This window comes from Littorina saxatilis, linkage group LG3 (genome assembly GCF_037325665.1).
Source record: "Littorina saxatilis isolate snail1 linkage group LG3, US_GU_Lsax_2.0, whole genome shotgun sequence".
In the NCBI taxonomy this organism is placed as follows: Eukaryota; Metazoa; Mollusca; class Gastropoda; order Littorinimorpha; family Littorinidae; genus Littorina; species Littorina saxatilis.
In genome coordinates, this window is record NC_090247.1 from 60,998,914 (window position 1) to 61,071,002 (window position 72,089).

A 72,089-nucleotide genomic window follows, 5' to 3' on the forward strand; every position below is an offset into this window, starting at 1 on the left:
AACAGAAACAATGTTCCCGTCGCCCTGACCATTCGACAGAAGTACCACGTTCTGTCGAACACCTCCACGTCCAGTAACTAGTCGGCCGGAGCGTTTCATAGAGGGACAGCCACCAGTCACACGGACGTCAGAGGGAACCGTAGTAGCAGTGGTCGTAGGCACGATGCCTGAAACCCCTGCCCCCACAGGACCGCCCTGAACGGGGTCAATTCGCATCCCAACCCCAGCGGGGAGGGAATTCATAGACCCCGTCATCTCCTCCGATCTCCCCCCCCATGAGTCCGAGACTACTGTCGAAACAGCAGTAGACGACCCAGCGAGGGAGTTCAGAGGAGGACCCGTGTCCCTCCTGGCTTCCACAGCGGTGGAAACCGAGGAGGGCACAGGAGAGGCACCGGAAAAGAAAGAAGTCGAAACCTGAGTCTTTCCCGTAGCCCCTAGATCAGATTCACCAACCCCCAAAGAGGGTTGGGAATCGACCCGCCCCCGGATTCGAGCCAGGGAGGAGAAGGAAACCTTCCCCCCAGGCTTGAAACCGGGAGGAGCTGAAGCCTGAGACTGAGGGCCGGACAACGGCGTCGAAGGGGGGGAAGCGTGTTCCACGGAAGGAGAAGGAGAAAGACGCTGTTTCTTTCCCCTCGACCTTCCCCGAACCTTCGACGGCGCAGCCCCGCCCGAAGTCCCAGGTTCAAGCCCAGCCTGTTTGAGCAAGCTCGCATTGAGCTTGCTCAAACAGGCTTTCTCCGCCCTCCCTCGCCGCAAACGCAAAGCGTTTGGGGAGGGAGAGTCGGAGCGCCGAAAGGTCCCCCTGTCCGTGCGCAAAACATGACGCTGTGCGCCCGGAGAAGGGTTGCCCCCGGCAGACTCTGGTTCCGTAGAACCAGAGCCCAAAACAAGACGAGACATCCTACCTCGCCCTGTACGTACCCTTAAAAAATCGAGAATTAACAAAATTCAAAGAAAATTAGGTCAATACTCAAGTGAATGAGGCGAAACGAGAAGCAGACGACCGGTCACCACGAAGTAGGACGGTAGGCACGCCGAGTCCGCCACACAACAACGGAGGCACAAGTTGGAAGAAAAACAACGTAGCCTCAAGCCAGAAGTGGAATAACACACAAAAATCCAACAGGTGGTAATCCACACAGAAAAGAAGACTCTAGAATCCAAAATAATCCGGGAGCGCAGCAGAAACACAGCCTACTGTCACGCGCGAAAAAAGAAAGAGGACGCGCCACCTACATCCTGTAAGGGGGAAGCACTCAGACAGTGCTTGGGATCCACGGTGGCGCATGGTTATGGGAGATAATTGTACCCACGCAGCGTTTTGTCCAATTTTTTCGGCCTATAATAGATAATGTGCAAGAATAGTACTGTCGAGGTAAGTGTTATATTGACGTTTTTCCCTTCGATCCGTACTTCAAGCTATCATGACACCAGTTACAATACGCCTGACCAGGCAAGTTGATTTTGTAGATTGACTCGTCAACAGAGAGCTCCACTGTGTGTTCTTTTTTGACTTTGCCTTTCGTCAACAAGATCGAAGTCTTCACTCTCTCATCAAGCCAACCAAAATTCCATTTGTTTTTCACACTTGAGTCGATTTCGGCCGCAAGGGCCTTTTCGCTTTTCGTAATTTGTCGATGCATGGTAACCAAAATGGCGCGCGGCGTGGTCTAGAAACTGCACGATCCGTAAAAACAAAGAAAGCGCTCGGAAATCTTCGTCAAAATCCGGAACAAGCATAAAACCACTTGCTCGGCTGTTTCCGACAGCATTCTTATCATCCTTGGGTTCTACTTGACAAATTTCGTACAAGCAACATTCAGTCCAAATAAGAATACGCCAATTGAGAATAAACTATCGCCGATGGAAGCTGTTACGCGGATGAAAGTACCAACACCCCCCCCCCCCCCCCCCCAATTTTCTCAACGTATTTATACCGATCTCAGAAATGACCCTGGGGCTCATCAAAAAGGCGGATTTCCGCCAAAAGATTCCCATGCCTGATTCTATACAAGAAACACTTAACAAGGGTACAAGGAGAAACAGAATCCGTTAGTTAATAATTATGCAGAAGCATTTATTTTGGTGTTTGTGGTCAAATTGTATAATAGACAATATAAACAGGAACAGAAGCAAAACAGTACATTCATAACAGCAGTTATATTCCTTAAATCTAAACTTCATCCACATAAAAATGATGCAATAAAATCAACATTGTGCGCTAGAGGCCACCACTTGCAAAAAATATGGTCAGTTCAAATTAGATCTGGAATGTATGTGAATCTGTTTGAGCAGTTAATTTTGTACACAAATCACAGCAGTAAGTGACTCTATATATGCCGAACATACAAACTCAGTTGTTTCACTAACACAGGCACACAAAATGAATGGGAAAATAGAGAAAATACATACATTTTGCTGTATGCGGCAGCCACAACAAACCAAGCCTTGCACAGTTATAAAAAACCCTGGCAAGTCATGGAAAAAACACCCAAAGATAAGAAAAAACATACCCGGTATTCAAAACTGTCTTTTTTTCAAGGTTTGAACAGACAAAAGCAATTGCAAATTTGCACTTTGTCAAACAAAGTTATCTGAACAATACAACTCCAGTTTCTTGAATAATTCCCAGGCACGTCACCATTTTTAAAAAATTTTTTATCTACTGTTTTTTTAAAGAGGATTTCAGACCAGAGAGGCATACAGAATAAAAGATTTATCCATATCAGAGAAGATTTGAAATCTGCATTAAAAAAACAAACAAGAACAGTTAAAAGGAAAACTATGTCAATGTAACTCAAGTACAAAATATTCCAATCATAGGAGACATATCATACATAAAGACTAAGTTATTGAAGAAGTACTGTGCGCTATATCAATCAATCAATCAATGAGGCTTATATCGCGCATATTCCGTGGGTACAGTTCTAGGCGCTCTGCAGTGATGCCGTGTGAGATGAAATTTTATACGGCCAGTAGATTGCAGCCATGTCGGCACATATTTACCTTTCACGGCCTTATTCCAAGTCACACGGGTATGGTAGACAATTATTAACTGTGCCTAAGCAATTTTGCCAGGAAAGACCCTTTTGTCAATCGTGGGATCTTTAACGTGCACACCCAATGTAGTATACACGGGGGGTGGTTCGGACACCGAAGAGAGTCTGCACACAAAGTTGACTCTGTGAAATAAATTTCCGCCGAACCTGGGATCGAACTCGCGCTGACAGCGGCCAACTGAATACAAATCCAGCGCGCTACCAACTGAGCTATATCCCCGCCCTATATCAATGCCTCCTGCGAAAAGTGTGAACTGTAGTTAAGATTTCCCGAACACTACAAGGAGATTGTCATAAAAAAGTACATTACAAAGTAAGAAGTTTCCAAAACCCTCTTGGTTATGACTCATACATAAACAATTCTTACAGCAGTTAAATGATTAGACAATCAAGTGAAATTCTTGACACAGAATGTCATGAAAAAGTTAGATTCAAACCTAAGACAGACAAACTGCCACTGTTAACTCGTAATGATGGTCAAATATATTATGTCAGTTTCAGCAAGTCAGGATAACAAGAAACAAAAGCAATAAACACCAATTTTTCTTTAGTCCCTGAATCTAATGTTTTATGGAATATGTTTCTGCTGACTGATGCCGAGATTCTCAACACACTGTGGAACATCTATCTGACCCCATTAAAAAACTGACCCCATGAGATAGGAGATCTATCTGACCCCATGAGATACTCAGCTAGGAGATAAAATGCAAGACACATAAGGCTTAAAAATCAGGGTGTAATTCAAAGGCAAATTATGTTACAAGCTTTGTGAATGTGCTGAATTAAGTCACATCATTATTTACAAAATGCTCCAAGTTATAGATAAATGGCGCATCCCTTTTTATGAGGCAAACATAGTTTGAGAATGGTAATGAAACACAATTGTGTTTTTGACCTGAAATCAAAACTAAAGAAGAAATCTTAATCAAGCAAAGGAAATCAGTTCAGCAGACGAGTAAATTAGAGGGGGAAAAAACTTCAAACATATATTGCATCTTTACAGGAATAAAAGGCAGTCCCGATATGTGTATTTAAATTGACAGTTTCACAATAATCATATTGTCAACTCCTTTCCGTTCTTTACAAAAAGACCAAAATTCAAACAATACCACAGACGTTTTTTCTTTAAGCATGACAAAAATGCCACTAAAACTATTTCAATAGTCAATTACCAATATGCTCTCAATCAGAAAAGGAACAACAGTATTATGCCATGTTAAATTCAATGTTAACAATAAAACACCTGAAAAGTTTACACAGGCACTGCATAGACTCTTAACCCAAGGGCATGAAAAGTATACCCAACAAAACATGTATCTAATTGCATTTTATCACATCATTCAGCTCAATGAAAAAGGCAGTTGAACAGTTAAAAAAAAAGACAAGTCCATTTTATTCTGCATTACATATTGCACACCCTATATCTGAGTCCCTTAATTTTCTCATACAGGAGATACAGATGGCTGATACCACCATCTAAAGTTGGGATAAAACCCGGTAACATGCCCCTAATGGCTTTGCCGTGAGGGCGTAAAACTTGAATTTTTCTTTCATACAGGACTCCCCACAGACACTCTACTTAGAGGGTCCCGGGACCCCCACAGACACTCTACTTAGAGAGTCCCGGGACCCCCACAGACACTCTACTTAGAGAGTCCCGGGACCCCCACAGACACTCTACTTAGAGAGTCCCGGGACCCCCACAGACACTCTACTTAGAGGGTCCCGGGACCCCCACGGACACTCTACTTAGAGGGTCCCGGGACCCCCACAGACACTCTACTTAGAGAGTCCCGGGACCCCCAACCATAATTTACAGTGGAACTTTAGAGGGTCCGAGGAACAGGAGGCTCATATTCTTGCTTTTGGAATGCACATTCATCCTCAACACCTGATCCTTGGAGCACTCATTTCAATGTACTGCCGACTTTTGGGAGTTCTCTTACCCCTTCAGAAAACATTATGGTCATATTGGTTAAATCAACTCTGTAAATTTGCATGGGTACAGATCTGGCAGAACACTTTCTGAAAACGGTACCGATGGTATCCATGTAGTGTTATGTAGTGCATGGGACGGACACGGGTCAAATTTATGTGCAGATTCAGAGACGGAAGCCATGTCCCATCCCCGTGTCATCACAATGGCACGTAAAAGACCTTAGTCATTCTGCCATAAGTGCAGGTGGCTGAATACACCTAAACACCTGGGTAGCGCGACTCCGTTGCTGCTAGCTTTCCACTGGGAGGTAGCGCCCCGAATATCCCAGCGATGGGACAATAAAGTAATGACATGAAATGAAAAATCCTGGGACCCGCTCTTTTTTTAGGTTTAGAACGTCACAGGACCTCTCCATACATTTCTAGTACAATTTTTGTTCGGCATTAAGTTTGGGAAGCCCTGCTCCCACCTAAAATCTTAAAAATCAAAAGCTTGTTGCCTGTCATACGAGACTTTATCACATATCAGCAGTTCTTGAATCGCTGCGCTCCAAGGCGAGACGTTGAAAAAATAATCACAGCTGCACTGTGTCGGTGATAGCAAAGGGCTGTGACAGGACGTTGGACGGGGCTACCTTCTTCTGACCTGGCTGCTGACCTCCCGCGTACACCATCATCTTGCCTGCAACACAACACAGTTATTAATGTACATCTGCAACACTGCCAGGGAACATTTATTTGGTGTGAAGTTACAGTCCAAGGGAAGTAATTCGTGATTTGGATAGGGTATTTTTGTTTTGCTGTGTTCTGGTAGAAAGAAAGTGTTAGTCTAGCCTGCAACAACAGAGGGATGACTATACATTATTAATACCTAAGAGGAACATTTTTTATTGTGTGAAGTTACAGTCCAAGGGAAGTAAGTCGTGATTTAGATAGGGTATTATTGTTTTGCTGTGTTCTGGTAGAAAGACAGTAATTTTAGTCTTGCTTGCAACACAATATCGACCTTACTACATGCAGCGTGCGCTTTGAATGACACCCTTTTTTTCAATAATACACACATTGGAGCCACAATTCGCTGCCGAATGCTTGGTCACTAAAGCACCTGTGTTTTTCAAAACTCAAGTTACCTCAAGCCAAACCCATGTGACCTCAACCAAAACATGTTGTCAGCGAACAATGCATTGCCATTGACAATTGACAATGAATCGTGGCTCCCACGTGCATATTTTAGAAAGAAAAGAGTGTCATATTTAGCGCACACAGCATGATATACACATCAGTGTTAATAGTTAATCGAGAGGGTGGGACTGGGTGGCCGAGTGGTAACGCACTTGCGCTCGGAAGCGAGAGGTTGCGTGTTCAGGCCTGGGTCAGGCCGCAATTTTCTCCCCCCTTTCCTAACCTAGGTGGTGAGTTCAAGTGCTAGTCTTTCGGATGAGACGAAAAACCGAGGTCCCTTCGTGTACACTACATTGGGGTGTGCACGTTAAAGATCCCACGATTGACAAAAGGGTCTTTCCTGGCAAAATTGTATAGGCATAGATAAAAATGTCCATCAAATACCCGTGGGACTTGGAATAAAGTAAAAAAATTCCATCTCACACGGCATTAAGTCTCAATGCGCCACTAATAGTCAGAATGTTGACCCTGGGCGTTAAATGGAAGAAGAAGAAGAAGAAGAAGAGAGCAATGTAGATGTCACTTATGAAATCAATTCTGAAAATTCCACTCACCCTGTGTGATCTGCCAGCCCTGTGCCAGCCACAGTGCCATGGAGCGTGCGGTGACGGTGAACTTGACGGTGACGGTCTTGCCAGCTGGTATGGTGATGCGGTCAAACCAGGCTAGCTGCCGCTTGGGGGCCGGGAGAGAGGAGTCTAGCCAACTGATATACACCTGCACTACCTGAAAACAGCAACAACAACTGAACTAAAACTCAAATCCTGTAAGGCCCCCCCCCCAAAAAAAAAAGGTGTGGTTAAGGTAACATAGGCAAAAAACAAGTCGCGTAAGGCGAAAATACAATATTTAGTCAAGTAGCTGTCGAACTCACAGAATGAAACTGAACGCAATGCAACGCAGCAAGACCGTATACTCGTGGTCCACCGCTCACGGAGTGAAATTGACAAGAAGAGCGGGGTAGTGGTTACGCTATGCTGCATATAGCACGCTTTTCTGTACCTCTCTTCGTTTTAACTTTCTGAGCGTGTTTTTAATCCAAACATATCATATCTTTTTATTTTTGGAATCAGGAACCGACAAGGAATAAGATGAAAGTGTTTTTAAATTGATTTCGAAAAAAAAATTTTGATAATAATTTTTATATATTTAATTTTCAGAGCTTGTTTTTAATCCGAATATAACATATTTATATGTTTTTGGAATCAGCAAATGATGGAGAATAAGATAAACGTAAATTTATTTTATAAATTTTTATTTTTTTTTACAATTTTCAGATTTTTAATGACCAAAGTCATTAATTAATTTTTAAGCCACCAAGCTGAAATGCAATACCGAACCCCGGGCTTCGTCGAAGAGTACTTGACCAAAATTTCAACCAATTTGGTTGAAAAATGAGGGCGTGACAGTGCCGCCTCAACTTTCACGAAAAGCCGGATATGACGTCATCAAAGACATTTATCAAAAAAATGAAAAAAACGTTCGGGGATTTCATACCCAGGAACTCTCATGTCAAATTTCATAAAGATCGGTCCAGTAGTTTAGTCTGAATCGCTCTACACACACACACACACACACACAAACAGACACACGCACATACACCACGACCCTCGTTTCGATTCCCCCTCGATGTTAAAATATTTAGTCAAAACTTGACTAAATATAAAAATAGGGTAGGAAGGTAGGCAATCACTTTTTTTTTGGGTAACTTTTTTTTCTAATGTGTACAAATTAAACCTACTTGACAGGAAAATAAGTGTGCGACTCGAGCGCTGTTGCTTTCATTGCGTTTCCTGCACTCGGTCTTTTGTTGTTTTTTTTTGTTTTGTTTGTTGACAAATGTAATAAAAAGTTATAGGGTCGGCCCCTAAAAATAGGGTAGGTCGGGTTACCGTAACCACACCTATTTTCTTTTTAGGCCTAATAATACTGGAATTAAGCTGATGTCAAATAGAATTTGATCTATGTAAAGTTAATTACACTCTTCCAAAATTGAATCTCAAGCAATGTCAACATGCACCTCTCTCTGAGAAATGCAGATTTCTAGCCAGCTCACAAATTACTGACATTTGTGTGTGTGTTTTTACATTTAATCAAGTTTTGACTAAATGTTTTAACATAGAGGGGGGAATCGAGACGAGGGTCGTGGTGTATGTGTCTGTGTGTCTGTGCGTGTGTGTGTGTGTGTGTCTGTGTGTGTGTGTAGAGCGATTCAGACTAAACTACTGGGCCGATCTTTATGAAATTTGACATGAGAGTTCCTGGGTATGATATCCCCGGACGTTTTTTTCATTTTTTCGATAAATACCTTTGATGACGTCATATCCGGCTTTTTGTAAAAGTTGAGGCGGCACTGTCACACCCTCATTTTTCAATTAAATTGATTGACATTTTGGAAAAGCAATCTTCGACGAAGGCCGGGGTTTGGTATTGCATTTCAGCTTGGTGGCTTAAAAACTAATGAGTGAGTTTGGTCATTAAAAATCGGAAACTTGTAATTAAAATTATTTTTTTATTAAACGATCCAAAAACAATTTCATCTTATTCTTCGTCATTTTCTGATTCCAAAAACATATACATATGTTATATTTGGATTAAAAACAATCTCTGAAAATTAAAAATATAAAAATTATGATCAAAATTAAATTTCCGAAATCGATTTAAAAACTATTTCATCTTGTTCCTTGTCGGTTCCTGATTCCAAAAACATGTACAGGCAAATCCGGATAAGACGAAATTGAAGGGACCGAATTGTTATTGTGTCCTATCCGAAATTTCGACTTGGTCATAGTACCGTGAACTACGAAAAAAATCAAAGAGACCGCTTGAGTATCAGTCAAACAACTTGTGATAATGCATGTTTCAGCTACTAGGTACTGCCCTGCCTTTGATCTGGCCCACACACAGATTTCCACTCTGTTAAACTCGGTCACTGACCGGTCACTGACCCCCATGCAGGAAGTGTTTCCTCTCTCAGATATATCAGGGGAACCACCTCTCATGGCAAAAACTGGGTCATTGACCCCTGGGAAGAAGGTCGTGTCTGTAAACAAGGCCACCCAATGCCTTTGATCTGGCCGCACACACAGAGCACACAAGACTGAACAAAGACTGAATGAGGCAACCCACAATTTGAATTCTTCTTCTTCCGTATAGTAACCACGTGGTTCACCCGTGAACACACACAAACACACACTGTGAGTACCACTCGCCTCTCCTTACTCCTCGCCCCCTCCTAACTTCACTTCATACTTTATTGCGTGCCGACTGACCAGTCGGTGTGGCGTCCGTGTAGAGAAGAAGGGAATAAGGTTACACAATGCGCTAGTGTGAGACGCCAAGTTTCGTGTTTCGAGTTGCTGTAGTAAATATAGAGTAAATTTTGTCTTTGGGACTGACTTTCTGTTGTGTGCTATCCGTCTTTCGACTTACGAAAGAGAAATCCCATTTCGAGCTCAGGGTACTTTGTACACATAGATAAAGAGGGATAATTCCGGACCAGAATTTCTTTGTGTGCTAAGCGAATTTTTGACTTAACCGTTTGTGAGTTAGCTGGATTTGCCTGTAGATATGATATGTTTGGATTAAAAACACGCTCAGAAAGTTAAAACGAAGAGAGGTACAGTAAAGCGGGCTATGAAGCACAGCGCAACCGCTGCCGCGCCAAATAGGCTCGTCACTTTCACTGCCTTTTGCACTAGCGGCGGACTACGTTCAGTTTCATTCTGTGAGTTCCACAGCTTGTCTAAATGTAGTAATTTCGCCTTACGCGACTTGTTTAGTTTTGTTTTGTTTTGTAACCATGCATGAATACAGAAATGCAAGGGTGTGATTAGTTGTGAACTTGTCAGTCTTTATTTTTCTGTTCATCTGCCTTTTTGTTTTGAGTGTAAAGCCCCTAAGCCCCTGTCCCTCCTAACCCCACCTTCACAAAAAGCACAAGAGCTATTCAAATAGACGAATTCCAGAAATAACTGTCAGGTTTTTATGGGTTGTGGAAGAGTTGCTTTCCCTTGTTTCCATAGAAACACTGAGGCAAGCTACACGTGACACTGTAGGCTTGCCTCGGTGTTTCCATGGAAACAAGGGAAAGCAACTCTTCCACAACCATAGCTGCCAACCTTCTGAAGTCAAAATCCAGGAGCCAGGGGGTCCAGGGGGACCGTTTAGTCTTGAATACGAGCAGGGAGAAGTTGTCAAATTCGTGAGATTCCCGGAAAATCCGGGAGGGTTGGCAGCTATGCACAACCCATAGAAACCTGAAAGAGTTATTTCCTGAACATCATCCATTACACAAAATCTATGTGCGTCAAAGATAATCACAAGCCCATCTGCTATACCAGTTACCTCGTCAGAGTCCACTTTGCCCGTGTTTTGAACGTTGACCTGACCCTGAAGGTCGTTGCCACCAGCAACTGTAGCAGGTACCTCAAGGTTAGAGTAGGTGAAGGTCGCGTATGAGAGTCCATAGCCAAAGGGATACAGAGGCTCTCCTTCAAAGTAGCGATACGTTCTGCCCACCATGGAATAGTTCACCATAGGAGGAAGCTGAAATAGGAAGATGACGCCAAAATTAACAGAGTAAAACTTTTTTTTAAACGCCAAAATGTTTAGGGACATTTTCTTTTTTTTTTAATGTGTGCAAATTTGCAAACAGAATTTAAATTCTAGCAAAATGCCTGCACTTTACAAATGATCAGCAAAATAACAACTAATAACTTTATTTGAAACGCAACCGCAACCATTACCTGTGATGTAAAAAGATGACTGACCATCATTCTTGACCGAGACTGAGAACAGCAATGCTTTTTAAGCTAAGTTCATTATCTGCACCATAAGTGTTTGTCTGTCTGTTCGCTTTAAAGAACATTGGGTTTCTTTCATAAATTAAATGTTCCAATAACTTTGGAACGTTAGCAGTCCGTTTTTGGATTACCTGTGATGCAAAGTAAGGCCAGGTGTACGGCGTCCTACCGGCCAGGGCGCTACCAGGGATGTCGTTCAGCAGGACGTGTCTCAGCGCAAGGCCAGTGGCCTGGGCAGGGAAGAAGCACTGCAGTATCGCTGACACCCCGGGGTCAACGTCAGCGAAAGAAATGTTGACCGGACCAGCACTGAACACTACCAGAACAAGCGGTGTTTTGGGAGCTGTCAGAACGAAACATTCAAAATGTCCCGTCAGTAATGTCCGAATATTAACAAATTACATAATTATGACGAGCTTACCTGAGTAAGTGAAGTCTAATTGTGGTTTTATCGACCACAATGTAGAGAGGAAAGGGATTACGTGAGATAGAACGCGGGAATACGTCACTGTTTAACGACGTGTAAATGGTGCAGAAAAAAGAGAAAGAGAGAGGAAAGGGATAGGGAGGGAAAACGGTTATCAGTATAACTCTGAAGACAACTTAGGGCGAGGCACGTAATCCCTTTCCTCTCTACATTGTGGTCGATAAAACCACAATTAGACTTCACTTACTCAGGTAAGCTCGTCATAATTATGTAATTTTATCTCCCACAATTCCGAGAGGAATGGGTCACGTGAGACTTTAAAGTCTGCAACATTTACACCCTAGCACTGTCGATGAATTGAAATACATATAAACCTACCCCAATTCTTCATGACAGAACAGCCTGTCCGAAACTCCTCCCACTGTCCACTGGTTTCTTGTAAAAAGTTGTGAAGGTGTTAGCCCGACGCCAACCAACAGTCTTCAGAATGGTTGCCAGAGGAATTTTACTTGCAGCTTTACTAGATGCAGCGGAACGAGTTGAATGCGGCGTAAATATTGTCATGTCAATACCCGCTTTTTGTAATCCAATCTTTGTCCATCGACGGATAGTATCTCTCGACACCGCTTTGTGAGGGGCTGTCCAACTGATAAAGAGTCTCGTTTCCGTTCCTCTAAATGCACGAGTTCTTTTGACATATTGTTTCAAATAATGTACAACACAAATTGCCAAATCAGACGGAAAAGCACAAAATACCACTTCATTCTGATGTTTGTTTGGGCCAGAAGTTTTGAGCAAATCCCCAAACCTACATCGTACATCTTCCTTTGTCCAACTCATGTTACGCAAGTCCATCAACCAAATCGCCTGTCCCCTTTGACTAGAGACCAACAAGCACAACAGCACAGTTTTAAGCGTCAATTGCGCCAGCGATAAAAATTTTGCCGGTGACCATTCTTTTAAAAAATTTAGCACTAGATTAGCGTCCCAGGTCACACAAGTACGGGGCAAAGCTGGCCGTCTGTTGAAAGCTCCTTTCAAAAACTTCTTCACCAGTGGATGACAACCCACTGAACAATTATCCTGAAGGGACAATGCGGAAACAGCGCTTCGTGCCATGTTCAAACTGCTGTATCCTTTGCCTTCTTGGAACAGTTTCGTTAAAAACCTTATCAACTCATGTGGAGAGGCACAAAAGGGATCTCTATCCCGTTCAAGGCAATGCTGAAGCCAGCGTTTGAAATATGACTCGTAGTTACGCTTCGTACCCTCTCTCCAGGCTGACATGATAATGTCTGTTGCTTCATCCTGAATTCCCTGTTTCTGGAGGGCTGTCCGGACAAGGAACATGCTACTAGTTTCATCTTCTTCAGTAGTGGATGGTGCTCCCCTGTCAGTGGATGACTGAGTAAGTTTTCTTTTCGGGGCAACATGACCGGCAGTTCTACTAGTAGACGCAACAGTTTCGTGAACCACACTTGCGTTGTCCATAATGGCACCACCAGCACACACTCCGCCTCTAAGACTTCTATCCTTTGGAGCACTCTTGGAATGAGACTGAAAGGCGGAAAACAGAACGCCTTGAACAATGACCAGTCTAAGGAAAATGCATCAATGGCAAATGCATCTGGGTCAGGTTTCCATGAAACATACTTTCTTAACTGTGCGTTAACACGAGAAGCAAATAAGTCTACATCACAGAGACCAAACCGATTGATGACTTCTGCAAACACTTGTGTGTCCAAATGCCATTCAATGTTGTGTCTATCTACACGGGATTCTGCATCTGCCTCTATATTTAGGCAACCCGGTAAGTGTGTTGCTGTTACACAATTACTATGTGATAAGCACCACAACCAAATGTCTCTGGCAATGTCGTTGCACAAAACTTTTGTGCTGCCCATGTTATTAATACAAGCAACAGTGGTGCTATTGTCTGTAAGTAACTGAATGTAAGAGTGACATAATCCCCTGCAAAGGGATTTCAAGGCAAAATAAGCTGCTTTAAGTTCCAAACAGTTAATATGTTCAAAAGCTTCTTCCTTGGTCCACATTCCACCTGTGGTGCTACCCTGACACTCCGCCCCCCACCCTATTTTCGAAGCATCTGATTTTACTATTACAGTAGGTATGCCTCTGCTAACAGGGGAAGGATATTGCTTTACATTATCAATCCACCAGAGAAGGTCTGAACGAACTTGTTCTGAAACCACAAGTTCTGCATCAAAGTCACCTTTCCTAACAGCAAGGGCTTCATTTTTTGCGATTTCCAATCGTTTAAAAAAGAGAGGTGCAACCCAAACACCCGGTTGGGCAGCCACTAAATATCCGATAACTTCAGCCAACTGCCTAATTGTACATTTCTTTCTTCCAGCCAAATCAGCGCACTTAGTACGAATTTTATGAACTGTCCGGGGGGTCAGAGAAACTAACATGTTCTGAGAATCAAGCTGAAACCCTAAAAACTCAATGCATTGAGTAGGTGTAAATACCGACTTCACAGGATGCACAGTAAAGCCCAAACGATCCAACAAAGCACATGTATCTAACACTGCTGCCTGGCATTCTTCAAAAGTGTCTCCTTGCAAAAGGGTATCATCAATGTATATCAGAAGGGTATGGCCAGATAAACGTAAGTGGGCCAATACAGGCTTTAGTAGTTTCGTGAAAATGCGGGGAGAATCACGATATCCCTGTGGAAGAGCCAGGAACTCAAAAGTTTTGCCATGAAACTGAAATCTGAAATATTTTCTGAACTTGTGAGCGATGCGTATGGAGAAATATGCATCTTTTAGATCAACTGAGGCAAAAAAGCAATCTTTTTTCATTAATGACACTGCGTTTTTTAATGTATCCATCTTGAAGTGAATCTTTTCAATTGTCTGATTCAAATTTTTTAGGTTTAAAATCACCCTTTGACTACCATCTTTTTTCTGACGCAAGAAAATACTGGATAAAAGTTGATCTGGCCGTTGATCCACCTCTTGAACAATCTGTTTCTCCACTAACTTCGCTACCTCATTAACCACTAGCTCATCCTCGGAAGAAGAAAATCTAATTTCTTTCCTGTCTGGAATGTGTTCACCAGTGATCATAAATTCAATTTCAATTCCTGCGACTTGCTGAAGGATCCATCTATCAGAGGTTAACTGTCTCCAACTATTCAAATGATCAGCAACTTTTCCACTATGAAAGTTCTCAGGAGTATTCACAAAATTTGAACTGACCTGTTCCCTAAAAATAGAAACCGCTGGCGCACAAATATCAGATTCTAATCCCGTTTTGTTTTCTTGGAGGGAATCCCGCTCTGTTGGGAGTGGAACTTGGGAGAGAATTTGTGTCCTGTCTGTCGGTTGGAGACACCTCTTCTCTGCTGGTACTGTTGTCTCTGCTGAAACTGTTGTCGAGGTCGCCCTTGGTAGAACTGACGACCTCTGGTGGCGTTTTTTGAAAGGGGCTGTGACAGTGTGGATGATAATTTCCTGTTCTTCACTGCATCGTCGACCCTTTTCGCTAGATCCTCCCCAAACAAAAACTCGTTAGACGTCAGTTTGAAATTTAGCTGCGCATTGCATAAGGCCCTGCAGTCTTGGCTAAGTGTCGGCCTGAGTGCTTCGCGCCGCACTTGTGACAGGTCCTTGTGTGAAGCCATAAGAAGTCGAGCCGCATCGGCCAGTTTGCTAAAGCTGTCACGCTCACTCAACTTCCGACTTGCTGGTTTTTCTTTGAGGTCGGACATAAGCTGAGCGATAATTTTCAGTGTACAACCTACTTGTTCCTGAACAAAGGACAGGTTCGAGTCTCTTTTCTTTGCGAACTTGTCTAACAGTTTGCCATCTAATTCACGATTGAGAGTCGGCGTTCGAAGCGACGTGACATTTTTGGGCCGCGGATAGTTCTGAAGAGTGTCTCGCACACGTGCCCGATCTGATGGAAGAAGTCCTTCCTCAAAACGATCTGCCAGAGATGGATGAATCCCCTCGCCAACTGTATCCACTACTATGCCTGCGTCAAAATCATTGTCCGAAGCAACATCCGTGTCTTCAGCCGAATCAAACTCATTTTCGAACTGCTCATGAGCAAATCTAACCGAAGCACCGTCTTCTCCATCCGCTTGCGACTCTTGCGCCGAACTGCTTTCGGTTCCATGCGACTCGGTTCCACGCGATGTTGAAGCAACAGGCGTCGCATTAAGTTTACCAACTTTCTCCAAATCAGATAGTCTGCCAGACAAGGCAGTCATTGTCTCCAAAATTTTGTCTATTTTCAGAATACAGTGGTACGTGTGACAAACAAAAACCTTGGGACCAGCCAAAAGGGACAACAGCAGGTGTTCTTTCATGGCAGGTGTCCTGTCATTGGAGGGGCCTCACATATGGCAGTTACCACTGTATGTGACAAAGTAATAAAATAGAATGTGTTCCGAAGACTTTCTGAGATCGATGCATAAATGCTGAGGATGTTGTGTTTCGGATTTTCTGACCAACCCTATCTTTTCCTCCCGACCCAAGAATATTTTTGTGCCTCTTAAAAAGAAAAGTACATAAAAATTACAAATCTCGATTGCAAACAAAGCTATTTTTCTCTAACATCCAGCGGACACAACTTGAACAACTTCTGAGCAATAAAAAGCCACATGCACGAGAGTAAATAAAATAAAAAATAAATAAAACTTTTACTTTTTTTTAACCTGCCATCACGAACTAACTTTTTTGTTTCAACTAAGTAGGAAACTTCATGTGCCGCTACACATACCATATTGCAGAACATCAAGAATCAGCTGCTTCTGTTGTCCCGGCAGCTCCAAGTTCAGTCTGTCCCTGCCCTCAGCCTCTATCGTGGAACCTGTAGCAAGTATGCAACCACCAAAACATTACTCAGCACAGTCGGGCAAACTAACCATGACCGCTGAAAAAAAGAAAGATCAACCAGACTACTGTAAAGCACAATGGGCAAAGATGTGTATGAGATAATTTCATCCTTGCAGAAAAATGAATAAACTGGCTTTAACAATTTTTGTTTGAGATTCTGCTCTGTACAGGCTGATTCTCTGTTTTCTTCTGTTCCACTGTATATCTACTCTTTTCCAGTGAAAAGCTATAAGTGAATGAAAAGAAAACAACGGGAACAAAATATCAAAGAGGAAAAAGAGGACAGAAAGAAAAATACATAAGAAAGGGAAGAAGAAAAGCAAGATGAGATAAAAAAAAAAAAATAAAAAAAAAAGAGAGAGAACAAGTAGCAAAACAAAGTAAACAATGCATACAGCAACAACAAGAATTTAGGCCAAAAAGAAAAATATGTCTGTTTCCGGTAACCCGACCGACCCTATTTTTAAGCGCCGACCCTAAAGGTTTTTTTTCGCTTTTCGCACACACAAAAAAAAATGTGAAAGAATAAAAAAATGAAGTCAAGTATACTTTATTTAGTTTCAATATATCTAGGTCAAAAACATGTGCTAAATAATTGTAAGTAAACTAAGGAATCGTTTATACAAATTTAAAAAAAAACACGTAAAGAGACGTTAACAAAACGTAAGAAAAAGGTAAAAAATAAAAATTAAAAAAATTTAAAAACCGACCGACCGACCCTATTTTTTTTCGGCGATGTTACCGGAAACAGACATATTTTTCTTTTTGGCCTTATAAATAAAATGAAAAGAAAAGATACAGATCATGCTTCAATGGATCCCCCCTTTTCAGACACCCCGATTTAAGACTACCTCCATGTAAGACTCCGTTTTCTCAGATTTTTTGTTATAGCCTCTGTATATGTGACCCTCCACCACGAAATGAGTCGCATGTCACCTCGCGCGGTTCTGCGCTAGGCTTAATATAAGTCCGGGGAGTGTCTAGTAACAGTGTGAGGGTCACCTTAGTCACAGGCTTATAACTCAAACAGTTTTCGCTCTTTTCTAAAACGGGTTTCACCACTGGATAGAGCATAAAAAACTCTTTTGGAAAATGTACAAATATGAAAATCATGCAAAGGAGACATGCGACTCATTCCGTGGTGGAGGGTCACATATTTACATTTTTAAGACTCCCTTTTTTTTTTGACCTGATTTTCTGGAGGTCTTAAAAGGGGGGTTCCACTGTGATCTTCTTCTTCGTTCATGGGCTGAAACTCCCACTACTTTTACATCTATGACTGTTTTTACCCTGCCATTTAAGCAGCCATACGCCGCTTTCAGGGGAAGCTTACAAAGTTACAGTGATCAACCATGAAAGTGGAACTGCCTCCACTCACCTGTGCCGACCATGACAAAGTTGACCTTTGTGCCGGTCACTGCGGTGCGCACAGCATCTGTATCCACCTGTCCACAAGTGGTTTTGGGACAGCCCGCAGCGTACTTCACAGCACCAGCAAGGGGCCGCAACCCTTTAAGGGCGGTCACTGTCATGCCAGGGGAGGGAACTGGGTTGTAGGTGCCTTGTATTTCGTTGGAGTCATTGGCGAACGGACCAACAATCTGTACAGATGCAATCAAAAGCAGTGAAATATACTGAAATTGTCTGATGTGCTTGGTACCATAAAATCACACTTTTTAGAAAGAAACGTGTCAGCAAAGCTAAAGGAGCTAAATATACCTGGACATCCGTCAGAAAGCAAGAATCGTGTTTTTTATCATGCCTATTACACTATCCTATCCAACAACACCCACACCAGGCATGGGAATTGAAAATTGTAAAAAAGGCGGAAAATTTATAACTGAAGACGCGAAGCGTCATGTCGACGGCGCGAAGCGCCTAGCCTTACTAGGGGGGTCCGGGGGCATGCCCCCCCGGAAATTTTTTTCTCCAAAGAACCCAGATGGTGCAATCTGGTGTCATCTGAGCTCCAAGTTTGCCATTAAATTCTGTTCTTAGAATCAGAGTTTTTAGTACAAAAATGTACCAATTTTTGCTTTTTTGAAGAAAAAATATATACATGTATTATATGGTTTAAATTTGTTAAAAAATTGATCTGAGACAAACAGGAACATGTAACTTGTAACACAATCTGTGCAATCTGGTTTACTTTCAAACATACAAGTTCAAGTAACTGAGGCGGGCGGTAGCAGTGCGTGAACAAAGTACGGAAAGTTTTCGCGGGCTTTTGCGCAAAGGCCAAAGTAACCGGTGCTTTTTTTTGTGTGCCTCCCCCCTTTATTTTTTCGGCGGACACTTTTGCATTTTCGGCGGAACAAAAAAACAAATTCGGCGGAAATCCGTCGTTTGGCGGACAATTCCCATGCCTGCCACACATCTGCATACAGACACCCATCTACCCACGCGATGCATGTCTTACAATCACCCAAAACACCACCACATACAGACACCCATCTACCCACGCGATGCATGTCTTACAATCACCCAAAACACCTCCACATACAGACACCCATCTACCCATGCGCATGTCTTACAATCACCCAAAACACCTCCACATACAGACACCCATCTACCCACGTGCATGTCTTACAATCACCCAAAACACCTCCACATACAGACACCCATCTACCCACGTGCATGTCTTACAATCACCCAAAACACCTCCACATACATGCCCCCATCCAACCAGGCACATGTCTATCTCCCAAAACCCATCTACATAAAGATATACACCCATCCACCGATGCACATTTCCATCTCCCAAAACATACCGACATAGACACCAATCCACCCATGCACATAGGTATCTCCAAAAACAGCCCCTTGGACGTGATGTCATGTTATTAAAAGAAGAATGAATATCATTTGCTGCATTTACTGTGACAACAAACCCAACACAAGGCTAAATAGGAGGATTGCCACACACACACTATGCAGGAAAGGTCACATACAGCCTACTGGTCAACCAGCTCTTAATTATGCCTCAAATAAATTGGGTGATTTTGACTTCATGAAGTCGACTTCAGGCTGGCTGCATGAAGCTTTGGCACTGAATTTTCGGTTAAAAGACTTCATGAAGTCGACTTCAGGCTGGCTGCATGAAGCTTTGACACTGAATTTTCGGTTAAAAGACTTCATGAAGTCGACTTCAGGCTGGCTGCATGAAGCTTTGGCACTGAATTTTCGGTTAAAAGACTTCATGAAGTCGACTTCAGGCTGGCTGCATGAAGCTTTGGCACTGAATTTTCAGTTAAAAGACTTCATGAAGTCGACTTCAGGCTCAATTAAGGACGGCCTTTATTTCTACCTGAACCAGGAATTTGTCTACAGTAGGCTCACCCAAAGCCCAATCCACCGCCCAATTAAGTCGTATGCATTCAGACTCACCCCAACAGTGTTCAATTGTCCATTGAACGGCAACAGCCCATCATTTTTCAACAGCACGTAGGATTTCATGGCCGCTTCCACCGCCAGCTGTTCGTGCTCAGGGCTCTCCACGTCAGCATTGGAGAGTTTGTTGTACTGGTTCATTTGGGGAGGATCGAACTCGCCCAGTCTCATGCGAGTGTAGAACAGAGGCGACACACGCTCTCTCACCATAGCCTCCGTCAGTTTGCCTTGTTTGAGGGCGTCCACTGCACATTTCAGTGACATGCTAAAATTATTTTAAACTTCATGCAAATATAGTGCCCCATCCCCCCCCCCCCCCCCCCCCCCCCCAATGGACAAGAAAATCAGGTCTTAAAAGAGAGGGAGTTGTAAAATGCAGGTAAATTTACAGGCGTTACAGTGGAACCCCCCCCCCCCCCCCCCCCCTCAGTTCAAGACCTCCAAAAATCTTAGAAAATCAGGTCTTAAAAAGAAGGGAGTCTTAAATTGGGGGGTCTTAAAAGGGGGGTTCGTTCCACTGTATCAATACAAATGACAGGGTCTTAAAGTTAAAGTTGGGGCTGCACTATACCAGAATCACATGCACAAGATAGGTGGGGGGAATGTTGTGTTGAGGACAATGGGGGAAATCGGGAGTGAAGGGAAGAAATCGGGAGTGGGGTGATAGTGGTTTAAAAACATTCAGATTCTTATAAAGGCTATTTACATTATATGTCAATACATGTATTCATATCCATGATGCACATGTGCACACATACAATTGACACAAACTGATGCTTGTTCCATGCAGTTGTCAATGCCCAAATCTTCGAACCAATTCTGGGATTTAGAAAACGTATCCAAAAACTTACAGAGGATTAAGTAAGACGAATTCTTCCCTTTGATGCCTCAGTACACAAAAGACCTGCTGAAATTCTGATTCAGATCTATACTTAGTGTAAAACACTCAGAAATGACTCTTTACTCTAATTATACAGAATATTATCACAAAAAAGTAACTCACGCATAGAAAAGTACACCGGTGTGACAAGGTTGGAGGATAGTTCCAGATTACATCCCGCATTGACACACGCAGCGACAGTGTCAACGCTGTTTTTCAGGTAGTGGTGGGCATCGACAATGAATTCAATGGCCGCCTGGTCGCTTATGACGTACCCCTTGAACTTCCACTCCGCCCGCAAAATGTCAGTGAGAAGTTTCTCGTTGGCGCAGGAGGGAACTCCATTGATACTGGAAAAACAGATGTCTTGGGTATATATACATAGCTGTTTTGCGGGAATAATTAACTCTGTCAGTTTTTTTTGTGCAGTATGGAAAAGTTGTATTCTTTGAAAGTGAGGCATAAACGCAAACACGTCGACAGTGTCACTCAAAATGCATCAGCATCTTAAAATGCATAATGTCCATGTGGCAAGAATCAGACAGCAGAGCACATCCTGCAGGCTTGTCCATACCACAGTGCTCTGAGGGACACCATCTGGCCAGAGGAGACAGCGCTACAAAAGAAGCTATACGGCCCCAGAGAGGACTTAGAGAGGACAGCACGTTTCGCCCTGCAGTCCGGACTGACGATCTAACAGCGAACGACAAGAAGAAGAAAAATGCATCAGCCTCAAGAGTAGACTGGATGCACACTGGAAAAATCTACCCTCAAAATATGACCCAGATTGTGATATAGATTTTTTGTTTTTACACACCACCATGCATTGTCACCTTTTTGTGTATTTTTTACATCAACTTTGGAGCGGTGAACAGACCCTCACGGGCCTCCACCGCTGATCAAGTCAAGTCAAGTGCATATTTTTGAATCTTATGAAAATGCAATGTCGGCTCAATATAATGACTTTCTTTCACGAAAACATGCACATTGGAGTTCAGTGTTATACTATCAGCCTCAACCTCAAGGAATACAATTTTTCCAAAATGCATTAAAACCCAGATAGACTTATTTCGAAACACTGACAATTGTAAAAAAAAACCTATTTTATCTCCATTCTTGTTGTTGTTGTTATCTCCATTCTTCTTATTGTTGTTGGCTACTGTTGTTGCTATTGTCATCTTTGTCCGTCCTTCATCATGTTGATAATAAAATAGAGAAGTCCTAGGCTCTTTGACTCCCCCCCCCCCCCCTTTCATAATTCTGGTATACTGCACCTAAAGGTACAACTACTTGACTACCAAACTAGGAACAGAAATGCATAATTACATACTGTGTAACCAGAACTTAAAATGAATGCCACAGATGTTACACCATGATAACTGAAAAGTCTTGTTTGACTAATTCAATCAGGTAAAATATAGTGTCTGCACAGCTCTTAGTGTTGCTGCAGAAAGTTATAGACAGAACACATTTCTAACAACACATACCTGTTATAACTGCACATCAGACTATACGTTCCTGCCTCAACACACTTGCGGAATGCAGGTAGAAACGTCATCCGCCAGTCATGCTCCGAGACCTGTCCGTTTAAAAGAGAGAGACAACAAATGTTGTTGTTAGTTTTATTCCATCATAATACACTGCACTTCAAACAGTCAACATGCATCCCATTCTGTCAAGTGAATCATATTGTCCGAAAAAATTCAAAACCGTCGAACACACCAATTTTGATTTGTGTCTGTATGATTAATTTGTTTTATGTAGGTTGTACTTTTAATTGTTCTATTCACGGCAGTTTCTGCTATTAGGTTTAGTTCACAGGCACAGCCGGAATCTGACCCCTTTATCACCCCTTCCTCAGTGCCAGGCCGCCAGCGGTAATTAATCACCCATCCCCCGGTTCAGCGCTGGCTACACAGTAGTGACTGTACAACCGCGCGATAGCATCACCCACACAAGCCATCTCAGCAGTAGAAGGCTAAGAGAAAAGCTCCCTTCTACTAGCAGGCCAGAGTGCGGCCTAGCTCAACCTCTCGGCAGCTACGCACTGCTATCTCTGCCTTGCGAGTAAGCTGTGTGTTTTGAAAACACTTCTATCTTGTTAGTTCTCTTGAATTACGATGTCAGCATGTGTGTTATTTACACATAGCCTTGTAGTCAAGACCATAAACTTTCAAACGATACTAAATATGACCACTATGCTGTAGGTGTGCCACTGCTGTAGCCTGCTGAAAGAAGACAGACAGAGAACAGTACACACGGCACAATGTAATTAATGACATGTATTTGAGTGGCTACAGATCGCGCCACGGTCAACTTTTGAAGACAGAACAAATTAAAAACAAATCTGCAAGGTTATGTTAACAGATGTTCATGCTGACACTTTGAAGACTTTTTTACCTTGAGTGTGTGAGGTATCTTTTCTTGAGCCCGCTTACAGGTATCCAAGTAGGAAAACAGTATTCCAAAATGTCAGCACACGGCAGTTGTTGTTGTTGTTATAGCTAGTTTTACTTCCATGTATCTTGGGGTAGATTTAAAGAAGGCTGTTCACATTATACTGACACCAGCAAACCAGGGTCGGCAACGGGATAAATGATATGGACACCCACTGGATGTTATTAATGGCTTGAGCTTGTTCCTTAACACGATCAGCTGTTGTGTTTGAGGGCGTACGGTTTAATTTAATCAGCTTTGAATAGCACTTCTGACAAAACGTGGTCGAATGTTTTGCACTAATATCAGAAGATACATCAATGTTAAAAAAGTTTTTCAGTTTGTCCGCATAGTCCACATACAGTTTCACATTACAATGTCGATCTTTTTTTGTTCTTGCAGAGCGTTCCCCACACAGTCTACACAATGCATTAACACAAATTAGATGTTCAGTTTCAGTATGCTCCATTATGAAACACACTGCATACCAAACATACACTGTCACATGAAGACAAAGAAGAAAACTGGAAATATTAGGTCACACTGCTGCACAAAATAACTGAGTGTGATGTCACTTGTAATAATACTATGATTCAATCCTTTCTTTTCTGCTGAACAGTGGGTGAAAAATTTGCCTGTCACAACACAATGCCACACAAATGAAACACACAGCGTACATGTACTCTGATGATCAGAAACTAATACAAGACATAAAGTCTTCAAGACGAAACCACATGGAAAGTGCTCCAGACAGGCTCTTCAAGATATAAACTAGATACAAAATCTGGTTCTGCTGCGAGGCAGTGGCAGGAAGGCAATTAAACCGTGGGAAATTGACTCATTTTCTGCTGCCAGCCAGTGGAACAAAGAAGGCTGAAGCCCCAGCGGGGCCAGGAATGTGATAACAGATAAGCAGGGCAGGGGCTGCGTGGGCAGGTGCCAGCAGCAAACTTAATCATGCTATCTGGGAAAGGGGGAACCGCCGTGTATTCTGTATATATATATAATTATATGTTCTTTTGTAAAGGGCCTACAGCCATAGGTTAGGCACTTAAAAATGTCCAGTTATTATTATTATTATTAAAAGTGCAACTCTTGCAAAATGCTCAAGTAATTAATTACAATATATAAAGGCTTACAATTTTGTCTCCAGCAGTTTGCTTTAATGCCAAGAATAAACAGGCTTGTTTAAATGTTAAAACCCTGTCAACATGACTATAAAAGTAAGCATATCAAACGGATTTCGAAAATATTCTAAGTTAAACAAACTTTTGCCAGAACAGGAAACTCTCCGGCATTACCTAAAAAAATAAATGATACATAACTTGTTTCCGTATCAATCATTCTTCTATCTGCAAGCAAAAGTTTGGCAGCTCACCTTAGCATCAAATGACATCCTGGATTCTGGAATATTCTCTGGGCCAGCGTAAACATCAAAATGCTTGCAGCCGGCAGTGGCACGAACGTAGCGAGAATCGTTGCCTTGGAGACCATGGACATAATTTTCTGCATACACACCACTCAGGTAAGGATCCTCTCCATATGTTTCCTGGAATGTGAAGATGGATTGAAAACAAAAAGATAACACATACACACACACACAAACGCGAACACACACATAGCAGTGATTGAGCTGGTTTGAAACTGTTTCACTTTTAGTTGAACCTGCCCTGGCGACCACCTGTCAATTACAATTTCATACAATTTTATGTGCAAATTAGGTCTCTAAAAAATAAGTCTTAAATCTGAAAAATTGCACGGTTAGCTAGTTATGCATTCACTGATTCATAAAGTTGGTGAGTCTATCCTTTAGTCATAAGACAGTCATTTAGTAAACTAGTCAGTTATCCTTCAGTCATAAGACAGTCATTTAGTAAACTAGTCAGTTATCTATTTTTGAGGATGATAGTCGCTTGTTGCTTTTAAATTTAATGCTTGTTATTATCTCAGGTGTCGGGAGTATGGTTCCGCATTTAACTCTCACTTACTCTACTGCACTTGTTGTATGCGTTTAGGCCAACAAAAAATAGTCTGTTTACGGTAACCCGACCGACCCTATTTTTTTCGCGCGACCCTAGACTTTTTTTGGGCATTTGGGAAAAAAAATAAAAAGGCAAAATAACGTAAAAATATGTTTTTTTGGAAAAAATTCAAAAAAAACAAAAAAATCCCGACCTACCGACCCTATTTTTTTGGCCTATGTTACCGTAAACAGACCTCTTTTTTTTGGCCTTAGAGAGCTCACTTCCCTTTGTTTCTCAGATCACGTCAGCTATCTGTTCCATCTTTTACCTGATTGCGTCCCCATCTTGAGTCGCGCATGATGTTGATGACTGGGGAAAAGCAGCTGGCACCAGTGTGTGTGATGTAACTTTTAATTTTGACAAACTCGTTGTGCTTTCCACGGGTCTCCACTCCAGCTGCTTGTGCCACCCGAAACATCAAGTCTGGACTGCACAAATGAAAAGATAAATTTGTCTCAATTTTAAAAGTTATAAAAAACATGCTGACAAATCAAATAATTTGTCTCAATTTTAAAAGCTAGGCAGATTAATTTATGCTATTTTCATTTGATTCTGCCAGCTCCTGAACCCTGTTTTGCTAGTGGGGATATTTTATGTGTGTATGTTATGTTATTTTCTTCTCTTTCAGACACATACGTGCATGCACTCATAATATAATCTTCATCATGCATACAGCTCTTCAAACTATACTGAAATTTGCACTGCATTCATGACTGCACAAAATGTATAGATCTACATCAGTACATGTATGACTATATGAGTCCCATTACCCCAAAAAGAAAAAATATATATATACACTATATAATACAATATACAAATATGTTTCTGCACATTCAGTTTTACACAATAAATTCAGACACAGAAAATTCAGAATCACTCAAATTAGGGTATTTATGTTTATGTTTTATTTTCAATCTTTGTATAATATATTTGCTTACATGTTGTATTTGGGTATGTTAACAGAAAAAAACAGGTACCAGTACTACCACTACCCTAGTACATTCTGTTCCTTTTAAACTATTCCTCATGCTAGTGTTTGCTTTCCAGTGACCACCAACATCCCCCACCCCATCCCTAATGCATCCAGTCAATCCAGCTACGACTTTTAGTCAGTGAAGTTAGTCATGATCACACGAGACAATAAAATATTGATTAACACCTGAAAGCTGCAGACAATCCAATGGACTGCGGATAGGCTGTCGCCCCTTTGCCTGGCGCATTGGCATCGCCCCTCAAGCACTCAGTGTCCCACTGGTAGGGTCCAATGCCCAAACGAGGGATGGCAGGTGCTGGTCCGCCGTGTTGCCCTGCTCCGCCCCTCGACATCTGCTGCTGAATTTCTTCCAGCGTGAGGCGAGAGACGAGATCCTGTACCCTCTGATCCCAAGGAAGCGAAATATTTCGGAAGGGATAATCATCGTCGGCTGGAATGGAGAATCTCTGCACGATCATGTTCTGGTCACGAGACCGAAACTGTCGGCCATAGCAGATACTCACGAACGAGCAAACTAGAAGCAACTTTACGACGTTTGGAACTGTCGCCATGGCAGATGAATGATCACAAGATATTTCTCTTTTTTTAGGAGCACTGATGGAAGTTCTAGAGGTTCTCTTTTTAAAAATGCACCGAAAAGTAAAGCGTAAAGTAAACAAGCTTGGGCCGCTGTCGCTGTTCCCTGTTCTTTCTTTCTTTCGCTTGTGACGACAAGGGAGATTACTTCAGTTAATTTACAAAAATAGTGTCTTTTTACTGCACCTGGGGGAAATTCACTTACTGTGAACACGGGCCGTGAAGACAGTGAAGGTAGTCTGACTGTCTGTCCACAAATTATGAAGAATTTGACTCCGACTTCAAACACGGTTTTTTTCGGTTTTTATTATACCAAGCCACGGCAAAATATATCTTAAAATATAAAGGTTATCATCTAGTGCCCAGTCTGAAAAACTAGTGTTGCGTATAATTTCAAGTTTGCAAACTAACTAACTATTTATTATAAAAATCTCGACAACACCACATCATAAAGTCGGCCGTTTCTGTGCGGCCTCTTGTCTGTTCTTTCATGCCCTCTGATGCTGCAGTGAACTGGTACCCACTGCATGACCATTGGCGTTTTTTTTTTTTTTTTTTAATGTAGCACTCTGAGAAGCAAGACTGAGCGGAGGAGATAGGATTCATGCAGTTCCTTGTCAGTTGGGCTGATGGGGTTTATGTCGACCAAAAGAGTGGGATTCCCTGTAGGTGGAGTTCCTGGAGGAGGATTCCCTGTATACAGGGAATCCCACAGGGTGGAGTTTTTCAATAAAACTTGCAAACCATACTCGAATTTCTAAGAAATATCAAAAAAGATTGAAAAACATCAAATTCTACCGATATCGCCAAGCATCACGTGACTTTCAGCGATATCAGCGACACGCTACAGGAACTAAATCCTGTGGTATTCCCTGTATACAGGGAATCCCCCTCCAGGAACTCCACCTACAGGGAATCCCACTCTTTTGGTCGACATAGACCCCAAGCTTTTGAGGGCTTGCAGGGCAGAGGCTGGGGGCTTAAGTTAAGAATACAGGGTGACGCCCCCAAAATGCCTCCCTAACTACTCCCACATGTATGAAGCAAAATGTTCCATGGTGTACATTAGCCTGAGATGTGGGATGATAACTTGTCACAAAGTTTAATATATGTAGGTCAAGTGGTTTGATTTATACGCATTTTAAAGAATTTTATTTCTTCAAATTTGGAGAATGCCTCAACAGTTGGAGGTTTGACACTAAGGAGAGGCCACACTCATCCGAGTTAACCTCTCTAGATTTGATGTTTCAACTCCTCTATTGTCTGAGGGTGGTTTTTATATGCAAGGCCATTCAGGAAAAAAATCTGGAAGGCTAAAATTGTGTTAGTGTGGCTATCACTCAGGGCCAAACCTCGTCCGTTTAAAGTCAATTCTCGAATTTAAAGTGTGTATCCATAGAAAACGGGTGGTGTATTTTTTTTTTTTTTTGGGGGGGGGGTAAAACCAGGTGACTGGTTTGTGTCGTGTGTGGTATGTAGACCAGAAAATTTTGTTAACGTGCTTGTTTGTTTGCTCTCCTGGAACGCCGAAGAAGAAGAAGAAGTTTGTTTGCTCGAATGATTTCCTTCACGTTATCGTAATTACAACCTACACAGCCATATATTTCTATCAAAGTCCATGCGGCACTCTGCCGATTCTCAACTACTTTGTAAACAACGCGCATTTCAAAGCTAGAGGCGGTAATTATTGCTGTGCTACCGCTGTCCCTTTGTTATTATTAACATTGCGGTTATCCTTGTTGATTTATCCCCTATAAATTAACAGCTGGTGTGTATGGACTGCAAATCATGCAGTGAGTGAATATTAAAGGTACTTCAATGCCAAACATCGACTAACAGAGATCCTCATAGAAACGCACAGACTTACACGGACCGGCACAGACACTATGGAAAGCCGTTTGGCTCATAACCAACGATACACGTGTACACGCACACACACGCGCGTGCGCACGGCACGCCCACAGACACGCATTCACACTCACACTCACACACACACACACACACGCACACACACAAACAAACACACACAAACACACACACACACACACACGTGGAGGAAAACAGACATACAGAACAAACTTTCCATCAATTTAGACAGCGGAAAATGTTTTTGTTCATTTCAAACCTTTATTAATACCCTCTGATGGACTTCTTCGCATCGTCAACACTAATCATTAACACCAATTACACCAAAAGAGCAAAAGGTAATTCACATACTTAATCCAACAATTCCACACACACACACACACACACACACACACACACACACACACACACACACACACACACACACACACACTATTGTGTTATTGCATTCTGACGTCTAAGGCATTTAGGGCCGACACACGTACATTCCTTTTACTTACTCTGTTTTGAAATTGACCGAGTATCATCAAATATTTCTAAAACACAAACGGAGAATTGGCATGGACACGTAATAAAAAGACACTTTCTGATTTAGATTTAAACAAAACATTTGTAAATATATATAGATATATATATATATATATATATATAAGATATGTTACAGATAAATAAATCAAAAATCAAGGCAGCAACTATATGTAATACACAGGATTACATATTCACTGACGAAGGAACTCTCTCTCTCTCGATCTCTCTCTCTTTATCTCCTTCTCTCTCTCTCCTTCTCTCTCTCTCTCTCCCTCTCGCTCTCTCCCCCCCCCCCCCCTCATTCTCTCTCTCCCCCGCTCTGAAGTACTCACAACTGCCTTACTGACCTCAAGTGTCATAATCATGTAAGTTCGCGGATCAAAAAATCAGTCAATGGGTTGCCAGAATGTTAATTCCACAAGTGATCGAGAAACTTTCTTACTTTTATCATTCATCCATATACTCGCCCCCCCCCCCCCCCCCTTTTAATCTTAATTTTGTTATTTTGTATAAATCTTACGCATATACAATGTGGACCTAGTCAATCATCAGCACCATGATTCATCCATGAGCACTTAAAGTATTTGACATGGAGTAAATTGCCGTCAAGTATTGCAAAACATTATTATCGTACGCAGCAAAGATCGCTTCTGGGCCTTTTGCCTAAGATCAAAGTGTTTTCCAGTGGTGGCAGTGTATCTTGCTGACGCTGTACAAATGTTGTGATAAATTGATATAAACCACGGCTATCAATAAACTATCGTCTATCAAAGGTCGATATGTATAGGTTACAACACGAGTGGTTTTTTATATGGCTTGTATTTCAGTCAAGACCCAGCGGATGAATATCATCGGGAGACACGAGCCTTTGGCGAGTGGCTCTCGATTGATATTCCCGCTGGGTCTTGACTGAAATACAAGCCATATAAAAAACCACGAGTGTTGTAATCTGTATATCCCATTCTACCATCAAACACAAAGTGTAGACTACTAGCGGCACTTTTGCGATCTGTGGAGTGTGAAACAGTGTTTTCAGCGAGACATGGCCTTTTTGCAACCTTAAACTAAGTGACCGTCGCTGAAAAAATAAAACGAATGAGTGCATCTATAAGTACGCGGTAACACTACTTTCAGACCGTTTAAAAGCGTTAAGTAAAGGTTCATAAGTTGCAAGAAAGTAATGAAGTCGTATAGAAATCCATTTAGTTGAAGCGCACAATTCTTTTGCGTTTCAGGTCGGCGGAACGGGGAAACCGGTTTGGCCCCCATTTGGCTTACTCGACTCGATTCAGAATCGATTCCACGTTGTTTTTTTCGAACGCATTATTATACAATTAGTCTTATTGACAGAGAAGCAAATTTTAGGGAACACATATGTAGATTTAACCATTTGCTCCCTATTTGAAATGTATCTACATGATAAACTGTTTTGCGAGTGTGTTTGCATGAACCTAAACTGGTATTGATGCGATGAAAACAGGACCCAAGTCTGTCACCGCCGCTTGATTGCATTTTGAAAGAATATGACTGGATTACGGAAAAATACACACATGTTAAGTTCTTAGATACCTTCATCGCCAATGTGGACTTACTGCAGAGCCAGGCAAAAGAGTAGACTTGCTCGCAAAACACGTGAAACAGCTGATGATAGCGAAGCCCAACCGTGCCAGGTAAGGACGGTCTGACAGATTCTCAAAAGTCGTCTGCTAACGAAGCAAGGGGAGGGTACTCGTGTTTTTGTTTTGGTTCGCTAGCATCTGGTTATCTTGTAAGTTGAATGTTCGTTTTTTCCCACCTGCATTGCTTTCATAATGAAAGAAACGTTTGCTTATTGCATCTCATACATCAGATCAGTTCTGAGATTCATTTTTGCGTGCAACTGATATGGTTTTCTGAGCCGTGCAATACGATTTTGGAACTTCATACAAATGTGTCACATTGTTCGGCGCGAGGTCAAAGGTCGGGAGCAAAGTAGTTCTTCGCCCAAATCGGAATCTGCACTATCATATATTTTTTTGAGTCCATGATGTATTTATTGAGCTATAAAAATACAACATATATACCCATACTGAAGTAACAGAGACAAAGAAGGGAGGTCATGGGATATAGAAAAATATACCACGGCTGTCTCTTGTGCTGACGCCTTGGGTGTGGGGTTTTCTGTCCGTGGCCTTACATAAGGAAGTGTGATAGGATTGTGTTGCAATAGGTGCCAACCTCGACATGACGTAAGCGACTCCCTGACTTTCGTCCCTAGTATTGAATGTACAGTGCAACCTCCAAGAACGACCCCTCCTAAAAACGACACCCACCGTTTGGCGACCAACATTTCTGGACACGGATGCCTTTCACATTGTAACTAACCTCCGCATAGCGACGCCCTCCTTTTTTCAGACGACCGACCTACCAACAAGTTTCAAATGGCGACCTGCGCACAACGTCAACGACTCCCTGGCTTACATGATCTTGCATGCAGTTTATACGTCGACGTCGCGTCGCTTCCGAGGCACAAGGCACAGGAAACAACGTTCAAACGTCGCTGTCTGTTATCGATGTAAACGTTACGTCTTTGTTTACAGCGCCGAATCCTTCTCATGTTCAAGCACTTATTTCAAACACCCGTTAACGTTAAACATGCAAATGTTTACACGCTTTTCAATAAATCGCCTACTTTCGTCAATTACAGAGGGCAGCTGTTTCCATATCACAAGAAAATGTGTGTGTTGAACAAATAACAACGGTTACAGAATGCTACGGACGTATCTTCGATTAGCGGAATTTACGATTTCGCTATCAAACAATGTCACACGCTTTCCTTCTTAGCCACTACCAAAGCAAACGTGTGCAAGATTGTATTTTACACGCTTTGGAGCATGTGCAAGAACGAATTCAAACTCGAAATCGTCCCTCCAAAAGCCCCAAAATGCACACACGACTTTTATTTCTCCTGCTGTTATCGTTTCTTCTCTTTACAAATTCTTGACGGCTTCGTTAGACAATCAACGTAATCTCGTGTGGAAGAAAACGTCTGTCACACGACCAAGTCTGAATAGCAGGTACTCAAAACTTCTCACTCTAATTTAGAGTCTTAACACTCTGCAAGTACACACACGTTTTAACTAAACAACAACAGCAATAAATATGTGTTCAGCCAAAATACCCTGCTTAAAAGAAACTTATCAAACATAAATGTCTCTAGAAAGGACGTGCATATATAAAACCTTTATGTATGTATATAAGCTTCCTAAAACACAACATTTTCATATTAACTGCTTCAATATAAAACATCCCCGACAACCTAAGAGAAAAGAAAACAAGTCGCGTAAGGCGAAAATACAATATTTAGTCAAGTAGCTGTCGAACTCACAGAATGAAACTGAACGCAATGCCATTTTTCAGCAAGACCGTATACTCGTAGCATCGTCAGTCCACCGCTCATGGCAAAGGCAGTGAAATTGACAAGAAGAGCGGGGTAGTAGTTGCGCTAAGAAGGATAGCACGCTTTTCTGTACCTCTCTTTGTTTTAACTTTCTGAGCGTGTTTTTAATCCAAACATATCATATCTATATGTTTTTTGAATCAGGAACCGACAAGGAATAAGATGAAAGTGTTTTTAAATTGATTTCGACAATTTAATTTTGATAATAATTTTTATATATTTAATGTTCAGAGCTTGTTTTTAATCCGAATATAACATATTTATATGTTTTTGGAATCAGCAAATGATGGAGAATAAGATAAACGTAAATTTGGATCGTTTTATAAATATTTATTTTTTTTTACAATTTTCAGATTTTTAATGACCAAAGTCATTAATTAATTTTTAAGCCACCAAGCTGAAATGCAATACCGAAGTCCGGGCTTCGTCGAAGATTACTTGACCAAAATTTCAACCAATTTGGTTGAAAAATGAGGGCGTGACAGTGCCGCCTCAACTTTCACGAAAAGCCGGATATGACGTCATCAAAGACATTTATCAAAAAAATGAAAAAAACGTATGGGGATATCATACCCAGGAACTCTCATGTCAAATTTCATAAAGATCGGTCCAGTAGTTTAGTCTGAATCGCTCTACACACACACACAGACACACACACACACACACATACACCACGACCCTCGTCTCGATTCCCCCCTCTACGTTAAAATATTTAGTCAAAACTTGACTAAATATAAAAAGAGTCAAAAAGGCATCTTTGCTAATGAAAATTTTGCAGCTTGGTTTATTATTAACATTATGTGCCGGTACTCATAACCATCTACTGCAGTCAATCACGAGCCATTTTGAGGTGTTTGCTTCTGAGACATAAGTGAGTATGCTATCAAAAAGAAAGATTTAGTCCTCAGATACAGTGAGTGTATGACTTTCTATTCAACTAATAAAGACAGAAATGATTTCAATCACAAACACACTAACGCCCCTCCCCCAAAAAGACAAACAAACAAACAAACAAACAAACTTAAAAAATGAAACGTTCAACGTTGATGTCGATACTATTTATTCATTTTACACCTGATTGTAATAAGAAAAAAATCCGATACTTTTATATAACGGAGTACCCCAACGACACAGTAAAAAAAAAAAGCCCTTTTTGTGAAAAATGTACTTTTACCCAAATCCAAAAACAAAGAGACTGCCAACATTCCAAAATTTAGAATAAAAAAAACCAAGAAAGATAAGTTGTTGGAACGTTATTGACACATTTGTGATTGTAACGTATTTTTGTCAATAACACGTTCCAACAACTTACCTTTCTTGTTTTTGATTCTGCATTTTTACCCAACAAAAACAGCATGGGACTCCAGGGCCGGACCTAGGTAGGGTGAGGGGGGGGGGGGTCCCAATTGTGATGGGGGTACATTAGTTGAGGGTGCGAGGCACCCGAACCACCTAGGGGGGGTAACAAGAAACCCACCTGGAACCCGGCCCTGGACTCTACAGATTTCACGTTTACTATCATTCCTAGTCTTAGCTCCAAAAAATTGTGACCGATCTACTCTCAGGAAAAAGGATACCAACAAAAGTTTCAAACAGTGGAGTTATGAACATTCCTAAAAAAAGAACTTTCATCACTCACAATTGTCCAGACTTACAACACTTTCTTTAAGTTTACAGATTAAATGAGTTGGTGTTGGACATGATTTCCCTGTATTCCTGTTCTGGCTGACTGTGTACACATTTTGAGAGAAATTATAGTATTCTTAAAAAATAAACGCGTGTTAAAAAAAAAATCTATAGTACTTTACTTTCTTTAATAAGGGGTCCACGCGGCATATCTTTTTACTCGCAAAACTGAAACATCTTCCCTCGTTCTTTTAATCAAACATGCAATAAAAGCGATGGAATGTCAGCAGCTGATGACTCTCCACCTCCATCCGCAAGAGATCACCAAAGGGAGAAAAACCCTGACATGTTAAAGACCGACTCCGCTTCGTGAAAACACTTCGCCTCACCGTCTCAGATCTGGTAGGGCTTTTACATGGGATAAGACCATAGCTCCACTTGTTCACATAGTAAAACTTAACAGCCTGGGTGCTCTCTGTGGACTTTTAAAAAAAATATTTTTAAAGGAATTCTTTCTTTATTTGTTTTTCTTTATTTGGTGTTTAACGTCGTTTTCAACCACGAAGGTAATATTGCGACGGGGAAAGGGGGGAGATGGGATAGAGCCACTTGTCAATTGTTTCTTGTTCACAAAAGCACTAATCAAAAATTTGCTCCAGGGGCTTGCAACGTAGTACCATATATGACCTCACTGGGAGAATGCAAGGTTTCAGTACAAAGGACTTAACATTTCTTACATACTGCTTGACTAAAATCTTTTTTTTAAAAAAGGACTATATTCTATACAAGAAACACTTAACAAGGGTAAAAGGAGAAACAGAATCCGTTAGTCGCCTCTTACGACATGCTGGGGAGCATCGGGTAAATTCTTTCTCGTCCCAACCAATATGGGACTCCCCCTAACCCGCAGGGGGTCTTTTAAAGGAATAAGGAAAGCCTGGCCACATCTGAGACAGTAAGGCGAACTGTTATAAAGAAGCTGATTGTGCCTTTAAAGAAGGCTAGAAAGTATACATTTACTCTCGGAGTCAACTTTAAGACATTACATATTTTCATCATCGGGCAGCAAAGAAAGTCAAACTCTGTTGACTTCAAATGTATTTCATTTCGAGCGGAATGTGTAGAATGGGTGAACGTCAAGGTAAATATTCTAAGTTTGGAGGCACAATTAAACAAATGTCAACACATTTTTAACAAAAAGTCTGTATAAAATACAATAAAAATCATTGATCAAGTAAAATCGAAGATAAAACAATGATATGTAACTTTCATCTCAGAACAGTTCTAAGATGTCATAGGCAGTCTGTGGCCTTTCAACACCCCCGACCCATTACAACCCCCCCCCCCCCCCCCCTCCCCTCATCCCCCCCATCCTCATCCCACCCCCAGTCCCAAGCCAAGCCACTCCCTTTGTGTGCAGTAGTGGACTGAAAGAAGACAACATAATCACAGTTGCATTTTTTAACAGGAATGCTCATCGTCCAGAGATCGAATGCAACATGCGGACGCTCAAAGGTTATTATATTGTCTCTGTTTTGCAGTGATTTTGTTTCTTAGGATTGACTTTCTTCGGCAAATGTCCCGAAACTGTCATGACATATTCGGCAATTTTCACAGTTGAAGGTCGTCCTTGACAGCACCAGAACTCACCAAAAGTAAATAAATAAATAGAAAACAGTTCGGCACCTCTGGCGAAATTACTGCAAAGTCTTCCCCGATTTGAATTTTTTTCCCCCACTGCAGACGCCAACAAAATCTCGGATTTTGTCATCCAAAATAGCATAGTAGAGGCGAAGAATCAATCCACTGGCTGCTTTTGGATCTTAAAAGACTTTGCTCACTTGCCAGTGAAGCTCATTCACACTTGTAAATGATACCAAACTGCTTTGTTCTTGTGATATTTAAACAAGGACCATGGCTCACGGTGTCTCTATTAACACTGACTACATAATTCACTTGCTTTTTGCGATAGAAGGGGCTGCGGGAGACTGGTTAAGTCAAACTGTGATTTTCTTTCTTCATAGCAGACGCCAGTAGGACAGGTTCAAAGTCTTCGAATGGCTCGTTTCAGTCACAGTAAAGATGAGTTCAAGCTGCATTGTTAACGTAAGCAAGTTTCCTTCATGGTTTATGAAAGCGTTTCACCGAGATTGAAAAATAGATCTTCGCGGTCCTTAGTCAACCAGATGCATCCCACCAAAGTTTGTGTATAATTCTTTACAGATACCGTGGCAACTGCAAGATTCCTGGGAGACTGGACCTAATATCCAGATTTAGCTCTGTGCGAGTGGCTTCGTCGTCAAACTGAATAAATCTCAAAATGTTCACTCTTATTGTAGTATGTGACGTCACTTCCTAGGGGCTATGCTTGGGGTAGGCCTATGCTGGTGATTGTCGAGCTCAAAAAGTCTGTTCACTTTGCAGTCTTGCACTATTACCATAGAGGTGTCCACATTTCCTAAGTTCTGCGCAGCTTCAAACAACAGTGTTCAACTTGTTTCCTCCTAAGACTTAAACACTGAAGATGCGAATAGTCTAATGTATGGCAGTTGGCTTTCTCGCGAGGATCCCACACTGTTCATGAATGGACCAGAGTATGTGAACCTCAGTCTGCAAGAGTTATCACATAAAATAAAAGAATACAACGCCATGTATTAAAATCGTGTTTAAGATTTTAGGCATTGGACCTTCTCTTCCAAAAATGTAGTACTGTAGCTCCGAACTCAAAAAGAAGACCCACCTTGAAAAAAATTCAATAACAAATAAAAATTCAATAACAAATAAAAATTGCAATGTGACAAATGGCGCTATGCAGATGTTCTGTCACTTTAGCACGTTTTGTGAGGAAACGGATGGAACTAAACTGATGTTCCAGACCCGAAGCGGTCAGAGTGCAGCTGAAGACTTTGCAGCCATGCATACTGTGGTACTGTAAAACGAGAGTAAATGCTTCCACTTTAAAATCTGGAACGCAGAAGAAGCAGCAGATGAAGATGTTTAATAGGCGTTGCAGCCACAGCTCTATGTGACTGTGGCGATGACGATCACCCCCCCCCCCCCCCCAGCACATTCTACAAGAGCGCCCTCACCATGCCCCCTGCGCGACCTGACCTGGCCAGAGAGGACAACCCCCGACACAAAACTTTGGGGAACTGTGGAAGACCTGCGCCGAACCTGCGAGTTCATACAATCAGCAGGCCTAAGATTATAAGGACACAACCGTCGAACGCTGAAGAAGAAGAAGAAGAAGAAGAAGAAGAAGAAGAAGAAGAAGAAGAAGAAGAAGAAGAAGAAGAAGAAGAAGAAGAAGATGATGATGTTTGAGGACAAAGAGAATGTCGGATGACCAAGTCAGGTGCACAGTGGAAAACGTCTCCTTTGAGGTCTTCGCTAGCTGTGTAAGTATTGGTGCCGCATGCTTTGGAGGCTGAATGGATTTCATTGCTTTCCGCCCTTCTATTGTCCATATACTGAGATCAAGGGCAGCGTTGGCACAACATGGCAGTGAACACATGGTGATGTTCCACACTATCGTCAACTCTGCAAAAGAAAAAGAGAAACAAAATATACAACAGTTCCAATATAGTTTTGTGTGTGTTATGTTCAGAATACATCTGAGTCAATACATCAAAGAAAGGCAGAAAGGCACTAACACACACACACACACACACACACACACACACACACACACCCCCCCCCTTGTGGCTAGATGTTATCTTTGAGTTCCGGTTTCATGTCGTGCAACCTTCGACCTTGACCTTGGGCGACGGTTACCGTCACGTGCAACTGTTTTTCTCTTTAGATACTTTTGAAGAAATATGAGATGAAGTCAATACTTTATTGTTAGGTGGTTTTTATTTCCATATAGAACGGCAAAAACGGTTGTTTCTGTAAAGGCTAACGAAAAGTCTTTAGTCTTAGATTTTCACGAAAAATCTGGAATTAAATTTGTTTTTCTTCTTCTTTTTTCTTTTTGATTTTAAATGTTCATTGTTGTATACAGTCCAAAGGATTGATGTTATGTACGGAAGGACTCAGATATAGGACTACAAGAGGAAACCGGGTAAATAAAAGAGAGAAGGAATATAGACTAAGACGGACTCTGTGAAAGAAAACCAAATGGGAGAAAACTCTAATCTAGTGCGGGGTGGAGGGGTAGGGCCGAGAAGACGGGGGGTGGGGCGGACCGTGCTTACACGTGTGCACCAAATCCGGTGACACATAAAACCTTCAAAAAGGACACGACACCGACTCTAAACCGAATCTCGGTTGCAAACCCATTACCTCACAGATAATGATTTCCATTTCTCCGCGTCTAATCACAGACACAGGTGCGCCTCTCAGTGTCTCCTCACTGCAACAAGCTATGCACGTGACACTCGACACTCTTCGTTTCACGCTACACTGCACAACGACTTCTACAGTTTCAGGGAGATACGGGCCGAGACGACCTCACGCGTGTCCAGGGCTGTCGATGGATCCGCCTTGAAACAATAGTTGCAACTTTGTGTCCTTACCTGACTGCAACGTGAGACGGTTTCGTTCGATCGCGAGAAAGGCCAAAGTTATTATAGGCTTCATAAAGCGACGTGCTCGGCCTTGGTGTGCGCGTGCGTGTGTGGGGTTGCCGGGGGGCGGGGGGGGGGGGGGGGGGTGGAAGCAAACCTGTAGGTTGGGGCCTCTGCCTTTCCATGTGTCAAGTAACCAAGCTTATGTATGTAGCTACATAGTCGATGTTCTTTTTCTCTCTGCCACCTCTTTTTACTTTTACCGCCAACCAAGACTCGTATAGGGAGTTTCCTCTTTTTTTCCCCATCTACGACCGTCTCCATCTGGACGTCAAAGACCATGAGAAATCTCCTTTATATTATTTAGGCGTCGCAGTTTCTGCGAAAAATCCTTCTCCTTGGAAGAAACGCACACAATCACACTATACTACAGAGGCGTTGTTCCCTTTGACTACTTCAACGCCTCTCAATGTAGACGTCAGAGACCATAAAACACCTCCTCTATATCAAATGTCGCAGTTTCTGCAAAATATCGGTGTTTATTTTACGCTAACCCCCTCATTATATATCCACTCTCCTCCCCATATACCTTTCCTAAAGGCTTGAGCATTTTTTCCTGATCCACCGTGACCATCATCCATAATTATGAAGGCTTCGTGGAATTCCACCCGCATCCCCCCCCCCCCTCCTTTCCCTTAACCTCAACATGTATCATCCACCCTCCTCCCTCCTACCTTTCCTAAAGGCTTGAGCATTTTTTCCTGATCCACCGTGACCAACATCCACGTGTAGCCTTCCCGGAATTCGACCTTCTTGACTTGATACTCCAGAGAGTTCAGACCATCAACTGCCTGTCGTTTTTTCCACTGATTCAGCATTTGAAACCTGCACAGATACAATACAATTCAATGCAACTCAATGCAATACAATGCAACTCAATGCAGTGCAATGCATCACAATGCAATAAAAATGGAATGCAGTACAATGCATTTCGATTCAATGCAAGGCCGCACTGCATGCCGTTTTTTCCACTCATTCAACATTTTGAACCAGCAAAGATACAATTACAATACAAAGCAATGCAATGCAATGCCATGCAATGCATCACAATGCAATAAAAATGGAATGCAGTACAATGCATATCGATTCAATGCAAGGCCGCACTGCATGCCGTTTTTTCCCACTCATTCAACATTTTGAACCAGCAAAGATACAATTACAATGCAATTCAATGTAATACGATGCAATTGAATGCAATACAATGCAATTCAATGCAATATACGATGCAACTCAATGCATTTGAATTCAATACAAGGCCGTACTGCCAGCTGTTTCTTTCACTGATTCAACATTTGGAACCTGCACAGATGCAATTACAGTAAACGGTACAATGCAATTCAGTACAATGCAATATAACTCAATGCAGTTCAATGCAATGCAGTACAGTGCATTTCGACTGAATACAAGGCCGTACTGCCTGCCGTTTCTTTCACGGATTCAACATTTGGAAACTGAAAAAATACAATGCAATGCAATTCAATGCAACTCATTGCAATTCTATGCAATTCAATGCAATGCAGTACAATGCATTTCGATTGAATTCAAGGCCGTACTGCCTGCCCTTTCTTTCACTGATTCAACATTTGGAAACTGCAAAAATACAATGTAATGGCAATGCAATTCAATGCAACTCATTGCAACTCAATGCAACTCTATGAAATTCAATGCAATGCAGTACAATGCATTTCGATTCAATACAAGGCCGTACTGTCTGCCCTTTCTTGCACCGATTCAACATTTGGAACCTACAAAGATGACAATGTAATGTAACTAAATACAATGCGATGCAACTCAACCAGTTGCAATTCAACGCAATGCAGTGCAATGCATTTGACTGCAATACAAGACCGCATTATAACTTGTTTCTATAGTTCCAAGTGACTATGCTTTGCGGTTATTCGTTGTCCTATGTTTACTGAATATAATATGTTTACACACATGCAATACAATACAACACAATACAATACAATGCAATAGAAAACAATAAATACAATACAATACAATACAATACAATGCATGTACAACAAAATACAGTACACTGCAGTACAATACTGTAATACAATACCACAACACACTGCAATACAATACAATATAATACAACACAACACAACACAACACAACACAACAGGATATACAGGAACGCAATGCGACATCACATTCTATTAAGGCAAAGTTCAGGAATGCAAATGATAAGAGAGAAAGTGAGAAAATCACACTCCACAGTTTCCAAAAGTAGAAACAGAACAAAGGACTTATTCCTCAACACGCGTGTTCGCGGATTACATTAAGCAACGTGCTGTGCTTCGTAATTTGTGTGGACAGTATTGTGGCAGTTCGAATGCAAATTGTCTGGCGTTTACACTGGGCACGAAATAATCCAGGAAAACAGTGATGTGCGTTCCCCCGCGGGTTCGGGGGAAGAATTTACCCGATGCTCCCCAGCATGTCGTAAGAGGCGACTAACGGATTCTGTTTCTCCGTTTACCCTTGTTAAGTGTTTCTTGTATAGAATATAGTCCATTTTTGTAAAGATTTTAGTCAAGCAGTATGTAAGAAATGTTTTAAAGTACTTTGTACTGGAAACTTGCATTCTCCCAGTAAGGTAATACATTGTACTACGTTGCAAGCCCCTGGAGCAAATTTTTCATTAGTGCTTTTGTAAACAAGAAACAATTGACAAGTGGCTCTATCCCATCTCCCCCCCCCCTTTCCCCGTCGCGATATAACCTTCGTGGTTGAAAACGACGTTAAACACCAAATAAAGAAAGAAAGAAAGTGATGTGCGTACAGAGACGCGGGTGTTTTTTATGGCAATCCGAATGGTGCAAAAGTCCCTTTTAGCTCTTGATGTCTAAATAACACATTATTTAGCTAAATAACGCGTTATTTAGCTAAACAATGCTTTATTTAGCTATATCATGCATTATTTAGCTAAATAATGCATTGTTTAAATTAAACAATGCATTATTTACAGATACAGAAAAAAGAGAGCCCAGAGCACTAAATAATGCATTGTTTAGCATAAATAAGAGATTGTGTTTGTAAATAACTCATTATTTATAAATAATTACGCGTTTTCTCTAAACAATATATTATATGTAAATAAAGTGTTATTTAAATAAATAAAATATTATTTAGATAAATAAAATATTATTTATCTAAATAAAATATTATTTAGATAAATAAAATATTATATGTAAATAAAATATTATTTATCTAAATAAAATATTATTTAGATAAATAATTTATTATTTAGATAAATAATTTATTATTTAGATAAATAATTTATTATTTAGATAAATAATTTATTATTTACTGTTTTTGCCTTGAAATAGTATTATTACACTAAATAATGCTTTATATAGCTATATAATAGGTTTCCGCTATATAATTCATGATTTGGTAAATAATACATTATATACCGTAAATAAAATATTATATACCGTAAACAATTCATTGTTTAGCGCATCGCGAAGCCGTTTTTTCTCTTGTTGTTTTTTTCCACGTGTTTCCGTGGATCCACGAGAGCTCTGTTGATTCTCAAACTGACCAATCAGACAACTAGCATCTGTACACTAATTAAAGTCCCATTGTTGAGTGTGACGAAAACTCGTGGTGACGATTTTAAAACATGTTGGGTCACGCATGGTCCAATCTTACATGGTCCAATCTTACATGGTCCAACCTTACATGGTCCAACCTTACATGGTCCAATCTTACATGGTCCCATCTTACATGGTCCAACCTTACATGGTTCAACCTTACATGGTCCAATCTTACATGGTCCAATCTTGCATGGTCCAATCTTACATGGTCCAACCTTGCATGGTCCAACCTTGCATGGTCCAATCTTACATGGTCCAATCTTACATGGTCCAACCTTACATGGTCCAACCTTACATGGTCCAACCTTACATGGTCCAACCTTACATGGTCCAATCTTACATGGTCCAATCTTGCATGGTCCAATCTTACATGGTCCAACCTTGCATGGTCCAACCTTGCATGGTCCAATCTTACATGGTCCAATCTTACATGGTCCAACCTTACATGGTCCAACCTTACATGGTCCAACCTTACATGGTCCAATCTTACATGGTCCAACCTTACATGGTCCAATCTTACATGGTCCAATCTTACATGGTCCAACCTTACATGGTCCAACCTTACATGGTCCAACCTTACATGGTCCAATCTTACATGGTCCAACCTTACATGGTCCAACCTTACATGGTCCAATCTTGCATGGTCCAATCTTGCATGGTCCAACCTTACATGGTCCAATCTTACATGGTCCAACCTTACATGGTCCAACCTTACATGGTCCAATCTTACATGGTCCAATCTTACATGGTCCAACCTTACATGGTTCAACCTTACATGGTCCAATCTTACATGGTCCAATCTTGCATGGTCCAATCTTACATGGTCCAACCTTGCATGGTCCAACCTTGCATGGTCCAATCTTACATGGTCCAACCTTACATGGTCCAACCTTGCATGGTCCAACCTTACATGGTCCAACCTTACATGGTCCAACCTTACATGGTCCAACCTTACATGGTCCAATCTTACATGGTCCAATCTTGCATGGTCCAATCTTACATGGTCCAACCTTACATGGTCCAATCTTACATGGTCCAATCTTGCATGGTCCAATCTTACATGGTCCAACCTTGCATGGTCCAACCTTGCATGGTCCAATCTTACATGGTCCAATCTTACATGGTCCAACCTTACATGGTCCAACCTTACAAGGTCCAACCTTACATGGTCCAATCTTACATGGTCCAACCTTACATGGTCCAACCTTGCATGGTCCAATCTTACATGGTCCAATCTTACATGGTCCAACCTTACATGGTCCAACCTTACATGGTCCAACCTTACATGGTCCAATCTTACATGGTCCAACCTTACATGGTCCAACCTTACATGGTCCAATCTTACATGGTCCAATCTTGCATGGTCCAATCTTGCATGGTCCAATCTTACATGGTCCAACCTTGCATGGTCCAACCTTACATGGTCCAACCTTACATGGTCCAATCTTACATGGTCCAACCTTGCATGGTCCAACCTTACATGGTCCAACCTTACATGGTCCAACCTTACATGGTCCAATCTTACATGGTCCAACCTTACATGGTCCAACCTTACATGGTCCAATCTTACATGGTCCAACCTTACATGGTCCAACCTTACATACATGGTTCAACCTTACATGGTCCAATCTTACATGGTCCAATCTTGCATGGTCCAATCTTACATGGTCCAACCTTGCATGGTCCAATCTTACATGGTCCAACCTTACATGGTCCAATCTTGCATGGTCCAACCTTACATGGTCCAATCTTACATGGTCCAACCTTACATGGTCCAATCTTACATGGTCCATATATATTATTGGACCATGTAAGATTGGACCATGTAAGGTTGGACCATGTAAGGTTGGACCATGTAAGGTTGGACCATGTAAGATTGGACCATGCAAGATTGGACCATGCAAGGTTGGACCATGTAAGGTTGGACCATGTAAGATTGGACCATGTAAGGTTGGACCATGTAAGGTTGGACCATGTAAGGTTGGACCATGTAAGGTTGGACCATGTAAGATTGGACCATGCAAGGTTGGACCATGCAAGGTTGGACCATGTAAGATTGGACCATGCAAGATTGGACCATGTAAGATTGGACCATGTAAGGTTGAACCATGTAAGGTTGGACCATGTAAGGTTGGACCATGTAAGGTTGGACCATGTAAGGTTGGACCATGTAAGGTTGGACCATGCAAGATTGGACCATGCAAGATTGGACCATGTAAGATTGGACCATGTAAGGTTGGACCATGTAAGGTTGGACCATGTAAGATTGGACCATGTAAGGTTGGACCATGTAAGGTTGGACCATGTAAGGTTGGACCATGTAAGATTGGACCATGTAAGATTGGACCATGCAAGATCGGACCATGTAAGATTGGACCATGTAAGGTTGAACCATGTAAGGTTGGACCATGTAAGATGGGACCATGTAAGATTGGACCATGTAAGGTTGGACCATGTAAGGTTGGACCATGTAAGATTGGACCATGTAAGGTTGGACCATGTAAGGTTGGACCATGTAAGGTTGGACCATGTAAGATTGGACCATGTAAGATTGGACCATGCGTGACCCAACATGTTTTAAAATCGTCACCACGAGTTTTCGTCACACTCAACAATGGGACTTTAATTAGTGTACAGATGCTAGTTGTCTGATTGGTCAGTTTGAGAATCAACAGAGCTCTCGTGGATCCACGGAAACACGTGGAAAAAAACAACAAGAGAAAAAACGGCTTCGCGATGCGCTAAACAATGAATTGTTTACGGTATATAATATTTTATTTACGGTATATAATGTATTATTTACCAAATCATGAATTATATAGCGGAAACCTATTATATAGCTATATAAAGCATTATTTAGTGTAATAATACTATTTCAAGGCAAAAACAGTAAATAATAAATTATTTATCTAAATAATAAATTATTTATCTAAATAATAAATTATTTATCTAAATAATAAATTATTTATCTAAATAATAAATTATTTATCTAAATAATATTTTATTTAGATAAATAATATTTTATTTAGATAAATAATATTTTATTTACATATAATATTTTATTTATCTAAATAATATTTTATTTAGATAAATAATATTTTATTTATCTAAATAATATTTTATTTATTTAAATAACACTTTATTTACATATAATATATTGTTTAGAGAAAACGCGTAATTATTTATAAATAATGAGTTATTTACAAACACAATCTCTTATTTATGCTAAACAATGCATTATTTAGTGCTCTGGGCTCTCTTTTTTCTGTATCTGTAAATAATGCATTGTTTAATTTAAACAATGCATTATTTAGCTAAATAATGCATGATATAGCTAAATAAAGCATTGTTTAGCTAAATAACGCGTTATTTAGCTAAATAATGTGTTATTTAGACATCAAGAGCTAAAAGGGACTTTTGCACCATTCGGATTGCCATAGTTTTTAGAAAAAAAATGGTATCTATACTCGACGAATAAGTGAGAGAAAAATAAAAGAGGGAAGGAAACAATGAAAGAATTCGGGAATTTGTCAACTGCTAGATCTACGATTACTCTGCGTACCCCTCCTTCATGCTCTCATTCAATCACATATGACATAGTGGTTCACATTTATTAATAACAATAACAATAATAACAGCACTTTATTGTCCATTAAAATATTACATAAAAATGGAAATTTTTCTTCGGCACACCCTGCCTGCCTGTAAACGATTATAACAACAATTGTATAGGACGACACACATAAAACATAAAACATAAAAGGGATACAATCAAATATGATATTGCACTATGTAAATTTACCCTCTCATATCACAGGAGTTGGGTTTCACAGCCGAGTAATCACATTACAAATATTTACCACACACCTTCACATGTACACATTGTTTGTTTTTTCCCAGCCGACCAGCCTCTACGTGATGCGAGAAGAATTTAAAATGGTGACTGCAGAAGGCAGGAATGACTTTTTAAACTGGTTTTTGCGTGCCAAAGGGACCTTATAACGTTTACCTGAAGGGAGAATTTCGAAACAGGGGTTGAGAGGATGGATCGGATCACGGACAATTTTGAGAGCTTTCCGCTTAATGGCAGCTTCGTAGAGACTGGTCAGCTGTCGTTGGGGTTGCCCAGCAAGCTTGCTAGCCGTCGCAACAATGCGGTGGAGTTTAGCTTTGTTTTTAACATTTGTGGTACCATACCATGTCACAATGTTAAAAGTCAGTATGCTTTTAATTAATTTGTAGTCATTTTTGTATTGTTTTATTTTAGATTTACTAATTTCTTATTTATATGATGAATTGATTTATGCTATGCTCTTGACGGGTTTTTGCTATTTGTGGAACATAAATTGATTAAACAGATCGACCGCGCGCGCGTGTTTAACCCGAACAGCCTTATTTCAAAATGCAAATCGAAAAAACTCATCGGGCGGAAATGTGTGTCAACCCGTGCAGCTCAATTACTATGCACATAATTTTACAGACCTGACCACACTTTTTTCAGCAAACCTCGGAGGAATTCAACACACACTCACACACACACACATACGCACACACGCACGCACGCACACACACACACACACACACATACACACACACACACACATACACACACACACACACACGCACGCACGCACGCACGCACACACATACACACACACGTACGCACGCAAACACACACACACACAAACACACACACAAAAACACACACAAACACACACACACACACGCACACACACACATACACACACGCACACATACACACGCACGCACGCACGCACACACACACACACACACGCACGCACGCACGCACGCACGCGCACGCACGCACGCACGCACACACACACACACACACACACACGCACACACACACACACACACACACACACCCATCTGTTAAACGCTAGAAAGGGCTAACTTTATATCGCAAATCGACTAACATTTAACGAGGTGGAATGCTTGTCAATTCCAGCAACCGACTCACGTAATTTATGCGGACCTTGCCTAATGTAACATGAACCAAAACTACACGTTCTTGTGAAACTCGTGAATTATAGGGATTGCGAGGAGAACGAACTAATACCGAACACGGAAACGTGTCAATGTTCATGTAATTTGTTCTTGTTTGAAACTGCGGCGCGTGCCGTTGTAACACTCTGTCTGAAGATACAAGTTCAACCCCTTGGGGACTGTTCTAAGGGGGTCACAACACTAAGGTGTACCATTTACACCCGGGCATTCTGAGATGAGAAAAATGTCGTTATGTTTGTATCGGTTTGGTACTTGGTATTCCTTCGAGACGCAACCTCTTTAGATGTAATTTATACGGACCTTGCCTAATTTAACATGATCTCAACAAAACTACACGTCCTTGTGAAACTCATAGAATATGGAGGTTGCGAGGAGAACGAACTAATACCGAACACGGAACCGTGTCAATGTTCATGTAACTTTTTTTCTGGTTTGAAACCGCCGTTGTAACACTCTGTCTGAAGATACAAGCTCAACCCCTTGGGGACTGTTCTATGGGGGTCACAACACTAAGGTGTACCATTTACACCCGGGCATTCTGAGATGAGAACAAACTAATACTGAACACAGAACAGTGTCAATGTTCATGTATTTTTTTTCTTGTTTGAAACTGCCGTTGTAACACTCCGTTTAAAGATTCAAGTTCACCCCCTTGGGGACTGTTCTACGGGGGTCACAACAGGTGTACCTTTTACACCGCCGGCATTCTGAGATGAGAAAAATGTGGCTATTTTTGTCTCGGTTGGTACTTGGTATTCTGGTGGTTGATGTCATTTGGAGAGAGGGTGAAGGGGCAGGACGAGACACGGAAAGGACAATAAGGTCTGGGTGGCCGAGTGGTAACGCACTTGCGCTCGGAAGCGAGAGGTTGCGTGTTCGACCCTGGGTCAGGCCGCAATTTTCTCCCCCCTTTCCTAACCTAGGTGGTGGGTTCAAGTGCTAGTCTTTCGGATGAGACGAAAAACCGAGGTCCCTTCGTGTACACTACATTGGGGTGTGCACGTTAAAGATCCCACGATTGACAAAAGGGTCTTTCCTGGCAAAATTGTATAGGCATAGATAAAAATGTCCACCAAATACCCGTTTGACTTGGAATAAAGGCCGTGAAAGGTGAATGCTCGCCTAATAGGCTACTGAGCTTTACTGGCCGATGTGAATGCGTTATATATTGTGTGTAAAAAATGTCTGTTTGTCTGTCTGTCTGTAAAAAAATTCCATTTCAAACGGCAGAAATTAATATGTAAGCGCCTAGGGCTATATCTAGATTAGGCGCATAAAAATGATCACAATAATAATAATAATAATAATAAGGAAAGACGAAATAGAGCAGAACACGATTTATAGACAAAACTTGAAAGAAACAAATATTCCCAGAGAGAGAGAGAGAGAGAGAGAGAGAGAGAGAGAGAGAGAGAGAGAGAGAGAGAGAGAGAGAGAGAGAGAGAGAGACGAGACGAGACGAGACGAGACGAGACGAGACGAGACTAAAGACAAAGACAAATTCTGTATTAACGAGGGAAATGGCATATAATAATATAATAATAAGCAAGCAGGTGCTTTTCTTACAGAGAGAGAAGGCGGGAGCAAGTCGGAGAGAGCATGTACACAGTCTGCAAGCCAACCAGCCAGCCAGCCAGACTCACAGCCAGCTTCTTTATTTACCTTTTAGGGTTGGGTTCATTTTTCTTGTCGCGGGAATGCTTGATCATTTTGTAGCGAGCCACATCCATGCTGTAGCGTGTCACTTTCAGTCCGCCGCCGCGCACCCTGTGACGTCATACACACAATTATGTCATTATACGAACGCTGAGGAATAAAATTGGAAAACCACACCGTAAGAACAGCAGACACACCAGAAGAGTGGATGGGAGGGGAGGGGGTCACAGATAAAGAAACGAAGATTTCGTTGTTGGATGAATTAATTTTCTACAGACACTCGTGTCAATATTTATATATATTTATAAAACATCAGATATTGTGAAAGAAACAATTGAAAGTCAGCGGAGACTTTCTTCCGAGATTTGTAAAAATCTCTTAGCAGAGAAAGATAGAGACAAAAAGTATCCCTTCACAGACAGCCTATTCACAGACCCTCCTCAAGGGGACCGAGATTTTCAGAGCAAAGTCCCTTTGTGGGGGACGTATCACAAGGAAACCTAGTCCTGAGGAGGACCATTGTTTTGGTACCTAGCCCAGACACGTGTTTCGACACTGTGTCTCATCAGTGGTTAGGTGGTACTGATGGCGAGAGGTGTCAACCCATGGTATCCAACTAAGAAGCAAACCACTCTCTGAATGGTAGCTTCTGTTGGCATGGGAGACTACCCTCATCTGACAACCCCAAGGGGATATCTGTGAGGGGAAACACTTTGATTTAAGGCCAAAGTATGGAATTGATATTTATTAAGAAAGAATTTAGAAATTTAGAAAAGTTTTAACCAAACAATTAGGTTAAAACAAGGGAAATTTGAAAAAGCCTAAAGGGAGGTAACTGTACCAGCCTGCAGATCCAGAAATGGATACGCGAACAAGTTAGATCTAATTTTGAAAAGGTTAAACAGGAAAAGCGGTCAACTTTTCACTGCTGTTCAACACAGGACTTGGTAAAGAAGAAGTTTCCTGCAAGACTTGTTCAATTGGATCGCTTTAAGGCGATGCAACTTTCACGGTGACCACATTATAAAAAATCAGAAATTGTGAAAGAAACAATTGAAAGTCAGCAGAGACTTTCTTCCGAGATTTGTTAAAATCTCTGAGCAGAGAAAGAGAGAGAAAAAAAGTATCCCTTCACAGACAGCCTATTGGGAGCATCAGACCCTCCTCAAGATATATATATATATAAAATATCAGAAGTTGTGAAAGAAACAATTGAAAGTCAGAAGAGACTTTCTTCTGAGATTTGTTAAAATCTCTTAGCAGAGCAAAAGAGAGAGGAAACCAAAAAATGTGTCCCTTCACAGACAGCCCTATGGGGGAAATCAGACCCTCCTCGGACGGGACCGAGTTATAATATGCAAAATGGATTCCTCCAAAATTCCAACTCTGCGCAGGATGAAGTCAGCATGTTGATTATATGTGTGTGTCCAAGTGGAGAAGAGGTCCTATCCAATCTAACAGCCCGGGCGGATCTGGGAAACTGTTTCCACGGGAAAGATTGTACCATTGTTTGTTTGTTTGTTTGTTTGTTTGCTTAACGCCCAGTCCACCACGAAGGGTGATATCAGGGCGGTGCTGCTTTGACAGTTAACGTGCGCCACACACAAGACAGAAGTCGCAGCACAGGCTTCATGTCTCACCCAGTCACATTATTCTGACACCGGACCAACCAGTCCTAGCACTAACCCCATAATGCCAGACGCCAGGCGGGCGAATTTGCGATTCCTAAACGCCCCACTGAACGACTAACGTCACAGCCGCTTCGGCCTTTTCCGGAGGAACACCGCGTGCCACTTCGATCGCGTTGCACTTGCAGTCATTCGGCGATGCCACCTTGATTATCAGTTAATACAGTTATTATTCAGGCAATATGAAAGAAATTAGTTTTTTCTTTTGCTACACTTACACATAGTTTTATGAAGATCAATTTCAGACTCGGCAAAAGAATGGTTGTATCATGAGCGACTGTCACAAGCGAGAGGTGCGGTTCGGTCAGTAGGTCAGCCACTGTCGAACTGTTCGGTGCGAAGCACGGTTTTGTTTCTGGTAACTATATTGATTTCTTCAAGTTCGCTTTGCGCTGCAGTTTAATGTGTGTGCTTGTTATTGGCTAAAACGGTGAGCCCACGTCGTTTAGTTTGCAGACCGTGCACATGTGAGCTTTGTGTAATCGCGTTTTCATCCTAACATACCACCGTGCTAAACCGCTTTGGGGGAAATGGTTTAAAAAACCCTAAAAAAAACTAAAACGGAATGCATCAGGGTTGAAAAGATTGAAGGGTGGAGTTAAGGACACAAAATAGATGACAAAAATAAAGCAAACAAGAAAAAACAAGAAATTCCTCCGAGGTAGGAAAAACACCCCCGTTGGTCAAAGGGAAATAACCATTCTCACTGCCACCAACTGAGAAGGTTATTTCCCTTTGACCATTAATATGTCCCTCTATAAGTCCTTGTAGAATCTTAATCCACCAATAACTCCCTAACCGTGTGTTTGACTGGTCCCAATTTTTGTAAGGACCGTCTCAGGAATGTATAGAACCTGTTCACCAAGTTTGGTGACGACCGGTCCGTTCATTCTTGAGATCTATATGCGAACACAAACAAACAAACACATTACATAATTATGACGAGCTTACCTGAGTAAGTGAAGTCTAATTGTGGTTTTATCGACCACAATGTAGAGAGGAAAGGGATTACGTGAGATAGAACGCGGGAATACGTCACTGTTTAACGACGTGTAAATGGTGCAGAAAAAAGAGAAAGAGAGAGGAAAGGGATAGGGAGGGAAAACGGTTATCAGTATAACTCTGAAGACAACTTAGGGCGAGGCACGTAATCCCTTTCCTCTCTACATTGTGGTCGATAAAACCACAATTAGACTTCACTTACTCAGGTAAGCTCGTCATAATTATGTAATTTTATCTCCCACAATTCCGAGAGGAATGGGTCACGTGAGACTTTAAAGTCTGCAACATTTACACCCTAGCACTGTCGATGAATTGAAATACATATAAACCTACCCCAATTCTTCATGACAGAACAGCCTGTCCAAAACTCCTCCCACTGTCCACTGGTTTCTTGTAAAAAGTTGTGAAGGTGTTAGCCCGACGCCAACCAACAGTCTTCAGAATGGTTGCCAGTGGAATTTTACTTGCAGCTTTACTAGATGCAGCGGAACGAGTTGAATGCGGCGTAAATATTGTCATGTCAATACCCGCTTTTTGTAATCCAATCTTTGTCCATCGACGGATAGTATCTCTCGACACCGCTTTGTGAGGGGCTGTCCAACTGATAAAGAGTCTCGTTTCTGTTCCTCTAAATGCACGAGTTCTTTTGACATATTGTTTCAAATAATGTACAACACAAATTGCCAAATCAGACGGAAAAGCACAAAATACCACTTCATTCTGATGTTTGTTTGGGCCAGAAGTTTTGAGCAAATCCCCAAACCTACATCGTACATCTTCCTTTGTCCAACTCATGTTACGCAAGTCCATCAACCAAATCGCCTGTCCCCTTTGACTAGAGACCAACAAGCACAACAGCACAGTGTTAAGCGTCAATTGCGCCAGCGATAAAAATTTTGCCGGTGACCATTCTTTTTTAAAAAATTTAGCACTAGATTAGCGTCCCAGGTCACACAAGTACGGGGCAAAGCTGGCCGTCTGTTGAAAGCTCCTTTCAAAAACTTCTTCACCAGTGGATGACAACCCACTGAACAATTATCCTGAATGGACAATGCGGAAACAGCGCTTCGTGCCATGTTCAAAGTGTTGTATCCTTTGCCTTCTTGGAACAGTTTCGTTAAAAACCTTATCAACTCATGTGGAGAGGCACAAAAGGGATCTCTATCCCGTTCAAGGCAATGCTGAAGCCAGCGTTTGAAATATGACTCGTAGTTACGCTTCGTACCCTCTCTCCAGGCTGACATGATAATGTCTGTTGCTTCATCCTGAATTCCCTGTTTCTGGAGGGCTGTCCGGACAAGGAACATGCTACTAGTTTCATCTTCTTCAGTAGTGGATGGTGCTCCCCTGTCAGTGGATGACTGAGTAAGTTTTCTTTTCGGGGCAACATGACCGGCAGTTCTACTAGTAGACGCAACAGTTTCGTGAACCACACTTGCGTTGTCCATAATGGCACCACCAGCACACACTCCGCCTCTAAGACTTCTATCCTTTGGAGCACTCTTGGAATGAGACTGAAAGGCGGAAAACAGAACGCCTTGAACAATGACCAGTCTAAGGAAAATGCATCAATGGCAACTCATGCATCTGGGTCAGGTTTCCATGAAACATACTTTCTTAACTGTGCGTTAACACGAGAAGCAAATAAGTCTACATCACAGAGACCAAACCGATTGATGACTTCTGCAAACACTTGTGTGTCCAAATGCCATTCAATGTTGTGTCTATCTACACGGGATTCTGCATCTGCCTCTATATTTAGGCAACCCGGTAAGTGTGTTGCTGTTACACAATTACTATGTGATAAGCACCACAACCAAATGTCTCTGGCAATGTCGTTGCACAAAACTTTTGTGCTGCCCATGTTATTAATACAAGCAACAGTGGTGCTATTGTCTGTAAGTAACTGAATGTAAGAGTGACATAATCCCCTGCAAAGGGATTTCAAGGCAAAATAAGCTGCTTTAAGTTCCAAACAGTTAATATGTTCAAAAGCTTCTTCCTTGGTCCACATTCCCCCTGTGGTGCTACCCTGACACTCCGCCCCCCACCCTATTTTCGAAGCATCTGATTTTACTATTACAGTAGGTATGCCTCTGCTAACAGGGGAAGGATATTGCTTTACATTATCAATCCACCAGAGAAGGTCTGAACGAACTTGTTCTGAAACCACAAGTTCTGCATCAAAGTCACCTTTCCTAACAGCAAGGGCTTCATTTTTTGCGATCTCTAATCGTTTAAAAAAGAGAGGTGCAACCCAAACACCCGGTTGGGCAGCCACTAAATATCCGATAACTTCAGCCAACTGCCTAATTGTACATTTCTTTCTTCCAGCCAAATCAGCGCACTTAGTACGAATTTTATCAACTGTCCGGGGGGTCAGAGAAACTAACATGTTCTGAGAATCAAGCTGAAACCCTAAAAACTCAATGCATTGAGTAGGTGTAAATACTGACTTCACAGGATGCACAGTAAAGCCCAAACGATCCAACAAAGCACATGTATCTAACACTGCTGCCTGGCATTCTTCAAAAGTGTCTCCTTGCAAAAGGGTATAATCAATGTATATCAGAAGGGTATGGCCAGATAAACGTAAGTGGGCCAATACAGGCTTTAGTAGTTTCGTGAAAATGCGGGGAGAATCACGATATCCCTGTGGAAGAGCCAGGAACTCAAAAGTTTTGCCATAAAACTGAAATCTGAAATATTTTCTGAACTTGTGAGCGATGCGTATGGAGAAATATGCATCTTTTAGATCAACTGAGGCAAAAAAGCAATCTTTTTTCATTAATGACACTGCGTTTTTTAATGTATCCATCTTGAAGTGAATCTTTTCAATTGTCTGATTCAAATTTTTTAGGTTTAAAATCACCCTTTGACTACCATCTTTTTTCTGACGCAAGAAAATACTGGATAAAAGTTGATCTGGCCGTTGATCCACCTCTTGAACAATCTGTTTCTCCACTAGCTTCGCTACCTCATTAGCCACTAGCTCATCATCGGAAGAAGAAAATCTAATTTCTTTCCTGTCTGGAATGTGTTCACCAGTGATCATAAATTCAATTTCAATTCCTGCGACTTGCTGAAGGATCCATCTATCAGAGGTTAACTGTCTCCAACTATTCAAATGATCAGCAACTTTTCCACTATGAAAGTTCTCAGGAGTATTCACAAATTTTGAACTGACCTGTTCCCTAAAAATAGAAACCGCTGGCGCACAAATATCAGATTCTAATCCCGTTTTGTTTTCTTGGAGGGAATCCCGCTCTGTTGGGAGTGGAACTTGGGAGAGAATTTGTGTCCTGTCTGTCGGTTGGAGACACCTCTTCTCTGCTGGTACTGTTGTCTCTGCTGAAACTGTTGTCGAGGTCGCCCTTGGAAGAACTGACGACCTCTGGTGGCGTTTTTTGAAAGGGGCTGTGACAGTGTGGATGATAATTTCCTGTTCTTCACTGCATCGTCGACCCTTTTCGCTAGATCCTCCCCAAACAAAAACTCGTTAGACGTCAGTTTGAAATTTAGCTGCGCATTGCATAAGGCCCTGCAGTCTTGGCTAAGTGTCGGCCTGAGTGCTTCGCGCCGCACTTGTGACAGGTCCTTGTGTGAAGCCATAAGAAGTCGAGCCGCATCGGCCAGTTTGCTAAAGCTGTCACGCTCACTCAACTTCCGACTTGCTGGTTTTTCTTTGAGCGATAATTTTCAGCGTACAACCTACTTGTTCCTGAACAAAGGACAGGTTCGAGTCTCTTTTCTTTGCGAACTTGTCTAACAGTTTGCCATCTAATTCACAATTGAGAGTCGGCGTTCGAAGCGACGTGACATTTTTGGGCCGCGGATAGTTCTGAAGAGTGTCTCGCACACGTGCCCGATCTGATGGAAGAAGAAGTCCTTCCTCAAAACGATCTGCCAGAGATGGATGAATCCCCTCGCCAACTGTATCCACTACTATGCCTGCGTCAAAATCATTGTCCGAAGCAACATCCGTGTCTTCAGCGGAATCAAACTCATTTTCGAACTGCTCATGAGCAAATCTAACCGAAGCACCGTCTTCTCCATCCGCTTGCGACTCTTGCGCCGAACTGCTTTCGGTTCCATGCGACTCGGTTCCACGCGATGTTGAAGCAACAGGCGTCGCATTAAGCTTACCAACTTTCTCCAAATCAGATAGTCTGCCAGACAAGGCAGTCATTGTCTCCAAAATTTTTTCCATTTTCAGAGTAACTTCACAATCACGTGGGCCAGACGAGCTCTTCTCTATTGAAAGAGACTTATCAACTCCCGTCTTTTCTGACGGTATCACTTCAGAAGGTTGTGCTTTCGCCGGTTTCTTGCCGGTTTTCTTCCCGCCAGCAGCACATTCACCACCTCCCGAGTCCGCCATATTCCGAACAAAAACCACACGAAAAAGTTATATTGATTCCTGCGGACGAGCAAGCGCACCCGTTACAGTATGAAAACAATTTAAAATCCACTGCAAAGATTTTCAAATCTTCAATGGACTAGTGCCCAGCCTTAGCACAGCGGACCTTCTGTGGCCCATAGTTCGCCTCAGGCGATAGTAATTGCTGTAATCGAGACAGCTGCTGAAAAAACAAAGAGGCTGCTTCAGCAAATCGTGACTGACTATGTCAGCAAATCGTGACTGACTGTGTCAGCAAACGTGTACTTCATTTCCGTAGCCAAAATAATATGTCATCCTACCAAAACAAGTCACAATTCCGACTGACCTTAGGTCACACGTGCAAAAACAAGTAACGATCCCAACTGACCCAAATATAGTAGGTCACACCTGCAAAAACAATGAACGCGCCGACTGACGCCTAACATTTCCATGTGTTAGCTTCGACGAATAAAATTCATACGCGAAACAACAAGTTCCCGGTTCAAAAAACCAACAAACACCGAAAACTCCAAACTGTTTCCTTACCTTGCAAGTTGACACAATGATAAACAATCAAAATAGTCAATACACTTCAACTAACCTACAACTAAAACTTGTACAGAGAAAGGTTAGAGGAAAATGAAAGCAAAGCAAGAGAGACAGTGCACCAACACGTCTTCACAGGACGGAAACCATTCGTTCAGTGTCGTATTCCCGCGTTCTATCTCACGTGACCCATTCCTCTCGGAATTGTGGGAGATAAAACACATGGAGCGAATCCTAATCTTAATCTTAATCCACCAATAACTCCCTAACCGTGTGTTTGACTGGTCCCAATTTTTGTAAGGACCGTCTCAGGAATGTATAGAACCTGTTCACCAAGTTTGGTGACGATCGGTCCGTTCATTCTTGAGATCTATATGCGAACACAAACAAACAAACACATGGAGCGAATCCTATACACACCCCTATACCGGGGGTGTAAAAAACTGTAACCAGGAAGGGAGTCGAACCCGAGTCAGCTGACCTTCAAGCTGGAGCACAAACCACTAGGCTACGACAGCAACTGACAGACAGGGCTACAAAAGTGAAGGCATTTCAGGGTTACTTCGTCGTATGTGGCGTTTCTCGCGCATGAAGGTTGTGTTACCAACTCTACGGCTAAGAAAGGTTGCATTTGAAGTTGAATGTCCACTAAAATATCAAAGGGAACACCATTTCTGAACAACACAACGGTTTGCGCTCGCCTCTCGCAGTCGTTCAGGTGAAACCAAATCGGCTTGCCTGATACAGCAGATATTTGAACACTTCCACGTCACACTGAAACACTGAGCTACAGTTTAGTAACGTGATATGTTTTCAATTGTTCGTTCACTTATATTGCTTTCAGATTTAACACACACCAAGATGAATGAAACAGTGGCACGGTTTTCGTTGCGAAAATGTGCAATGGCAGTGCTACGCGATCGAAGTGTGTATTATGTACACGCGGTGTTCCTCCGGAAAAGACCGAAGCGACATGTGACGTCAGTCGTTCAGTGGGGCGTTTAGGAATCGCAAATTCGCGGCCGGGGTTCGAACCCACGACCTCCCGCTCACTGGGCGGACGCCTTACCACTAGGCCACCGTGTTGCGGTAGTGTACCATTAAGGGCATGCGTTTTAAAAGAGCAGCATATGACTCTATACATTTCCCACACCAAAACTGTCTTCCACTCTCTTACCCGTACTCAAAATGGTCAGCTTACTCGTTCCCCTATACCCCGGCTTCAATAAAATAGGGGAAAGGCTCCTAATATGGACCGGCTCCTAATATGGATCACCTCCTGTTCTGACAAACTAACGGCGCTAGAGCGCTCAAAACAATTTCATTTGCTGTATTCACCCTCTCTGGATAACTTGCACATGTCAAAACAGTTGCAGATACACAAACCTCAAAACCGTTAGGCTTTTTCTCTTTTTTTTCTCACTTTTGGCAGCGTTCACTCTAAATTTGCCGCCTAAAACGGACTCGTTTTTTGTCCACAGCCAAAGCTTTTATCACACAAAAATTGCTATATACATGACAGCTCAGACCGTATTTGTTACATTTAAGCAATTTTGACCCCGATTTTCTACTGCAAACAAAAAATAATAGCAAAATCTGGTCCATATTGGGCGCCCAGGCTCCTAATATGGTCCATTTGTGAATTTTTCTGTATTTAATTTTTGCTGAATGTCTATCAGAGCTATTGCGCTCTAATTAGGCCCAACGGTTAACCTAAGAGAGAAGGACTACCAAACACAAAATGAAACTTCTTCGCAAGAATTAAACAAGCTAGTTATCGGCATGAAACAAAAAGTGGTCCATATTAGGAGCCCTTCCCCTACATACTCCCCCCCCACTCCTTACACACATACGCACATACCCCCACCCCCCTCCCCCCACATACATACACACCCTTACCTTCCAGCAAGATCATCATCCTCCCCTCCCCACCCGAAATAGACGTTGGAGTAACCGTTGATCTTGTAGAAGTGTTCACGTTTGAGGGCAGTCACTCCACCGAAGATTCCCGTGTAGGGTAATCTGCACACACAGAGTTTATCAGCTAACTTGTTAATAATGTGCACAGTGAATAATATCAAATTCAATACATGGGTTGGATTTGGGAAAGCGATATTCTTTGGCGATGCTGGGAAAAAAATCTTAGTCCCCCACAGCTTTTCAAACGATGTAATACAGAGAGAGAGAGAGAGAGAGAGAGAGAGAGAGAGAGAGAGAGAGAGAGAGAGAGAGAGAGAGAGAGAGAGAGAGAGAGAGAGAGAGAGAGAGAGAGAGAGATAAAGAGAGAGAGAGAGAGATAGAGAGAGAAAGAGAGAGAGAGAAAAAGAGAGAGAGAAAGAGAGAGAGAGAAAGAGAGAGAGAGAGAGTGAGAGAGAGAAAGAGAGAGAGAGAAAAGAGAGAGAGAGAAAGAGAGAGAGAGATAGAAAGAGAGAGAGAGAGAGAGAGAGAGAGAGAGAGAGAGAGAGAGAGAAAGAGAGAGGGAGACATTGACAATGACAATGACAATTCTTTATTTTACGAGGGTAACAGAATAAGCATTGGTATACTTTGCATCTGGCCCTCGCCCTAAAGAGGGACTAAATCTACTATAATAACTACTACTACATACATACATAATTAGTGAAACAATATAAGTGTATGTACATAAGCGCATTATATGAAACATTGTAGTTTATAAAATTAATGTTCACGACAAGGTGCAAAGCAAAAATTTGCAAGTCAATTAGAGTCAGAATATTATGCAATAGTAAGGGAAAGTCGCCAATCCCGGAACAGTCGGCCAACTTGGAACACCTCAATATGCGATCAACGGGGAACAATTCATGAACAATTGTTTTGCAGAAATGTCTAGTGACATTCCTTGATATTATTCCAGCAAAAATAATGACTACTGCAGCAAAAACAAAAAACAAAAAGATACGTTTTTTAAACTTTTCTTCCTTCTTCTTCTTATTTCTACCGTCTACAATTCGTATTATTACTCTTTATCTATATACGTTCACGTAAAATGTTGATTGCTCTGATAAACCTTCATAGATTTGCAATAACTTGAACGGAAAAAAAGATTTGAAACGTCAAGTGTATCCAACAGAAAAACGCGAAATCCATGCAGGTGCCATGCGGCAATGATGGAACACACAAGAGAGGCAAACATGGAACAGTGTTCCAGCTTTGCCGCATTTTGTTCCATCTTACCCTCATCAAACAATAAACAGAACACTGCTGTTTTATTCACGTATTCAATTCTCTTTTCGGTTTTGTTGTGTTTTTCCTTTCTATAAGTTTTATTGAATAATTGATGGATTTGTTTGACGGTATTATGAGACCCGAACGGCGGTGGTTACCAGAAGAAATGGGCTGCGCTTTGTCGGCAGTGAAAAACGGAGATATGGGTTTGCATTGCGCATCAAGAGCATATGGTGTTACTGTCACAACTCTTAAAAGTCATTTATAAAGTTCACAGGAAGACCTTTTACATTAACACCAGAGATAGAACAAGAACTAATCAATAGCATTCTTGAAGCTGAAATAAATTTGCCAACGTCACCCCCATCGTTGTTTTGTACACTGTACATGGAGATTCTGGTCATTATGATTGCTTGGTGTCAGCAGCAAATGTAAGCTTACCTGCTGCTGATGTCCTGCAACGCACAACCACAAGCTCGTCAAAGAGATCATCACGAAAAAACAATCTTCTCCTTACAAGCAAAAGCTAGAGCGAGATTTCACTTGCAAAAAGGCGTGCAGGTCAACAGAAAAGAGGAAAGATTGAAGCTACAAAATCTTCTGCTCAGAGAAACAAGAGTGGAATATCTTCTGATCAGAGGGAAAAAAGAACATTCTCAATGATGCGTTCTATCCCGGGGGAAAGCACTTGGTACTGCTTCATGTGTGGCACCAACTCCCCTGAGAACATGATACAATCAATCAATCAATATGAGGCTTATATTGCGCGTATTCCGTGGGTACAGTTCTAAGCGCAGGGATTTAAAAAAAAAAATTTTTGAATGCAATTTATATCAGGCACATATTCAAGGCGCAGGGATTTATTTATGCCGTGTGAGATGGAATTTGTTTTACACAATACATCACGCATTCACATCGGCCAGCAGATCGCAGCCATTTCGGCGCATATCCTACTTTTCACGGCCTATTATTCCAAGTCACACGGTTATTTTGGTGGACATTTTTATCTATGCCTATACAATTTTTCCAGGAAAGACCCTTTTGTCAATCGTGGGATCTTTAACGTGCACACCCCAATGTAGTGTACACGAAGGGCCAGAGTGCCAGATGTGCACACAGTGGGCACACGAGGACTGCGCTGACAGCAGCGGACAAAAGGACTTCGAAATATGTACATACTTAGCAATTTGTGTGTGTCTGCAAAATCAGTTCTTAAATCTGTTCTTAGTTATTTGCTTTGAGACTTTATGCGTAATGATTTTTACATTTAGTCAATTGGGCAGGTAGCCCTTTTATATCTATTTGTCAACAGAAGAGGGGTACAAATGAAGCTGCGAAATTTCGTGGTACTGCTTCATGTGTGGCACCATAGACCATTTATCCTGGACCGCCAACTAGCTCTCTCTCCGCTCTTTCTCTCTATTACGAGGTAGCGGCCTCTCGCATTTAGGAACCTACGCTTACATGGCCTTTCAGAAATCAGGGGGATGTCATATCCGGTGTCGATTGTAAACATGGACGAAGTTGCCGAGGTAAGTTCTGAAAATGCTAAAATAAACTCAGCTAAAGTGCATATGGAACATGTTTTTCGATGAGTTTTGTTAAGTTTAGTTTGGAGTTTTGGAAAATCCAGTTCATTGTCACCTCCCATTGTCACAAATAACTGGAGCGTGCTTTCTTTTCACTGTCTTCGAATCGCTGGCCTTTCAAACCGGACGCTAAGCGCCCCTGAAAGTCGAGCGTCGTAACCTCGAAGGGTCACGTGACGAGTTGGCGGTCCAGGCTATTTGGTCTATGGTGGCACCAACTCCCCTGAGGATATGTTATAGTGCCAGAAGTGCACACAGTAATCACACGATGACTGCGCTGACAGTAGAAGACAAAGGACATTGTCTGCGAAATCGGTTCTTTGCCTATTTTTTCCTCTTTTTTTTTAAGGTTTTGTTTTTCAGTCCTTTTTAGACCTAGCCCTTATTTATCTTTTTGTTTTAAGGCTTAAATTGTTATCCGATTTGTTATTTCCTTGGTAAAAATCAAAATATGATGTTGAAAAAAAGACATTTACATAAAATGGCTTAATCAAAATGTTATGACGTATTTATTTATCTTGTGTGTGTGGCAATGTGTGCTTGTTTGTGTGTGAATGAGAGTGTGTGGGTGTATATGTGTGTGTGTGAGACACAGACAGAGCTAGAAAGAGAGTCAGGGTGTGTTTGTATGTGTTCCGAGTTTGACAACACAGTGTTCCACTTTACACACCCATGCGTCCAACCTGGAACAAATGCAGACATTTTTATTATGATCAGTCTGATGAGTTGCGTGACTTTTATTTTATTTTATGTGGTTCGTTTATTTACTGATAGAGTCTAGTATGTGACAATATAAAGAACGCTTTGCAATATCCATTTTTTTGTCTGGTACGGCTGTTTCTCCTTAACTGTTCCAGGTTTAGCGACTTTCCCCAACATCAACTCTGCAAGACAATGGATATTATGCAGAACATCATAATTTCATAAACAAAACAATAAATCAAAAGTGAGTGACTTTCTTTCTTTCTTTATTTGGTGTTTAACGTAGTTTTCAACCACGAAGGTTATATCGCGACGGAGTGAGTGACTGTGTCCCAAAGGACATAACAATCAAGAATATACTATTTTCATTAAATGGGATATATATTTGTTTTTGAAAGAATCTGTGCTGGTAGCTTCCCGTAAGGCATTCGGAAGAGCGTTCCAGAGACAGCCACCGGAATAAACTAGACTAGACTTAAATAAGTCTTTAAGTAAAAGAATAAAGGTAGACTGTGTTACAATCAGACAGTGTCCATATTGCAGCACACGAACCGCGATAATGACTTTTCAGTTTGCTGGTGTTGCAGGACCAATACTTCATACACGGAATTATTACACACGGATTCCATTATTTTCATACCATCCTAAAGAAGGCAGTTACATGCCGAAATATTGATATAAAAGTACCTAACCTGGTTACTGGTGTGTTTTCTTTTTATTTAAACGGAATTATTTGGTAATTTTGAAATGAATTAATTTCAAGTTGATTCTGGGTTTCAGATATTATCAATAGTTTTTCCTGGCTGACACATCGGCAAACTTATTTCAGCACAAGGGGGTTGTTTAGCATGTAGACAACTTCCTTACCGCAGCACTGGAAACATTATTTTGATATTTTTAACACAAATTAAATACACAGCATCAAAAAATGTTGCTTGTATGGTTTTGCTTGTATGACTTTGTTTTGTCTTTACCCTGTTTGCTTGGTCTTGCGTGCTTGTAGTGTGTTAAGCTTTTGTGTTTGCTTGCATGGAGTATGCTGAGTATGCTATGTTATGTAGATTGTGGGTCTTGTTCATTGTGTATGGTTTTATTATTAGTTATGTTAATTCTAGTCACTGCCCCTCCCCCTCTCCCTCTTTCCGTGTAAATGAAAGCTTTATTCTGTTACTGTTTTCATGAATACTCCAAAGCAGGCATCCCGTTTCCTTGTTTTACGATCTTTCTTTTCTTTATTTGGTGTTTAACGTCGTTTTCAACCGTTCAAGGTTATATCGCGACGGATTTTTGTTTGACGATGAAAACATTTTAACACGAATTGATTCATCAATTTTGCATCAAAATAACAAACCGTTCAGTGCGTTGCTCAGAATTTGACCAACATTTTCTAACTGTTTACATACAAGGTCAAATATCTTCAATAGTGACAAAGGACTGTTTGAGCAGTAAGCTAGTAGATGACTTCCATAAATTTTGACACCGACAATAATTATAATGTATGTTTCTTTCTTTAAATCTACCAGTGTCCTTACGGGAAGATTTGTGTTTAATTTATTTCTAACTTTTGTTTTACGTTGGTGACTACAATCGAACTGTACTATTGAATTGTAATCTTTCACAAAACGTTTTGTGACATATAGACACGCTTATTTTATCTATCGGGCCCAAATCCCCCCCCCCCCCCCCCACCCACAACCCAGCATAGAGGCTCTAAACAACAGATATTAATAATAATAAAAGGCATGTATTACTTTGTGGAATGCGATATTTTTACCATTTTTACACTTTTACAAATCGCGGTTTTAGGTTCGACGTAATTTGTAAAATGTTTTTTACAAATCACAGGTTAACAGACGCCTATTTGGTGGTTGACGAATGGTGTGCATGCAGACAGCGTCATTACTATAGCGTGTACATCCGATGCGATTTCTTGCTGGCATGACGATTACATCCAATTCAAAACACATTCCAACCGTTTGCATTTAGATTACTGCGCAATTCACCATCATTCGATAATTTGGAAAAATGGCTTCCTCAGGGCTCCCCACAGATCTAGATGGTCCCGGGACTCCCACTTTGAATTTTAATTAAGAGGTTCCACGGACCCCCTCAGCTGAATTGTAGAGGGTCTCAAATCCCACGTGGTCCCGATGTCCTGTTGACACGTGATCATGAGTTGTGTGAACTATATAAGCCTACGTGTCTATTTTTTCTTCGGAATATTCTAGGAGGACATTTTTACAATACCTTGCTGAATGGAGCACACGCACGCGCGTTGTTTTCTTTCTTAAAACGATGTCCGATTCCTACGTAAACCCCTACTCACGGTACGCAATATAACGGAAATTAAGTGCGTCCCGGGACCCCCTGCATGAATTTCTAGTACGTGTTTTGGGCTTCTAGTGCGTATAGAACGCAGGGACGCGCAGTTTGGGAAGCCCTGGACAGAGACAAACAAACAAACAGACAGACAAACAGACGAGACAGACAGAACATAAACCAACCTGTAACTGAACTTATCCACGGCAGCAGACATGTGTCGAGGCATCTCAGGACAGGTGTAGAGGTTCTTGTCGTTCTCGGGAACGAGGTCCACGTCATGCAGGATGAAGCACTGCACGTCCCATAACCCCAGGGCTTCCACTGCTCCGATATTCAGCAGCAGTCCTCGGTTAAACTGCATCGGCAGCTCCTGTTGCCATAGTAACGGGGTATATTTAATTTTGAGGATGCCTTGGCTTGACGTCATAAGAAGACTACGACACCATGACGCCAATACAGATTTTTGAGCAGAATATTATGTATAAACTGTGGTGGGTTTTGTGTTTTACAGACCAAATCGAAAAACGATTCTCTCTGTCTCTGTCTGTATATCTGTGTCTGTCTGTCTCTGGCTGTCTGTCTGTCTCCCCCACTCTCTCTCTCTCTCTCTCTCTCTCTCTCTCGTAGATTAGTCCCACTTTAGGTAGATCACTGCTTACCATTTACCCTCTTCTTTGGTAGTGCAATAGCGTTAATTATGGATTGTTGTTATCATCATTTACATAAAAACTTATCTGTTAATCCAAACAATGATATAATTACTGTGAAACTACAATGGGAACCTTTTGTACAGTGTTTGACTACACTTTAACATGGAATGTATGTATGTATGTATGTATGTATGTATGTATGTATGTATGTATGTATGTATGTATGTATGTATGTATGTAGGTATGTATGTAGGTATGTATGCATGTGTGTTGGTGTGTCGGTGTGTCATGTGTGCAAGAAAAAAGGGTATGGTAGTTGTACATATATTACTTTAGATATTTTTATCATGGGTTTTATGAATTTTCTTCTCTTATTCTTTTATAATTATTAATTAATGACCTATTTGTGCTGATGACCAATTTAATTTCCTTTGTTGGATCAATAAAATGTTATGAGTTATGAGTTATGAGTTATGAGTTATGATAAAGAATTGTCCTTAACATTCTCTCTCTCTCTCTCTCTCTCTCTCTCTCTCTCACTATACATCTCTCTCTCTCTCTCACTATTTCTCTCTCTCTCACTATCTCTCTCTCAATATCTCTCTCTCTCACTATCTCTTTCTCTCTCACTATCTCTCTCTATCTATCTCTCTCTCTTGCTCCCTCGCTCTCTCTCTCTCTCTCTCTCTCTCTCTCTCTCTCTCTCTCTCTCTCTCTCTCTCTCTCTCTCTCTCTCTCTCTCTCACACACTATCGCTTTCTCTCTCTCGCTCTCTCTCCCCCTCCCTCTATCTCTCTCTTTCTCTCTACCCACCCTCACCCCCCTTTATCCCCTCTCTCTCCCTCCCTCTTACTTCCAATTCCCCCCACTCTCCATCATCACAACCTACCCGTCGCGATATAACCTTGAACGGTTGAAAACGACCTTAAACACCAAATAAAGAAAGAAAGAAAGAAAGAATCACAACCTACCAGCTCCACAACGAGTACGAAGTAGTCTAGCTGCTGCCTCATGAGGATGGGATGAAGGTTGTGCAGCAGGCGACGGAGGTGCAGCTCACGGTCCCTGTACGGCACGATGACGGCCACGCGGTGCCGCGCCCTGCAGTCGGGTGGGTGGTAGTGGCCCCCGGGTTCGAGTCCCGGGTTGAGGCGCACGATTTCCGTGAAGTTAGGAGCGTTTTCGTAGGTTGCTAGCGGTCCCACTGGGGATACAAAATCAGCAATTCAGGCAAAAAACGAACCAAACAACAACAAACAAACAAAAAACCCTAACAAACTAACAAACACACAAACAAACACACAAACACACATTCTTTGAGGTGAGATGTGTGATTTTTTTTTTTTTTTTTTGGGGGGGGGGGGGGGTCGAAATGAAACTGGCCCGCCTCCAATAACCCGATATACTCTTGAGCAAAAGTAAGTATGCACTATCCTCAAGCAATGTTTCCCAAACAACTGAGAACATAAAAACATGACCAGGAAGTCATCAAATTGTCTCTCAACCATACTTGCCTGAAAAAATATATGTTTGTTTTATCAAAATAGGAAACGGGGAAAACTGCCATATTTGCTACGTGCAGTTGTATACATGGCATCATACACAACTGCACATACTTGAGGTTTTTTTATGGCATAAATATGGATTTTTAACTTCTTCTACTTGTTAAATGTGACCCTCCACCACGGAATGAGTCACATGTCACCTTTGCATGATTTTCACATTTTAAAATTTCCTAAAGAGTTGTTTATGCTCTATCCAGTGGTGAAAAGCGTTTTAGAAAAGAGCGAAAACTGTTTGAGGTATAAGCCTGTGACTAAGGTGACCCTAACACTGTTACCAGACCCACTCCCCGGACTTACATTAAACATAGCGCAGAACCGCGCGAGGTGACATGCGACTCATTTCGTGGTGGAGGGTCACAAATATGTAGAGGAAACAGAACGGCTACTGTGTAGATGTTCTTGATCATTCATACTAAAAATCAAACACACAGCAACAACAAACAGCCTCGCACACAAAAAGCACACCGAAGTTTAGTTTGCTTTCTGCATACTGGATGTCATACTATTGTGTCGAACAACTCAAGGGCCATTCACAGTTAGTTATGAAATTCGACACAGCCTACCCATGTGATTTCCTACTATAATCTCATATATATATTCAAACAAACGCGAACAAAAACGTTTCAGCGTTTGTCAAACTTCCTTCCTCTCTCTCTCTCTCTCTCTCTCTCTCTCTCTCTCTCTCTCTCTCTCTCTCTCTCTCTCTCTCTCTCCTCTCTCTCTCTCTCTCTCTCTCTCTCTCTCCACGCTCACACACACACACACACACACACACACACACACACACACACACACACACACGAATCTCACACACACACACACACACACACACACACACACACACACACACACACACACACACACACACACACACACACACATACACACACACACATACACACACACACACACACCTCTCCAACATAAAAATACATACCCAGATTTGGCGGCACAAGTGGGCAAGGCGTAGTAGTAGTATTCCTTTTCCACGGTGCTGTCACGTTTGCACGTGGTACCACTAATTTCCCAAAGGCCTCCAGCGGTTTAGGCCTTCCGTCCACAGGCTGCAGTTTTGCCCCATCACCCTGTGTGACGTTGACGCTACTCTTCGTGTCGTTACTGCGTCCTTTCGTGACGTCACCTTGTCCTTTTATGACGTCACTGACACTTTTTCTGACGTCAGGGATATTTTTCAAAACGTTACTACTATCGTTTTTGGTGACCTCACCACCGACTCCTGTACTGACGTCACCGCTTTGTTTATTGACGCCAGCACTTTCTTTCGTTGGGTCACTTTTTGAGACGATGTCTTTCGATTTCGGGACGTCACCATTCCCTTTCGTGACGTCACCGTTTCCTTTTGAAACGGGACTACCTTCTTTCGTAATGTTACTGCTGCTTTTCGTGATATCCTCGACGTCATGTTTCACGACCACGGGCGCCGAAGCGTTAAGTGTGGCGTTCAAATCACGTGTTATGAATAGCGTGGAACCGGAGGGGTTGGTTTTAGAGCTGTAACGAGACAGAGCCCCGATTTGCAAGCTGTGGAAGCCTTTGTTGAAGAAGCTCCGGAAGAACACGACGTTGACGAGGGCGCCGAACAGAAGCAGAAAAACGAACATGCGGAACTTTCTCCATGGCGGAAGCATCGCACAGGTTCTCTGATGTGAAGCGGTCTGTGAGTGTTCCTACGAGCTTGAAGAAGTCCTGGTGGTCGATGTCATTTGGTATGTCTGCGCCATTTTCTTTTCGCAACCTTCACCGGTAGTCTAGTTAGTGTTGCGCAAGGTTTCAGTTTTAAGCGTTTTGCTGGTGGTGTTGGTGTTGGTTCGTGAAGCTGGTGTGTTGTTGTTGTTGCTGGTGGTGTAGGGTGGTTGTTGTTGGTGTTGTTGTTGTCGTCGTTATTCTTGTTGCTGAATGGTATAATGGTTAGTCACAAATAAACATTGCACCGTTGCACAAAACCTTCCTTGTCAGCGATTTACAACCTCCTCCGAATCGTATACTAAGTTCTTTTCCGGGCTCCTTCGACATGAATTTCACACATCGAAACTGCTCGAAATGTCGTGCTTATCTTGTTTCTAAACAGGCGCTGCACGTGCAGTGGATTATGAGTGTCCAAGTTGTGGTTCTGACAGCTGTGCGTGATCAGAATAGCAATGGATGTACCCTTCTGGGCTGGGATTGCAGTTTTGTAGTTCTTCAGTTTGTTAAAACAAAGAGCTTTTGAAAGGTCATGTACACCTCTTATCTCTGAGTAGTTCTGTCTTTTTTTCTCTCTTCTTTCTCTCTCTCTCTCTCTCTCTCTCTCTCTCTCTCTCTCTCTCTCTCTCTCTCTCTCTCTCTCTCTCTCTCTCTCTCTCTCTCTCTCTCTCTCTCTCTCTCTCTCTCTCTCTCTCTCTCTCTCTCTCTCTCTCTCTCTATTTCTCAATCTCGAGACACTTGACAGGACTTGAAGCAGTGCAAAAAATATCAATTGCAAAAAAAAACGCCTTGGAGAATTCTTATCAGAGAACAAACCAGGCTACCGTTTTGGGCCGCTCCATCTGTCTCTCTTGTTATTGTGAGAGAAATGTTTGCTGAAAACTTCCTGGTAGATTACACGAACCAACACGATTTGTCCCCATTCACTTCAAATAAATACGAGATTACTAATACTCTTTCGCAATCAAGCAACTGGTGGTTCTCTCATCGAAGGTAATTTAGGCACCTTTCTGTGACGTTTGGAGTCTACATTCTTGATCTTCCCCGAATTCCACACTTCAATTGAAGCAGCCTGAATATCTAAAAAAAAAAATAAAAAAAATCTTTCTTTATTTCACCTTTTAAGAAGTTGCAGTTCTCTATCGTCGGCTGGAGTCTTCATTTATTCCACACTTAGACTCTCCATCGAGCGTCTATGATATCCTTGACATCAAGGCACACGTATCCAAAGGGAGCCAGAAGCCATAAAAGAATGCAGAGTTGTTCTTCTTCTTCTTCTTCTGCGTTCGATGTTTGCAGAGTTGTTGACTTGTTGTCTTTTGCGTGCAGATTTCAAATTAAACCTGCAAAAGAAAACAAATACACACTCATTAGAATTCACTTATCGTGGAGTTTAAAAATCACACGTGCAACAAAATTGCACACTCTTTAACAATTTATTAGCAGTAGCAGGTGTTAGATAAGAATGCTGAGTTGTTGACTTGTTGTCTTTTGCGTGCAGATTTCAAATTAAACATACACAAAAATAAACACTCATTAGGATATGCACTTATCGTGCGCATTTAAAATCACACGTGAAACAAACAAAAAAACTATTTGGTTTAAACTGTTTTATTCAACGTTTGTGCATTATTTACAAAAAACGCATATTGAGTAAACAACAACAAGCATAATGCTTATAGTGGTGTTTACAGTTTTCTAGAAAGTACATATAAATGGCGGCTATTGTACAGTTTAAATGAAAAGCAAGCAAACATGAAAAGAAAATTGAATGAAAATTGTACATCAGAACAAAAATCCGTTTAAGAATACATATATACTATTTATGGTATTAGCGAGTAAGAGATAGAGAGGAAGAGAGGGAGGGAGGGAGGGGGAGAGTGAGAGAGAGGGGGAGAGAGAGAGAGAGAGAGAGAAAGAGAGAGAGAAAGAGAGAGAGAGAGAGAGAGAGAGAGAGAGAGAGAGAGAGAGAGAGAGAGAGAGAGAGAGAGAGAGAGACAAGTAGACGTATCGATTGTGCTTTCACTTTACATGTTTATCTGTTCGAAACGGCCGGACTGTCCAATAAATTCCTGTACTGTTAAAAAGATTTTTTTGAAAAAAAAACTATTTAGCAACTCATTATCAGTAGCAGGTGTAAGGTATTAGTTGCTGTGTAGGAGCAGGAAATTACCGACGGACAAACCGAAATGACGGTTAAAACTGCTATGTGGGTTATGCAATACGTATTCAGGTTCTATACTTTTTATATTTCAGTGACAAGATCGAGTTTTCAAACTTTCTTGGTCCCAGACTGACGTGATAAGTCTGTCTGTGAGTCTCAGAAAGAGAGAGAGAGAGAGAGAGAGACAGAGAGAGAGAGAGAGAGAGAGAGAGAGACAGAGAGAGAGAGAGACAGACAGACAGAGAGACAGAGAGAGACAGAGACAGAGACAGAGAACTCAGAACGGTTTATTGTACTAAGGCCACAGACCCATATACAAACCAAGGGTAATGGGGGAAGAACAAAAAACAGAAACAACACAAAAACACAACAACCATGAAATAAATACGTGAAAAACAGTACTGCTACTTGACAGAGACAGAGAGAGAGAGAGACAGAGAGAGAGACAGACAGAGACAGACAGACAGACAGACAGACAGACAGACAGAGAAAGTGACAGAGAGACAGAGAAGCAGAGGCAGAGACAGAGAAAGAGAGGCAGAGACAGAGACTGACACTGAGAGATAGCCAGACAGACATGAAAAGCGCGCTCGCGAACAAAAACAGGACGGAAGCGTTGACAAAAACAAACAAATGGCTCATTAGGAGTAGAACAGAAAACGCAACAAGAACCATTTGTACGACCTTACCTGGACATACAACAGACACGATATCGAGCAAAGTTCCCACGTTAACAGACGCAATTGTACCATCATAAAATCCTACAGCTTCTAACACCAACATCATATCAGACACACATGTACACTACCAACGATCGCCCAGAAGTGATCGAGGGCTGCATATGCCGAACGCAATATATAATGCCAGTTCCACCCACCCATCCCCCCCCCCCCCCCCGGCCAATGACAGCTTTGCTAACAGATTATCTGTGTATTTGTTCGATCCTGTTTTAATAAGGCCAAAAAAAAAATTGTCTGTTTAGGGTAACCCGACCGACCCTATCGATTTGGCGCCGACCCAAAAACTTTTTTTTGATTTCAAAAAAAAAAAAAAAAAAAAAAGAGGTAAAAATGCTAAAAAGAGACATTTGGCGTTTCTTTCTCTCCCTTTCTCTCTGTTTTATTTATACGTTAGTTTTGAAACATGTATTCATCAAATATAAGAAGTGAATGTTCAGCCAACATAGCATTTACAACAAAAAAAACAAAAAAAAACAAAAAACTTTACCTACCTACCGACCCTACTTTTTTTGGTCATGTTACCCTAAACAGACAATTTTTTTTTTTTGCCTAATAATAGTAATAATGCATAATATTTCTATAGCGCATGTATCCAGAGTTTAACCCTGCTCAAAGCGCTGTACAATCAAAATCCTACGACAACAAAACATCATTTAACGTGCAATCACACACATGAATAACACATTGCTCTAAAAAAAACATTATCAGAAACACACGCACTACATAAAACAACCTGCACAATAATACATTAGGCACACACACAAAAATAGTCTGTTTACGGTAACATAGGCAAAAAAAACCTAGGGTTGGTAGGTCGGTTTTTTTTTCTCCAAAAAAACATATTTTTAAGTTATTTTGCCCAAAAAAAGACTTTAATTTAAAAAATAATTTCTTCCCAAATGCCAAAAAAAAAAGTCTAGGGTCGCGCGAAAAAATAGGATCGGTC

At 41.6% G+C, this 72,089-nt stretch overlaps 2 protein-coding genes across 4 annotated transcripts in view; both read right to left on the reverse strand.

Annotated features, from left to right (window-relative positions):
- Nucleotides 1–2,069: 2,069 nt before the first annotated feature.
- On the reverse strand, nucleotides 2,070–26,709 carry LOC138962848 (uncharacterized). The gene is made up of 12 exons (XM_070334812.1): nucleotides 26,178–26,709; nucleotides 25,287–25,446; nucleotides 24,373–24,543; nucleotides 22,046–22,137; nucleotides 20,682–20,908; nucleotides 19,676–19,923; nucleotides 17,667–17,889; nucleotides 16,173–16,262; nucleotides 11,122–11,333; nucleotides 10,533–10,733; nucleotides 6,740–6,911; nucleotides 2,070–5,685 (listed from the first exon to the last, which is right to left on the reverse strand). The coding sequence occupies exons 1-12, from the start codon at nucleotides 26,561–26,563 to the stop codon at nucleotides 5,579–5,581; spliced, it is 2,289 nt and encodes a 762-aa protein (XP_070190913.1). The 5' UTR covers nucleotides 26,564–26,709; the 3' UTR covers nucleotides 2,070–5,578.
- Nucleotides 26,710–37,109: 10,400 nt separating this feature from the next.
- Nucleotides 37,110–72,089, reverse strand: part of LOC138962849 (beta-1,4-N-acetylgalactosaminyltransferase bre-4-like) — a 97,696-nt gene continuing 62,716 nt past the window's right edge. For all 3 annotated transcript variants that reach the window (XM_070334815.1, XM_070334814.1, XM_070334813.1), the window contains exons 2-8: nucleotides 67,473–69,582; nucleotides 65,942–66,174; nucleotides 64,503–64,690; nucleotides 58,421–58,543; nucleotides 48,911–49,015; nucleotides 39,290–39,440; nucleotides 37,110–37,587 (exon numbers count right to left, since the gene is read on the reverse strand). In XM_070334815.1, the coding sequence (XP_070190916.1) occupies nucleotides 37,582–37,587; nucleotides 39,290–39,440; nucleotides 48,911–49,015; nucleotides 58,421–58,543; nucleotides 64,503–64,690; nucleotides 65,942–66,174; nucleotides 67,473–68,184 (1,518 nt within the window). In that variant the 5' untranslated portion in view covers nucleotides 68,185–69,582 and the 3' untranslated portion in view covers nucleotides 37,110–37,581. The remainder of the gene's footprint in view (nucleotides 37,588–39,289; nucleotides 39,441–48,910; nucleotides 49,016–58,420; nucleotides 58,544–64,502; nucleotides 64,691–65,941; nucleotides 66,175–67,472; nucleotides 69,583–72,089) is intronic.

Coding starts and splice junctions, on each gene's coding strand:
- LOC138962848 (XM_070334812.1), bottom strand. CDS start 26,563: ATGGCGACAGTTCCAAACGTCGTAAAGTTGCTTCTAGTTTGCTCGTTC. Junction 22,138..24,372: donor GGATGTCATTTGATGCTAAG/GTGAGCTGCCAA, acceptor TTAAACGGACAG/GTCTCGGAGCATGACTGGCG. Junction 11,334..16,172: donor TCTTGATGTTCTGCAATATG/GTATGTGTAGCG, acceptor TCGTTCTGACAG/CTCCCAAAACACCGCTTGTT.